Below are 61,454 nucleotides of genomic sequence, written 5' to 3'. Positions count from 1 at the left end.
CCCTCATCCCACTCCCGAGTGCTACCACAGCCACAGGATGAGGAGACGAGTGGGAAAGCAAAGACGCCTGGTTATCCAGGCTCCAGATTGCCAGGGGAACTTCTGCAGAGAGCTGGGGCCAGCCCGGCCCAGAAAATGTGTAATTCTCCAAGCTGAGCTATTACCTGCTGTAAGTGGAGACAGATAGTTTTAAAACCACAGTGAAAATAACCCTCCTGGAAAAAAAAAAATCAATATAAACACCAAGGAAAGAGGAACAGAATCTGAGACCATCAATTCCTGAGATAAAGAGTTGAAAGTCTCAGTGGGAGGACAGCCAGATCTGGACTGAAAAACAAAACTTTGTTTCTTTTGCTGACAAATGAGTTTTTATGCTGAAGGACAAAGGAGCCAGGAGGATGCGGCCTTGGTATGTGGCTGTAAGAGCTGCCCTTGAAGAAAGGAGCAGGCAGAAACCTCACGGAAGCTTTTGCACCTCTCCTGCCTCTTCCACACTTGAAAGGATTTTCTTACAACGGAAAACAAGGGAATTGTGCAATTTCGTGCTGTTTTGGGCATGTCACAAAAACACGCTCCAGGACGAGTTTTGCTGCCTGTGCTGGGACGATGCCAGAGCCAGAGCAGAGCAGGCGACAGCCACCCAGCACAAGCGGATCTGGCACTCAGGAAATATCCCGCACGGGAAAGCAGCAGAGTTAGTGCGGCTCAGACGGTCACCGGGCCCCCCCGTGCCCCGCCAGCCGCTGCCCCGGCGCATCCCGGGGCTCGGACACCGCTTCCCAGGAGGACCACGCTCCGCCGCAGCCCTGCTGCCCACGGCGCCGTCTCGTCCCTGCACCATCTCCTCGCTGCTAACTGGTAGAAATCACAGCCGAAATAAAAGTTAATGTAAAGCTTCCCCATCAATCTCATGATCAAAGCTGCACAGCCCTCCATTGTGGGCTGCAAAAGGAAAATACTCTGTGTATTAACTCCTTTTACCTTCTACGTTGTTTGTCTGAAAATAAAAGCAACCAGAGCAATGCATTTGTTTTTAATGGCTTCATCTTTCTGTCAGATGTGTACTCTTTGCTTCAGGATCTCTGTACTATAAATGTTTTGCAGCAGCTCTTTAGCTTTTAAGGTAATCACATAAAAGATCCTTGACTACATAAAGGCACCTAATCTGAGTAAATGCCTTTAAGCATCTTTACATTTCTTGCTAATGGATTTCTAGGCAGCCCGCAGAGGTCCACGTTTTAGAAAATAATGTAAAATATAGTAAGCGTCTAATTTTTTTAAATGCCTCACATTCTTCATATGCTGAGAAAATCCAGAGCTCCAGGCAGCGCAAGATCATTACACTTACATAAGTAATACTCCGCTCCGTCACCATCAATACGAGCCCCAGCCCTTCATTGGGGGCAAGGTTCCATTCAGCGTTAAATTCCAACTCAACCAGAGACAAATTATCACACGCTATTAATTAGAGCGAGACAGGAGGGATGCAGGCGCTGCAATCTGGTGACAGAATCTGAAGGGCAACCCAAGGCATTTCTTGAGCTCAGCGGCTGTGCGTGGCAAACGCTGCCCTCCACCCTCCTCGGGTCGGGCTCTGGGAGCTTCTGCTGGCAAAGGCAGGAGGTGGGTGCGAAGCACTTTGCAGCAGTGGGTCTCCCCCAGCGCCCCGCACGCTTCCCACCCTCTGCCTGCTCCCCTCCTCCAGCCACAAAACCCCTGTAAGGGAAACAACAACTATTTTAAGAGCTGTCTGATGTAATTATCTCCGTGGAGGAGGAACCCACGGATGCACAAGTGCAGATGGGCCACCTAATTCTGCAGATTTATTACAAGCATTGATTAGACTCCCTGTGCCGTTCCCAGGGGACTCAGACCCACGGCCGCGCAGCTCGGTGTCAGCGGCACGTGGGGACAGGGGCGCGTGGCAGAGCTGGAGCCAGCGCCCAGAGCACAAGGCGTCTCGCACGGAGCAGCGCGGGTTTGCTGGCTGGCAGGAGAGGGGCCGTGGTGCCCCGCACGGCCACCATCAGGCTGTGCGGGGCTCCCGACCCCAAGGACACCCCAGCTCCCCGGGGAAGGCTGGTCCTGCCCTGCAGAGACGCTTTGCTGGCGGTGCCCGGCCCAGGGCAGGACGCGGCACCCTGGGCTGGGTACAGACCAGAGCCCCTCCGCTGCTGCTGCTCTGGCTGAACCACAGAACTGCAGACGGAGAGCTCAGGTGTCTGAGCCGCCGAGAGCCGAGGTCTGTGACAGAAATGATGATATACCTCAAGTATAATGGTGCAAACAACCATTATCATAATTTTGATACCAATTACATGTAATTTGAACAAAGGAGTTGTCCCAGCTTTGATTTGCTCTCCTTGTATTCCTGGCTGGTTTCATTAAAATCACTTACGGAGATTTGCAGCAGTTCTGTTTGAAGTGCTGTCATTAGGATTTTCATTTTCAGTGGCACTGGAAATAATTTCACAGCAGGCTGCTAATGTTTTACAAAGGGATCTGCAGCATGTGGCCACCACTCGTGGTCAGACCCATTTCAGGCAGAGCGGGGCCGGTGGCCGTGCGGGGCGAGTGTCCGGCCCCGAGAGCCGGGGCAGGACGCGCCAGAGTGGCTACGGCGGAGGCCGGTGCCTGCCCCGGTGCCGAGCTCTCACCGCAGCCCCGGCTCTTCCCGGCCTCCCTCGCCTGCTCCAAGCAGCGCTGTGCTGAATTCACGACCGAACCTTTCTAAATCTGAAGGCTAAGCGCGTGCCAGGCTGGTTCGCGCTGCTCCCGAGGGGACCCACAGCTCTGCGCGCGCGTCCCCGCGCACCCCCGAGGGGCACCAAAGTGCCAGCCCGCCTCGGTGTGGATTTCCCTGTTTCAGTGTTTCCCCTGTTTGTTAAGAGCTTTTTTTACGTTTAAGTCTTTGCGCTGAATCACCATTTAAAATCAATTACCAAGATTTCTAACTTTATTGGCCCCTCAATAAAGTGGCAGTAAATGTCCCTCAACAGCAAGGGCACGGAGCCACGGTGGGTTTCCCCGGGTGAAGGCTGCCCTGGCTCCCGTTCATCAGGCGATCGCAGACGCAAGCTGCACGACATGCTGATGAAGAAGGACACGTTGGGACTCGCTCCATAACTCAATCACCACAAGCCACGCGCCAATTATCCCTCAGTGACGGGGTGAGGGTGACAGGGAGGCCGTGCAGAGCCTTTTCATTTGCCCATGATAAAAGAGGGTAATATACTTTGCAAATGATAATTAGCAATTTACTCCAGCTGGGGCTAATTCCTAGATGCATTCTGCACTCCAGAACTCAGCACTTGGGCAGACTCTAAATAAGGCACCAGCACAGCGTCCAGCTCCATTAGAGCTCTCCGGTAATTACAGAGCACCGGGTGCGCAGCGGAGAGCTGGATGGTTTCCCGTGCCCGCGGGGGCTGGATGAGGCCCCCCCAGAGAGGGACCCCCAGCCGCTGGCCACGCCGTCCCCCGGGGCGCCTGCCACAGGGGTCCTGCCGGCTCCATCCCCAAGGTGGAGAGAGGGACCCTCCCACGCTCTGCCCCGCTCCCGGCCCCTGGCTCAGCGCTGGCCACCGGGCAAAGGGGCGTTGGGGGAAAAGGTCTGTAGCTCTGGGGAGCCATAAATTCGGGTTTGTTGTAACAGTGCACTCGCCTCCCAGGGCCAGAGTGCCATGTAGGATTGCAAAAATACTGCTTAAATAAACAGAAAGGGAGGAAATGCTGGAGAGTGTCCAATCTGCATTATAATTAGGGGAAAGAATAACAAATGGCAGAAACAACCTGTTCCCATCTGCAGCTGCAGTTTGTTCCTACTGTATCTGAAAGACCGCGCACCACCCGTGCCAGGAGCTTTCTCTGGAAACGTGAATGTTTCCTTCGGCAAGAGTGGAAAAAGAGCATCTTTTTGCGTGCGTTGCACATTCTGCTGTAATGAAGCATCAGAGAGAATTTTATCAACCCAGACACTTACTGCTGTCTCCAGCCTAGTAGCAAAAGTGGGGGGCTGCACCCCTGAAAGGGTCTCCATGAAGAGCCCCAACGTGGGAGCAGCAGTTAGGCTCCGGAGCTGGGGGTCACCCCAGTGTGGGGCCAGGTCCCTGCCCCATGCAGCGGTTTGGGGTCACCAGAGTCACACCTGGCCAGGCGGAGTCACACCAGTGCCCAGCGGATGCATTTGGAGACATTATTCAATCCCAGACTGCCTAATTCATCCATAAACCTTCCTAATGAGGCTGATAGTGTAAGAATGGAGAGAAAGCAGCATTATTGTCTGTAAACAGCAGCGGCTGACAGCATGTTTAATCACAGGCTGCGTAAAGGTAACGTTGGTGGAGGACAAGATCAGACACTTCTCCAATTAGTCACACACCAACGGCATGAACACGGAGCCCGAGAGCCACTTAACCCACAAAGGAGAGGAGCTGAGCCCGAAGCTGGAGGCTGTGCTGGCGAGGGGGAGGCACTCGGGGCAGGGCTGGAGCAGCGGGGTAAGCCCAGGCAGAGCCGACCCCCCCGCCGGCACCCAGCACCCTGTGCTGCCGTCCAGCTCGGCCCGCTCCGAGCAGGATTTGGCAATCGGCAGTGAATGTGCTAATGGGATAGAGAGGTAAAGAGTTCATCCTACTCACTTTTCTCTGCTTCTTTCCGTTTATTTCTGAGCATCTCTCTCTCTCCTGGTTTTCTCTCGCTCACCTCTCCCTGCCTGAGTGCTCTGGGGGTCTGCAAATTAAAAGCATTAATAAGAGCCAGAAATTATTATGTCAATCCTATTTATCACAAAGCAAATGGTATCTAGCGGGCTGCAGCCTCGGGAGCCGCGGCCACTGGTTTACAAGAAATGCTGTCGGGGCCGTGGGGTTTCTCCTTCCCCAGCCCCTGAGCCTGGGCGGCGGCGGCTGCAGGTGGGCAGGCGGCTCGTGGGGCCGGGGGGAGCGCGGGGGGACCCCAGCAAGGGGCAGAGCAGTGACGGCGCAGGAGGCAGTCGGTGCAGGCGGGCAGACCCTGCACAGACCGGGGAAGCACCACGAGGCAGCACGAGGCCCCGACCCCAGGACAACCGGGGCTGCGGCATTCCCGCTGCCAAGGCCGCTTCCACGGCAGACCAGATTTTAGCACGTGCCCTCTCTTCTTCCTAATCCCAGTATCTTGGGTTAAACCAGTAGCTCCTCTGTGGTGAAATTCAGGTGTTGTGATTGATCTGTGAGAGATCTCATCACCAGCCACAGCAACAGAGACTCTGACCTTTCCTGTCACGGCCCCTTTGAATTTACTTTCTGCCCTGAGGTACAAAAGAAACCACGAGAAACCAATTTTCTTTCCTCCAAGACCCCCTACTTTTCAAGAACTTTTAAAGGGCAGAGAAACCATAACTGGGACATCTTCTACCTTTAAAATGGTCATCACGTTAGATTTTGATTAATCAGCCTCCTACTCTCCTGTCCCTTCCACAGGGGAGAGCACTGGAGCCCTCCCTCCCTGCAGCCCCTCTCTGTAGAGGCAGAGGAAGGCTTCGGTGGCCGCCTGCAGAGAAGGCTCCAGCCTTGGTGCCAGCCTGGTACTGGTCCTGGTCCTACTCCCATCAGCAGGGAGACACGGCATCACGCTGGGCGCGGGATGTGCCGGTGGGTGCTGCCGGCTGCTGATTTCTGCTCCCTCGGTACCGCTCTCCACAGCTGCCTCCAGGTTTTGAGACGGCTCCTGGGGCTGCAAACCCTGAGACTCCCCGGCTCACTCCAGCAGATGCCGAGCCCTCGGTGCAAGCATCATGCTCGCAGACGAGCCCGACACCATAGCGGACGAGGCTGCTCGCCCCGGCCCCTGGAAGCCCTGCAGACTCTGCCCGGCGGCAGGCAGCCTCCTCTGCCTGCCAGATGACATGCATAACTCAGGCGAAATATTCATTTAAGACCGTCTGAGCCATGGTAATAAAGCAGACATTATGACAATACAGATCAATAAGTCCAGAGAGGATCCTTCGCTGAAACACGTTGCAATTGTTCAAACCAAGGCTTAATTGTGACAGGAATTGATTTCTCTTTTCTAATACCCCTGACTTTTAATTAAAAGGTAGTTAAGTAGACGATACATTTCCAGGATCATTCAGAGGCAGGACAACATCAAGGAGCACACACCTACAATGCAGAAATGGTGCCTTGTTAACTCCCTGCAGCTCGGGAAGTGGCTCCGTGTCGATTCAGAGGTGCCTGTGGCTGAGCGGGGCGCAGGGACGCCGGGGCTCCATGCAGGTCCCACAGCCCGCGCTCCCTCTGCCTCCCCAGGGTCCTCCATCCGTCTGCATTTCACACCCTCTCGCACACACAAGTGCCTCTGATGGCCCCGATTATCCCACAGGCTCCAGCGCGGACAGGGGCAGGGGCAGGGCGGGCAGCACTGCTCCCCCAGCACGCAGGGGAGGAGGGAGCGCTGGAGCCCCTGCGAACGGAGGGGATGAGCTCCTCCAGCTTTTTTTTTTAATTTCCAGGAAGCTTCTCATCGGCAGGGGTGGCAGCGGCACGGCACAGCAAGACGCGCGAGGAAGCCAACTGTGAACCAGCCAGACGCTTCTCAATCATCCTCTATTAGAGTAAAACAGGCCAAAGCACCTTAATCTGACTGGAGGGAGGCCATTAACATCAGAGACTCCATTAAAAGAAGAAATGGGCCTTTTATCTACTAATCAAGAATCATAAAGGAGAAAACCTTGGAAGACACCCATAAATCCCCCAACGCGTCCCCAGGGAAAGCCCAGCACTGCAGCTCGCAGCACGGCGCGGACGCGGCTCCCGCGACGCGGCTCCCGCGCTACCCCAGCCCGCCGACCCCACCAGCACGTCCCTGAGGCCATGGTGTCTGCCGGACGATCTCACACGGCAGAGCTGCAGCCACCCGTACTGGAGGCAGCAGCATCGCACCAGGTGCCCGAGCCACCGCTCAGGGTGGCCTGTCCCTGCCGAGCAGTCCCTTGCCGGAGAGCAGAGCTCTGGGGCTGCGCGGGCGCTGGCACGGGTGCTGGCACGGGTGCTGGCACGGGTGCTGGCCGTGCGTCCCCGTGCCCCGAGGCACTGTGGCATTGTCCTGCCTGGACCAGCCCCGCAGAGCCCAGCACCCGGCACAGCCCCTCTCCTGCCTCGGGGACGAGGGCTGGACCCAGAGCAGCGCTTTGCCAGGTTCACACCCCGCAGGCAGAGGGGCCCAAGGGACCATCACCTCCCATCGCTCGAGCTTTAATAACGGAGCATTAACAGGACTAATCAAATCTCCCCTGCCTTACCACCCAGCCTGGCTGCTGCTTGGAAAACACGTGTGATATGGTCAGGAAAGAGGCATTTGGACAGGATAAGAAATTGAGCAGTAATTCAGTGGTAATTCAGGGCTCTCCCTGCCACCTGGGAGCCACAATTGGACTAGCAAGTCCTGGCCGAGCAGCCTCGGCCTCCCGTCCCCGTCCCTCAGCACAGCCGCCCCTCTGCCCCATGGCTCGTGGGGGGGACGGGGCCGCGCACCCCCGCTCCAATCCATCCGACTGCTCCGCGCACCCGGGGAGCCCCTTCCCCACAGAGCTCAGACCCACGGAGGGGCAAGGCCACGTTGCCAGAACTGACATTTTTAACTGCAGTGGTTGCCAGCGTGTCTTGTCACTGGCCCACAGTCACACGCGGCTGTTCACGCTCTTTGAAAAGCTTTTCCTCTTTACCTGTACAAACACACACGAGCACCAGCACAGAGCTGTCTGGTGAGCCGCTGTACCAGTCCTCACCGCAGGGCTTTAGAGAGGACAGTGAGTACTTCTCAATACCGGGACTCTCCCTGGGAGAGGTCGAGGTTCTGGAGACCTCTCTGCATTAAAAGGTGCTGGGACAGCTTTGGAACATGCTCACAACATAGACCCGCTATTTCCTCTGCTGGTGGGTACCTCACTGGTCAGCCCCTGCGGCAACCCCTGCTTCCCTAGGACTGATTAGATTAGAGAGCAGAGGTGCTTCAGAGCTGGCTGATACTGCCAGGAAAGGAGAGCACGGCTGAAGAAGATTCTCAGAAGCACCCACGCCCTGCTGTTCCTCCCTGAAGCTGCTTGTTCATGCCAGTTAGAAATGCAGAAGCATCACCCTTGCAAATACAGTCCATTTATTTCTATTATTTGGCTCATGAAATATAAGCCAAAACACAGACAGTGACAAACGGCCTCCCGGCTTTCTGAACCCCCCAACAGCCCCACCACGCCACGTCCCTGCCAAATACACCCAACACAAAGCACAACCCCCGCCGCTCGGCCCGTTCCCTGGCTGCAGCGGGTCCACGAGCATGGCACCCCTTCTGTGGCCATGGGGACAGGCAAGTCCCATCCCCATGCCGGGGAGCCAGGGCAGGGAGCTGCCACCTGCAAGGAACGGGGCAGGCAGCAGCACCGCCACAGCCTGCCCTCCCCTGAAGCCCCCTTCCCAGGGAGAGGAAATCCAGGAACTGAGCGAGCCCCGAGGGCAGGACAACGCTGCCTGGCAGGGACACCTGTCCCCAAGAGCGGGGTAGCCCAGACAAGTTCCCAAAGAACTCTTCATGCTGTTAAGCTTTTAATTCATCCGGCTTTGTTACCTTGGATATCTCATTCTCTAAAGCAATGCAGCCCCCAGAGTGATAAAAACCTTCATTAATACCAATACCACTGGGCTATTGCCTAAAACAACAGCACACGATCTGGTGCTTTTTAGTTTGATTTTGCTGTCACTTGGGGTAGGATTAGAGAGAAATATATCTACTAATTCTTCCAATATCCTTCAGCAAATGTGAGCTCAAACCAAAGAGGACACGGGATGCCAGTGCTAGTAACTGGAAAGCAGCTCTTCACTTGCAGATGGCTGGAGACCCTTGATGGCACCCCAGGCTTTGACATAATTGTCACAGGCACAGAGCAGCTGCCAGCCAGCACAGTACTGAGTGAAGAGGAAGAGAGCAGTTAATCATACAGCCTCTCTGCCTAAAAGGGGCTTTCATCCTTGCCCAAAACCTTTGCGGGTGCTGCATGAAGCACAAATCACAGAAGGGGCTCACAGACCATCAGTGGCTCTTCCATCAGCGTTCTGCCGTTGCAGGGGTGGAGGCAGGGCCCGTCCTGTGCAGAGGAGGGGGCAGACCCCGGCAGCACCCCATGGGACCCCGGCCCCGCTGCCAGGGCCCACCACCGCCAGCAGCAGGTGGGTCTCTGCTGCCACCATCCCTCCGCCGCGCTCTCCCGGCCACAGCCATGCCCAGGATGGGACTGAGCCGTTCCTGCTCTAACCTCAGGTTGCCGTGCTTCAGCCAACAGTTTGTCTAACACTTGACTGCAACGCGTGCGGGTCAGACACCCCACGCTCCCGATCTCTGGCAGGTCACCGCTCGGACGCGTGCCACACCGCACAGGACAGCCTGCCCGGGTCACTTGCTGAGGAACCGCGGTACATCTCACCCCACTTCCAATTTACTGCTGGTTTTTGGAGCTGTTCCTAACCCAGGCAGCTCAAGTGTTGCGGCATCGCAGTGGCCTTTCCCACACAAGCCAGAATTTTCCAGCCGGACATCTCTGGCTTTGTGTCAAGTTCCAGCTTCCCCAGACAGAGTCCCATCTCCTGCCAGGCACTGAGTTCTCATCCAGTCATTAAGCTCACGTCAGCTGTCGGCCCGTCCTCACGGCGCCAGGGCTGCGGTCAATGCTGACAGCTCTCCGGGGCTGTTCACCCGCCCGCGGAAAGGTTCAGCCTCACCAAACGTCCCCATCAGGGAATGAGATGACTTCCTACCCATGCCCGCCCCGTCAGAAGGCACGAGGGGCATTGCCTTGGCTTTCCCTGGCAGCGGGTGTAATTAGCAGGGGTCGCAGACAGCCCGGGGCAGGGAGCAGGGCTCTGGGCATCCTCCTGCGGCCGTGGGCCATGGGAGCCCTGTGGCACCGGGACCAGAGCCGAGGGAGCAGCCTGGCCCTCACACTCGGCATAGGACTGCAGTTTATGTCTTGTTTTCTCTTGCAACTCTCTGTTCCCAACCTTGTAACTGTTAACTCTCAAAACCTGACCTTAAGCCTCGCTAAATAAATTTTCCTCTGCGTTACTGTAAGGGCTGTGCGATGCCGGGAACGGCGCTCAATCAAGGCGAGCGGGGGAAGCAAAGGGTCTCGGCGGGGCACGGCAGGCGTGCGCGGGGCCGGGGAGCTCTGCCAGCCGCCAGCGCAGCCCCGCACCTCGCAACGCGTTTGCCTCCATCCGAGCAGAGCGACAGCCGAAGCCCCAGGGGGTTTCGCAGGGCTGGGAGGCAGCACCCCTGGGGTCCGCGGCCGGGGCCCAGAGCCGTGCAGAGGCCCCACGGGAAGGAGCCTGGCAGAGCGGGGCCACCGGCGCGGCCGCGGACGGATGGGCTGGGCCAAGCACGGAGCAGCTCCGCTGGCACGGGCCAAGAGCTGGCCGTGACCACCGCGGCACGTCAGCCCCACAGGACGCGTCCCCCACCCCGGCGTCCTGCTCACCCTCCGGCCGCTGCAGGAGAGCGGCCACGGGTAAATCACAGCGGCCCAGGCGCCTCGGAGGGGCAGCGCGAGCGGGGCAGCCAGATGCCACGCAGACTTCAGAGAGCAGCAGAGTAATTAAGTATTGACTGAGAATGTCCGAGGCGAGCCCCAGATGCACATTACATTCTGCTTAACTCAGTAATTACCACATATATTATCCCTTTCCGCACTCTATCTTTATTAAGCTAAAAGGTCTGTAATTAGCTACTTGGTTTAAGTGTAAGATTTTAATTAATTCATATTATGAAATATAATTGCTTCTTAGAGATAACGTTGCACGTTCTATCACACCTGTATCTCTCTGTTATATTTTAACCAAAATACAATAGTTTGTCCCAGCGGGTGAGCAGAGGTTTTATTAACCAAGCACTGGGATGCAAAACATCCTCTACAAAGCCAAAAGAAACCAAAAAAAAAAAAACGGGTAAGCGATTTGGTACAAACCCCCTCTCAGAACCATGCCAACACGGCCTATCAATTCAGCAGCTGTTGCTGGTTTACTATGAGACGCTGTTTAAGACAGGACAATCTGTCTCGCTATATAATGTCAATTCTGTGGCACTTACACAAAAGCAGAATCACTACAGCATTAGAAACAAACAACAGCCATACGAGAGACTTAGAGAAACACCTTGTAAACTGCACGATAAATTATTGACTTTATGGCATTTTGTGCTGAATTAAAATGATAAAGTTTTTATCTGCCGAAAGCCGTTTCCATGGTGTTAAAACAGCAGATGGTCCTTCCTGGAGATAAAGGACTTCAAAGCTTTGCCAGTGCAGAGGAGAACTGGAGATTTAACATATGTATGATAAAATTTAAGAGCAGAGCACCTGGTGGTGCAGCGGCTGCAGGGCTCTGCCGAGCCCCGGCCGCCCGAGCAGGGCCAGGACCCACCGCACCGCCCAGCCCAGGGGGCTTCTGGAGGCTGTACGGACCCAATTAGCTGTTCATCAGGAGGGAAACCCCAACAGTCACAGCCTTCCCTCCGTTCACACTAACAGCCTGTTCTGGCCCCGTTTTATGAGTCATTAACTCCTAATAAGTAGAAAACTGCATGATGGGCTTTGGATATGAATAGTTTACTGTATCAGAGACAATCCATGATCCAAATTACCAGCTATAAATCAATTTTTGAATGTTGACATATCTTTAATAATGATAAATGAAGAATTTATGGATGCTGCTAAAGTTCACATCACGATTTTGACTTATGAGCATGCTGAGCTCAGGTGGAGCCACCAACCCCAGGTCCAGCACCTTGTCCCAGACTTGGACACCAGTGCCCCCCTCACCTGCACTCCAGTGACTGCCAGCCCCCATCTCCCTCCTGTGCCGCGGGGCTGGAGGTCCCCAAGGACACCGACCTGGCGCAGGCCTGCGGCCGAGAGCTGCTGGAGGGAGAAGGGCTGGAGCAGGAAGCTGGGAGCCAAGAGACGCTGAGACATCGGCTGCAGGAGGCCAACAGGGACCAAAAAATGGCTTGGCCACCTTCAAGGCTGAAGATGGCCTCATTTTGTAATAGCACCATGACAATGGCAGAAGCTCCACCATGTCCTTCACACCAACGAGACACACGAGCAACTACAGGCACAACCCTCCGTCCGTCCGTCCGCGGGCTCCGCACGTCTGTTCGTGCTACCTGGTGCCTCAGGACGCATCTCCCTGCCAGGGGCTGTTGCTCTCGTGCACATGTGCCAGGAAGGCCTTCTGGGCTGGAAAGCTGCTTTTCATTTGATTTCAATTTACTGTTGGAATTAAGCTGGTGTAAAACAGTGTGCAAAGAGTAAAACTACAACGTCTGTTCAGAGAGCGTAAAATAGGTACTTGACTCTCTGACCACTTAGGTGGTGGGGTCCAAATCAATTTTCACCCAGCTCACGTCCTGCCACAATTAATAAGCTGAAAATGATGCTTGTTAGAGTGAACAGTAAACAATAAATAACCTCAGTGCCTGTCACTCCTCTCCTTCAGGCTCACGCTCTGCCCTTCTCCCCCGCCTCGCCGGCACCCTGGCTTGCACCCGCAGAGCAGCCGTGCCTGGCGACCGTGGGAGCCGCAGCACCGGGGCTCGGGGGGCTCCCGGCTGGAGAAGCCGATCCTGATCCCTCCTTCTCGAGTGAATACTCTACACCCGTGCCGCGAAAAGGCAAGGCAAGACACACGGCTTAGGAATTAGCTTGTTCCCGCTGTAACGAGGGTGAGAGCGCGACGGCCGTTACCGGCAACCGGGTGCCCCGAGCCCCAGGACCGCGGCAGCTCTGCTGGGGCAGCACCCACGGGCTCCGCGGCAGCGCACGGGCCACACGGAGGGGACCGTCCTGCTCGGCTGCAGTGGGGCTGGGGCTGCTCGGGGTCAAAGCGGGGGCCTGAGCCCCTTCCCCACCCAGCCCCACATTTCACAAGTTCTGAAGCTGCGCAACAAGAAGCGCCGAGCCACTTGTCCGAAGCCAAGGCCGTGACAGCTCCCCATCCAATCAGAGAAACATTAATTGCTAAGCAAGTAATTAGTGGCTACAAAATATGACCAATACAATTACACTGAGGGTTTTTTCTCTTGCTGTCCAGAGCCTTGGCACTGAACAGTCTTATAATTAGATGACAAAACTGACATGCAGCTCCAGTGAAACAGCCCATCCTCGCCTCTTGCAGAGGCTCCCCAAGTGTTCTGCACCAATAACCACTAATCAAGTTATTCCTTTCAGTATTAGAAAGGCGTTCCACAGGCAATGTGCCCATAATAGCACAGGCCTGGCGCTGGCAAACGGCCCCGTACCTGCAGAGCCCCAGCCCGCACAGGGACATGCCCTCCTCAGCACCGTGTCACCCCAGATGTTCACAGCTGCTGCTGCTGGCGTGCCCTGGCTCAGGGGCACTGTAATGATGTCATCCATCTGCATTTTCTAAGACTATTTGGAAAAAAAGCCCATGAGTCTGTAATTTGTCATTATAATGCAGACCTGGAGAACAGCTGAACAAACCACTAATACTGAACAAACAAACAAACACAAACCAATAATGGCTTCTATCGAGCAGAGACCCAAAGCTGATGGATGACCTGTAGCAGCACAGGAGAATTATTTGTGAATTGCTATTGATTTCCAAAATCAAAATGTAAATTTTGCCTCACAACTGAAGTATTGGGGGAAGATTTTGGTTTTAGAAAGTCTTTTCTCTCCCTGTGACTTTTTTGGGGGGAAATAACATTCACTCCAGCCAAGCCTCTTAAACCTGTATTTTAGACCCAAACAGGTGCCCACCGAGGTCTCTGAAGGACCAAGCACCCGTCACTCCACCACAGCACCAGTACATGGCTCTGGGGCATGGCTTTACCCCAACAGCCCGTGTCTGCGACCAACAAGCTCTCCAGCTCCTGCCCCACCACCTCCAAACTCGGCTCCGCGTTTGGGCAGGAGCCGTGTCAGTGTGAGATCCAAACCCGCAGCCCTCGCCCCGAGCTGTTCCATACCATAACAGAACAGCTGCCGTGCCGCAGACAACGCCGCGTGTTCGGCGCTTCCCCCATCACTTACCACTAACAGCATCAGTCTTACTGCTGTGATCAGAGCGTGCGGCAGAGGCCCAGAGCCTGCTAACCCTGGAAAACGTCAGAAACACCCGCTCCGTCCCACGTCAGCAGACGCCGGCGGTGCCCACGCTGCCCTGCTGCCAGCAGCTCGGTACCCACCATTCCCCTACATCCCCAGCCTTTATCATTATCTAACCCATGGCAAACCCATTACAATGCTAAAGATTGGAATTACTGTGATCCCAGGCAGACGCCCAGGAACTGGCCCAGAGAAACAGCAGCGTTTTGCACAAGGCAGTAATAAATTACTGAAGGTCACCTATGATTTATCACTGCTTTGGATTCCAGAGAGTGACACTGCTTCACCCAGGGAAGCAGCCTCGTGGGTGCCAGAGCATCTGCTCTGGTTGAGCCTCTGACAGTGACATTTTTGCTTATTTTATGGGACTGGAAGCATCCCCAACAAGCACGCTGTCTGCTTGTTCAAGCGATGCCTTTGCCATGCAACACTGTGAATTTACAGCCCGTCCACAGCACACAACTGCTCTGACAACTGGTAAAGCACCGTCTGGGGAGAGGACAAACTCCAGGAACCGCGGGCAGGGCCCACAGTGGGTGTGAGACCCCAGCCTGCAGCCCACCCCTGTGCCTGCGCCCCTTTGCCCAGGGCTGTCCCCTCTCTGGGCTCTGACTCTGCCTCTCCCACGGCTGGGAGAGCCCAGCACAGCCGAGGAGGAGCCAAGGGCACAGACAAGCGTTACTCGCAGCAAGACCCTGCCAGCCCACACTGGCAGTTACAACCTCTCACTTCAGAAGCAGGAAAAATAATTACCAGCAACTTTTGGAAGTAAATAAATAGTTGGTGAGCTGAGCTGCTTGAATTATTAATGGTCTGTTCAACTGTGCAGACACCTTGGTTGTTACTAACAAGAATATCTGATGCCAATAAAACTCTTTGCCCATCAAAGAGTCCCAGCAGCCTCCCTCCCTCCAGCCTCTGCCCGAGGCGTGATGGGGAGAGGGACGGGCCCCTGCCACCACCCTCACCTCTGGCTGCGGGTCTGGATATCCCTTTCATCTCATCAGAGGCTGCGACATTGCACTTTGGTATAAAGTCAGGGTCCCATCCGGAAAGCAATTTGTGCCTCCTGGAGCAGGCAGTCGTAACATTTCCCATTAAAATGTAAATTGGGCTAAGTTTTCTGGCATCTCTTTTCCTTCCTTAAGGTAAGGAGAATATGAACTTGTATTATTTTTTCCATCAATGTTATCTTCCTCTCAGTTCTGTGCTAAGTAAAAAAGCTGCCCGATACACACCTTCTGCAAATTAAATTTGAATTGAGTCTGACAGCACAACAGGGATCCAGATTACAAAGAGATGTGCCAGCCTAATTGGAATCATTTCGAAGCGGTTATTCGCAGAAGCGTTAACCCTGGACGGCACAAGTGGAGCCACTCGTGGTCTCTGCACCGAGAGGCATCGCCCGCGCCGCGCAGGCAGGAGCGGGGTGGCTGCCAGGCCAGCTGCGGACCAGCCTGCTCCCGACACCAGCAGCCCCTCGCCAGCGGCATCGCCTCCTGGGAACGTGCTGGATGCTGAGTTTAGCTCTACTGATGATTGCAGCCTGCCAGCCAACACCAGCCCTCCCCAGCCAGGCGCTGCCCAGACACACCGTGGGCGCAGCGCAGCCACCGACCGACCGCAGAGCTCCGGGGTACGGGGAGCCAGAGCCCACCTGCAGCCCAGCACAACAGCAGGGCCACCACAGGCCAACGCAGCAGGGCAGGGGTGGTCCCAGGACCCACCTCCCCTGCAGACCCCCATCAGCTGCTCCTCCCGCCAGCCCCTGGGGCTCCTGGGGCCAGGCAGACGCCGTTGGTCCCTGCCCCACCACAGCCCCTGCCCCACCACTTGCCTCCCCACCAACTGCAGCCACGCGCTGTGCCCCTGCCATCAGCAGAGAGGGGAAGGGACATCTTGTGACAGGCACAGGATTTCGGCCAGACATGCTCAGAATAATTAAACCAATTGTCCTGCTCACAGTGCAGTTTTTAAAAGATGCTCTTTCACAATTAAAACCCCAAATCCCTGTAGACTCACCACTTCTTTTCCCTTCAGACACCTGGAGGCAGGGAAGTGCTCTCTCCACGCCTCAGGAAGCCTGTCAGAGTCTGAAGGGTATTTAAAGGGTACAACTATACACCGCGGGGAAAAACCTGAAAACTCTCTTTCGATGGTCAGCTACGCAGAAACCATCGGGGACCCGGCTGCCCATCCCAGGCTCGCTGCCCAGAACGGCTGCTTGACACGGCTCGTCAAAGTCACGCTGGAGCAGAGTGGCTGCAGAATTAATATGGGAGCACGAGGAATTAATTACTGTCTCGGGCTGCATTTCTAGTGGGGATAATTTCAGGTGCAATGGTTTGAATGACATCGTTTCAAAGAAGAGTCTCCCATTCTCCTGACTAATTTAAGGTTAACTAAATTTGTTTCTCTCACCAGGAGACAGCTCATCAGCTCAGCCCACAGTGATGACAGCTCCGCAAGCTCCCGCGTGTCCCTGAGAAGCAGGAGACGCTTTGGGTTTTGTCCCCAAGAAGCAGCAGGGCCAAGTCGTGCCACACTCCTCCTCCTCCCACAAAAGCTCCAGCACCCGGGGCTGCAGCTCTGCACGGCCGTTCCCACGCTGCCCCACGGCCCACGCGTGGCTGCTGGCCGCCACGTCACCCTACACACCGTCTGTCTCCTCTGAAGGGCTCCAGGGGCTGCCCAGGTCCCCGCAGGGCACTGGGCTCCCCCATCTCGGTCCCCCTCTGCAGGCACAGTGCGGGGCAGCACCGCTGCCGTCCCATCAGCAGCAGTAAGTGAATTAGCAGAATCAGCCACCATTAATTATGCAGAAAATCATTTGCTCGTGAAATAAAAAAAAAAAAAAAAAAGAGGATCTAATTTAATCAAAATATAATTAAATGAATAGTTAATTTAACAATTCCGCAGTGAAAACCCCTTGACCTCTGCAGCGATCCTCCCTGCAAGCGTGGGCTGTTCATCGCTCCAGCACTTGGCTCTGGCACCCCATGGCACCCCCGTCCCCCGGCACATCCCCACCTCGACCCGTGCTGCCCAGAGCCCTCTCCCCGGGGACTCACCCTGCAGCCATCTCCACGGTGTCAAGACCAGAAAGGGTAAATTACAGCCTTTCTGAAAAGGGGAGGGAGAGATGGGTGTACACAGACCACATTACCCTTAAGCCCCTGAAAAATTCCAGTCCCAATGAATATTTTTTTAAGGAACTGGGAAGAGGAGGAATTGCCAAGTGGAATTGCCTCCAGAGAAGGGAGCTGAGAGCAAACTGACAAATGTGTCTGGAGCGGCCTGGGAGAGGGGACGCTGTCTGGGGAAGCGGACTCTCCAGATGGCCTCAAGGTCCCCTCTGTCTCTATCGGCTATGCTTCTACAGACTAATTCCTTAAATCAGCATCCTGTGGAAATGTGCCAGGCATCCTGCCAACTCTGGAGCTGGAAGACGGGCTGGAGGACAGTATAAATGGATATGCATGTGCAGCACGGAAAAGGAAACCGGGTTTTTGCAATAGGCCCCTATAATCTCCGAAGATAAACTCAAAGGAGCATTTTACAGCAGCCTCCTCTTGAGCCAGCAGAGCCCTGGCTTGGGGATGCAAGGTGTGCGTGAGAGGCAGACCATCCCCAGCGAGAACCGGCTGCCTCATGGGTGCCCCTTCCCACACGCTGTTTCACAGCCCTCTCCTGTTACAGGCAGACTCATTCCTGCAGTGAAAACAGGAACTGCAGCTCAGCATCCCCCTCTACGTATAAAAATGGCCTAGATGGACAAGATCATCTCTCCTGGAATAAATCTAGGGTCATTTATAGCTAGAGATGGCCAAAAATGTGTAAAAAACATTAAAGCAATTAAATACATTCTCTGAGGCACCTTCCTGTAACAAGAGTTATTCCTGGGCTGCTCTAATTTACGTCCTGCTTCCTACAGTACTCCAAATGTGCGCAATAAAGGGTGCTCCAGCCGTTCCAGCTGTGAAAAGTTCTCCGCACAACCACCTCTGCCATGTAACAGCCGCACAAAACAAAGGGTATGAAAAGCCACAGGCTTTTAGCCACCAACTGCAGCAGCAGGAATGACACCGGGCACCGGGAAGCGCTCAATACACATCAGTGGGTAAGATCACAACAAGAAGCAAGAGTTACCCAGCAACTGCCCGACATCAGACAGACCCGATTACCCGGCCGAGGCTTCCAACCACAAACCCCGGACAGCATTTTTCCCCAAAGGCTTCAACAGGGGTGGAAGGGGTCAGACACTCGGCAGCTTCACTTCCAACACCACCACGAACTAAGCCTGCCTGGTCTGTTGTTGCTCATTTGAACCATCGCTATAGGAGTTTGAACTGGCTTTGCTAATGAGGTTCTAAAGATGCATTTTTATTTGTAGGACAAGTGCTAATTAAAATGCAAACTGTGTAATTCCTGCTCTGAGTGCTCATGCCAACGTGATTTCAACAAGGGTTGCAAGCGCAGGAGTTACCCTGATCTGTACTGCTCCTGTGAATCGGATTACAGAAGCGTTTATAGTTCCACCTGCAAGATCTAAAAAGGCATCTCCCTCCACTCCAGCAGAGCTATCTGTCTCATCAGCACGTCCTCACTGGCCACGAGTGTATTCTCCCAGCACACCCCAGCAGCCAGCCCGCAGCGTCCCCAATGGTCGCCACTGCTGTCGGTCCTGGTGCCGCGTCCCGCTGCACACACGGCTCCTGGCACTGAGTCTTCACACAAAGTCGCCCAGCGCAGGAGCAGGGTCCGTTTTGGGAAGTACCAAGAACACCTCAATAAGCAACAAAGCAGGTCTGTTCCGTGCCGGTGCGTTCCAGAGGTGCCGACAGTGCCCAAATGCTGGCACAGAGGCTGGTCCCTGTAGCGGGTGCTGAGTACATCACCCCGGCAGCTGCAGCGGCCGCAGACACCCAGCAGCCAGCGGAAAGACAAGACTGACAGTGCCTGCGCTTCCTGCAGGGGAACAAGGGCACCAGCCGCTTCACCCACACCTGGCGCGTGGCTCGTCCTCCTGACGCTGGCGGCACAAATACAGCCGTCACTTGCAGGGACACTGACACCAGCGGCGTGGAACGAGCCAGGAGCAGAGGCACCAGCTGAGACGCCGATGTGCTTCCCCAGTTTTCCGCCTACCAAAGGCCACGCCAGGTTGTGGCAGAGAGACGAGGCTTCCAGCACCCCGGAGCAGACCGCAAAGCCAGCCCCCTTCAGACAAGGCTGCTCTGCCTCCGGGCTTTGCCTCACCTGGCCCCCCCCCCCAGCTATGGGGAAGCAGCCCTTCCTGGCCACGAGGGCATCGCCTCTCTCTGCGCACCTCAAAGTCCCCAAGGGAAGGGCAGCGTCCTGCAGCAGAGACCCAGCAGCCGGGGAAGCAGCTGCACTGCTCACCCAGCGTCCCCGTCCACGCAGGGCAGAGCCGCGTGCCTGTGCCAGCACCGGGGTCGGGAGCACCGCTGCACCCCAGTTATTGATGGCGCAAGATTAGCTTGTCTGAACAGGGAAATACATCACCGGAAAAATAGGAAACATTTGGAAAGTGGATGGCGGACGTGAGAGTGATGGATGAGTGCTGGAGGAGCCCGGCAAAGATCAATGAATAGCTGATGAGCTGAGGAACGCGAGGCGGGGAAGCTCCCCACGCAAACACAGAGCGAGCAGAGTCAGTAGGGAGATCGCTCACTGCAGTGAGACGTTACAGGGAGCCCCCAAACAGCCACCCCGTGGGTGGGGGGAAGCCAGGCATCGTCGCGGCTGGCTCTGGCTCTGCTCAGTGTCGGCGCGAACGGGGCTGTGGACAGCAGACCGCCCGCACCCACCGCCTGCCAGGGCCCAGGGAGTGTCCCCCTGTCCCCCGCTACCAAGTCACACCCTCTGCCCAGAGCACTGGCCATCAGCACCGCGGGGACAGCCGTCGAGGGGAGAGGGTCCTGAGCAGGCAGGCAAAAGGGAAGTGATCCCTCCTCTGTTTCCCTCGGTCCCTCTGTCCTGCAGGAGATCTGATTTGGAAAGGCACGCTAAGAGGAAAGGCTCAGAGAAGGGGAAGCCCCCAGAGGCCCCTCACACACACGCTTTGCAGGTGACAGTAACTCACACAGCCTGGTGCTTCTGGGCTTTCACAGCAGCAGCTCCACAGACAGGCAATTTTTGTGCAGACATCATTTTGGGGTCGGCGCTGTGTGTATTACAGTCCATTAGCAGCCGCTGAGGCAGCTGCTCATGAGCAATAAAGATCCATAACCACTCTGTGGCACTCAGACACCAGGAAAAAAAAAAAATCAACCCAGCGTGGGTTTCCAAGGACCAGGCACAGGAGGAGCGGCACCGCGGCAGCTCGGCACGCACGACACCACCTGCACCACGCCGAGCCCACATCAGCACGGCCCCCGTGCAGCACCCGCTTATCAGCGCTTTGAAGTAACTGCACACACCGTCAGCCCCACGGCCCCTGCTCACTGCTTCTAAATAATTTTTATTTAGATAGCTCTGCCCTGCCTTCTACTCCTTCATCTGCCAGTTCATAAATTAAACATCACAGACAGTTCCTAGAGGTATTGAACTCACGGTGGGGGGGAGAGTGACAGCAAATTCACCGGTCTGCAGGTTTCTGTCCAGTACCCTTGTCCTTGGCACCAGACACAGAAAGAGAAAGCCCTTCCTACCTCCCGGGAGCATCCATCCCTGCAGCCTGACCTCTCCAAGTCGCCTCAAGGTAGCTATTCGAAAGAAAATGACAGCAGCTACTTGTGGGATGATGGGCTGAACAGAGCAATTTCAAGCTGTCCGTCACAAAGCGGTGGCATTTAGCCCCACCGCCTCCTTCCCTGCAGCTGGCTCGGGGTGGCTCTGGGGCGCTCAGGCGCACGGGTCTGCCAGCCGGGAGGCCACAAACAGCGGCGTCCTTTGCATCAGCAAATGAAAGAAATGACTCCAAAACAGACCATGACCTCAGCACCGCTGGCTTCCTGAGCTAGCTGGCTCAGCACAACCCCCACCACCCCCACGACTGGCAGCCCTGAAACTGGATTAAGCAGCTCATCTCCAGCAGATGACAACAGGGGAGAGGCAAAGGGGGAACGAAGCTCCCCGAGTCCCTGGAGAGGCCCCAGCAGATGTGAGCTGGTGAATAAACACACAGAAGCGTCACCCCAAGCATGAATCAGGTCTCCAAAATCATCACAGTGGTCTTGAAAAGATTTGAAAAATAAATGGGGGAAGCAGGAGAGGCTTTTGCTTGCCTTATACTCTCTGAGCAGGGCTGGGGTACAAGCAACAGGGAGAAGTTTGCCAGATCCCTCTGGCAAACGCAGGTGGCCCTAGTTACAGGGATTTTGGAGGCCAAAACATCCACAAGGCAGCGCAGGGGATCACACCAGGGCTGGCCAGGCACCTTCCCCACTGGAGTCCCAGCACACCAGCCAGCACCGGGACGCCCTCCCAGCACCCCTCTCCACCGGTGTCCACCAGGACCCCCGCTGCCAGCCGGGCACCCCGCCCGCGGCAGCTCTGGCACGCACCTAACCCAGCCGAACGCCACGGCCAGCTCTGACGGGCGAACCTCTCGCTGACACTCACCCGCGGACCACGGCCCCGCACCGGCGGCTGAGGAACCGCTGCCAGGAGGCTCCGGCGCTGCGGGGCGGCACGAGCTCCAGCCACGCCGAGTAACGGAGCCCCCAGAGCTGCCGGGGCACCTCGGGAGCCGGTTTCTCATTTGAGGGCAATCTGTTCCCTCGGCAGGTTCATCTCGTTACCGGGTTTCCATTCAGCCGGAGTTTTATCGCCTGTAACATCTGTGCGGAACAGACTCACCCAATTAAGCGTGATTAGCGGCTCGGGGTCAGGCCGCGGCGGGGGCTGGAGCCCGCTCCCGGTCCCTGCAGGCTCCGGTCCTTCCCCCGCCGCCCGCCCAGCCGCGGCCGCCACGGGCCGGTCCCGCGGGGTTCAGCCCCCGGCGCCGCCAGCAGGGGGCGCCGCCGCCGCCGCCACCGGGGCGGGCTGTGGCCGGTGCTGTCGCCGCTGCCGGCCCCGCGCTCCGCCGTTACCGCTGCACGCGATCCGCGCCGCCGCCGGGGCCTCCGCCGAGCCCCCGCGAAGCCGCCCCCCCCCCCCGCCGCCCCGCTCGCCTTCTGCTGCGGCTGGTACGGCCGCGCGCGCTCCGAGGGCTGGTGCCGGCACCGGGGCCCCGGCCATGAGGCTCTTCACCGGTTGTTCAGTGTTCCCTGTTTTGAAAATTCTGATCTGAAGCTGCTTTATCCCCGTCAGAACCAAGGAGAAAAAGTATTTGCAATAAAAATGCAGCTGAAAACACCATTAATTTGTGCTTTGAAAGAGGTTCAGCTCCCAGGAGCTTTCCCTTATTTTTGTTATTTTAGCCATCCTTGGACCCTTCTAAATTAGCCATAAAATTAACGTATACTTGTCTGTATCAATAAAAGGAGAACTGGCAGCTCTAGATGTGAAACAAGGTTCTACATATGACGACACACACGTTCTCACCAAGCACCTAAGTCCGTCAGAAGCGATGGACGACAATGCCTAAAAATAAGCATTTTTAACAAAACCATGCAAGTTGCTTACAAGTTTTTAAATTAATAGCAGCTCCATAAACTTTACTTTTCAATGAAGAATAAATACCAGAGGAAACTTTCACCCATTCCCTGTTTACTTCAGCTTAGCACTGTTTTCAGAACAAAACCAAGAGAGGGAAGTCCACGCTTAAAAAATGAAGATCAGCACACCAAGAGCTTGTTTTCCTTCTTTGTATGAGGAGGCAGCCAGGTCTTTCTGAGCAGCTCTTGTCTAGACAGGGACCATTTGAATACTCTTATTTGTAAAAGCACTTACAGTTTCATCTCAGTAGGAGGTTGTGATTACATTTAGAACAGAGAAACAGCCAGAGGACACCACAGCTACAACATCATGAAAGCTTGAGAAACCTCTTTTCCCTCTTTGCTTTTCTTTCAGTGCAGACACAATAAACAAACACATGGAATAAGTGCTAAGGGGAGGGTGGATCAGACACCATCTTCACCATCCCAGCCTGAGAACATCTAACGTTCAAATTACTGTATTTCAAAGGCCTGACCACGTTACTAAAACAGCGACCCAGGAACGGTACAGCAGCACAGAGGTCAGCGCGTATTTGGGTCAGTTTCTCAGACTACAGCAGACGTGATACTAATTAACAGATACCCATCAACTGTTGCTCTGTTTTTTTATCTTTTTTTTTTACCTTTTGTTTATTAACCTTGCCATAACCCATCGACCTTATTAAACAAGGCCACGAACGCCCACTTCCTGAATGCGCAGGCACACGGTGCCCAGCCTCACCAGCTCTGCGGAGCCGCCCCAGTCTGCAGTCTCACGACGGTTCGGGTACCAAGCCGTACTTCTGCCTCAGGATTTCAACTGTCGAGGTCAGCGCGCTGTGGGGTGAAACAGAACCGTAAGGAAAAAGGGTGTTAAGGATTAAACTGCATTTTCTAGGAAAGAGCAATCAGCTAGACGCAGTACTGCACGTCGAATCAAGGAGAACATGAACTCGAGAAACTAGAGTATTTCACACAGAAGCTTCGAGAAAGGGGTCTCCTGGGCTCGGAATTTGGAGTGCTCTGTCAGGATTTCTCAGCATGCTGGTAATTATGCTAAGCAACATTAATGTGAAGGTTCAATTGCTATGGGAAAAGAACCAAAACACGACCCACCCTAACCTGAAAGCTTCATTTCATTTAAAGCAAAGAAAAAGCTACAGTATATTCCGCAAAGAGTGCTCACCAGCCAGGACGAATGACGGTGAATCTCCCCGAGACAGACAAGTCAACCACCGTTGACCCCAAACGACACTCTGGGCTCTGGACATCTCCTATGGGGCCGCCGTCGATGATTAAGGACAACTGAGGCCACAGGTCTTGGAATTCCTGAAAAAAGGAGATGTGGCTAACAGTCCTGCAGACGGTCTGTGATCGTGTTTTAGCAAACGCTACTGGACGTCCTGGTGTCAAGGGAGGTGGTCTCTCCCCTTCCTCTGTCAGGTCAGCTCACTTTTTTTCTGTCACAGTCACATCCCAGTTGGATTTCTGAGAACAGATTTCTCTCAGACATGCAGGATAGCCACAAGGATTCTCTGGCTGAAGACTTCTCAGCTGCACCACTGTTTATTGAGGAGCACACAAAAAAAGCTAGAAGTCTATCAAGACTTTTAGAGGCAAGGACAGGGTGTCTGTCTGGTTCTATGCCCAACTGTACCATCACCAGGGTCACAAGCTCTGCAAAGACATCTCCTTGAGCGACAGTTACCAGCCTGCATGGGGCTGTACAGACAGCAGCCGCCTCATTCCACAGCCATCCCTCCTACAGCAGTTTCCATCTTTCAGATCTGGCACCCTCTTCAAAAGCTGTGTATAAGCCTTTAAACATTACTTCTCAGCTCTGCCCTCCTTGCTTTTTAAGGTGAGGATCACAGCAAGACAGATACCCCACAGCACATATGTGCAGGCTGTTTTAACTAGAGATTATCATAAAAAAAATACAATAGCAACAGAGAAATCCTTGCTTTATTGCTAAAGCTGGCGTCCAACTGTGAGAGCTTGGGGCTCCGACAGACTACCACAACAACGTCACTCAGTGGCAAAACCAGCCTTACCGTAACGGTCAGCGTGCTCGCCTGGCAGCTGATGTTAGCGCTCGTTAAAGCCAGTGGTCCAGAGCAAGCTCGTGCCAACTCCCTAATAAAAGGGTGGTTTGGAATACGAACACCGACCAGCTACAAGGAAGAAGACAGCATGGTGTTACACGCAGTAACTGGAAAATGTTCTTAATCTTGCGTTGCCTAAAGCCCTCAACTTAAAGGCGATGCTCTAAGAGCATCAATCCACCAACACCTGCTGAACCGGCAATAATACCAGACGTGCCTTTGTCAGTCAGCCCCGAACGCTGGGTGCCGCCGTGTTCAAACACGTCACAAGGAGCCCGACAGCACGCGGACCAGCTTTGGGAAAGCGCCGGTCACCGGTAAGCACGCTGAACACCCGCCTAGGAACAGAAGCTACCGCAGCAGAAGCACAAAACCAGCACGCTGTCCCTCAAACCCAGAGATGCATCCTGCGGCAAAGACCCACCGATGTGAAAGGATTCAAGTCTTTATTCAGTTCTTCCGAACGTTTTAAGACCAGGGTCACGGGTCCTGGAAGCAGGTCCCGCAACAACTCGTCCGGCACGTTCACGTGGCAGTACCTGCACGGCGGGAGGAGGCGCGTTAAAGGCGGGTGAGCAGCCGCCCCCCCCCAGCCGAGGGCACCGGGCGGCCCCGCTCGCGCAGGGCGGTCGGTCCCGTGCGAGGGCTCCGGAGCCGCGCCGGGGTCCCCGAGCAGCGCCCACCTGTACAGGCGCTCCACGTCCCCGAGGCAGATGGCCAGCGGCTTCCCGCCGTTCCGCCCCTTCAGGCCGTAGATGCTCCGCACGGCGCCGGAGTCCTGCGCCAGGCACGCCACGCCGTACACCGTGTCCGTCGGCACCGCCACCAGCCCGCCCGCCTGCAGCGCGCCCGCCGCGGCCGCCACCGCCTCCCGCCAGCCTGCGCGACACCGGCGGGTCAGCGCAGGGCCCGGGACCCCCCCGCCGCCGGCCCACCCCACCCCGGCCCCGGGCCTCCCGCCCTACCGGCCCACTCTCCCTCCACGCCACCGCCCCGGCCGGCCCCGGGGGCCCCGCCCGCACCTCGCGGGTCCGGCTGTGTCGGCAGCAGCAGGCGGGCGCCGCGGGGACGGCCCAGGCCCAGCCCCGGGCCCGCCATCCCCTCCCCGGCCCGAGCCAGCGCCGCCCGCGCCGCCCGCCGCGCGCTCCGCATGCACCCGCCGCTTCCGGCGCGGGGGGGGCGGGGCGGTGACGCACATCCGGGGGCGGGGCGGCCCGGCCTGTCCCACGGCGACGCGGGGCGGGGCCGGGATGGCGGCGCGCGGCGGGCGGCCCACGGTGGGTGCCGGGGAGGGCGGGGGAGCTGCCGTGACCGCGGCCCGTGACCGCCGCCCGTCTCCGCCGCAGGTGCAGGGCGCGCTGCGGAGGCTGCTGGAGGCCCGGCAGCGGCACCTGCGGGCCCGCATGGCCGCCTGCGAGGAGCTGACGGCGGAGCTGGCCGCCCTCCGCGCCGCGCTGGGCGCCGACCGCCCACCGCCCCCCGCCCCGGGACCGGCACCGGCACCGGCCCCCGCCCGCCCCTCCCTGCTCCCCGGGGCGCCGGGCCCGGCCGGGGCAGCTCCGCGCCCGGCAGCGGGGGGGACGCGGAGCGCTGAGGAGTCGCGGTTGGACCCGCCCGGGACCGGCGGCGGCGGGAGCCGGTCTGGGCGGGGCCGGCGGCCGGAGCCAGCGGGGAGCGAGGGCGTGTGCGCGGTTACAGGCCCTGGAGCAGCCTCACCGGGTCGTGCCGGGGGAAGAACCACGGAGCGATGAGCCAGCGACGGCAGCCGCTTCCCTCGGTTGTGGCTTTCTCGTGTTGCACCGATCCCGTGTCTGACGGAATTTGCACTTTAAAATAAAGCAAGAGTGGCTTAGCCCGTGTCTCATCCGCGCTGCTGCTTCCTGAAGGAGGCACCAGGCTGTCCGAGGGTGACTTTCCTTCACTGTTAACAGGATCAGGACTAGTTAACGACTGACTTGACTTTAGAAGGGCTGGAGCAGCGTGAAAGCTGTGCCTTGTCCTGCAGGCAGCAAATCTGCTTGTTTGTGAAGGTCAGGCGGTGGGGAAGAGGGGAGTCTGCTAAGGCAAATGCTGCTGTCAGGGTTTGGAAATACCTTCAACCTCCTGATCTGTCCTCAGGGGGCAGGGGAAGGATCCTCACACTCGTCTCCCAGATAATTCATAAATACTCTGAGGAAAGACTATTATAACACAATATTTAAATAAGCATTTAATTAGGATTCCATTAGTATTAATATTGCTTTCAATTCCAAAAAAAGTTAATTTCCACTTCTTTGCAGATATTTCAAAGTACAATATTAACTTCATACAAAATGAGCAATTAAGCAAACACCGTTATTTCACATTTTACATTCTTCAAAAAATACAAATTCATATTTAACTCTTTTTTGGGTTTTGGAGATGCTCTTCCTTTGGAAGTACTGTACCTGTAACTAACATCTTCACATTGCTCAATGTAAGCACATTTGTTCCCACATTTCATAGTTAAATAAATTCCTTTAATACCATACACACATTCTTGAAAAACCCGGGGTTCTTTTATTTTGTAATCTCCAAGACCATCGCCCAGCTCCCCACACGTGCCAAACAAAACACAAGCAGTAAGCAGACAACCTGCAGCTCTCCTGGACTTCCTGGGCTGACAGCGACGCAGCTGTGGGTGCTGCAGGCGGCTCCGGTAACTACCCAGGCTGGAGGGTGTGCATCCCTGCCCGCCGCGCTGACGCTGGTCTGTGTGAAGCAGAACTGCACCTACACCTCTCTCTCCCTTCAAGGGTCAGACTGATCGCTCCGGTTCAGCAAGCAAGTGGAAGGACACAAAGCCACACAGCAAGAAATACCAGCTACTGTAACTATGGTACTGCAAAAACATACCCTTGGTTTTGCTGAAAAAGGTCATATGAAAAAAATTTCTTGTAAGAAAAAGTAGAAACTGCATTTATTTGAGAAAGTGTACACTGCATAATGAACCAAATTTTGGCCAGCTTGCACACCACCAAAAGCATGGTGTGGGATTTTTAAACTAGTTCCAAGAACACACACACTTAGACTATGTACACTACTACTTAAATATCCAGTTTAATTTGCATTTCTCAGTGCAGACACAGAATCCAACTTCTAGAACATATGATATATATCATGACAAGACGCAAAAAAGTTAAAAGTTCAGCCCTGTCCATGAGTATCAACTACAGGTAACATTTATAAAAACTTGACATTGTTTCCAAAATATGTTACGGAAAAAATAGTGTACCAATTAAAAACTATGCAATCAGAAATTTGTAGGGCTTATTAAAGACATGCCTTTTTTTTTTTTTTTTTGCCTTACAGTCCAAATTGACTCTAACAGTTCTGCCCAGCTAGCTCAGATCACTAATGCCAAGGACTTCTCACCCACAGATCTCAAAGCATTTTACAAAGACAGGTTTCATTGTCCTCATTGCACAGGGAGGAAACCGAGGCACGGAGAGGTGAGGTGACTTGCCCAAGCTCTCACAGCCAGCCAGCAGCACAACAAAGAACATGACACCAAGGCCCCATCTGCTCTACCTCACAGACCTGGCTGCCCCTCGTTTCAGTTGCCAGCCATGCCACCCCCCCGCCATCAGGAACAGCTTTTCATCTCCTATCAGCTCCAAGGCCAGTCACGCCTTAACTACTCTGCCCCAGCAGTGCCACAACCAACAGGCCAGTCCTCCGAGCCGTATCTGTAACCGGGGCAGGAAGAGCACTGTAAACAGTTTAACAATTGCTGCAGTTGCAAAAACAATATCTTGGATGACTGCAGAAGGCCATCCTCCACGAAGTAAGGCAGATAACATGACATCAACAACGATCGCGAAGACAAGATTTAAAGGTGCAACATGCCTGTTCCAGAAGAGCTTGTCACTTCTGTTCACGCTCGTGTGGCAGAACAGAGCGGCGGATGAGGGAGAAAGGGTTACACCAAAGAATACAGCTGTGTCCAACAGAAGTGACAAGCAGCCCACCAGAAAGCGTGAGAGAAAAGGCCTGCTAAAGCATAGTGCTCTCAGTGGAATATTTGCATAGATTGGACGTTTGCTAATGATGCATAATTTCTCTTGGGTACAGAGAGGGAAGGGCAGTACGTCACTGGGCTAGTGACTATCTCTATTCCGTTAGACAGACACAGACAGACTGACCACACGGGACAACGATCTTTAGCTACAAGTATTGCACCAAGTTAAGTGCTCATCTTTGCACACCCCTGTTAACTTTTACTCAGAGCAAAAATAAACTTTGTGAAAGTATATACAAAAGAAATTGCAGCAATTGGGTTAAAGATAAAATAACCTAAAGTGCATTTTAGATACCAGTATGAGGTTCTGCGAACTAGTCTTTCTGGACACAGTCAGCATTACAGAAGTGCCCAATTCGTACTTTGTTCTATATAATTCAGTACCAGCATTTAAACAGTGCTGATTTTCCATCCCTCTACCATCTACAAGCATGAAAAGCAACTTCTACAGCCTTCAACTGCACGCCAAGTCTGCTTGCTTGGGTCACTGCTTGGCGACTAGAGCTACTGATGTTGATAATTAGACCCATTCTACATGTTTAAGCTTCTGCACGCATCTAGAAGCTGTAAGTAACCAAGTAAATCCCCACAAGCCACAAAACGGCAAAACCTTTAACACAGAACAACCCAGAGCAGTGCATTTTGCTCTCTGACTGATAACTGAAGGGGTTTGTGAAACGCAGACTTTGCAGAGGGAGGACACATGGTTCTCGGAGGCTCCAGCGTATTAACAGAACATGCCCCTTTCTGGGAATCCAACACCTTACAGATCTACAACGGTAGAAACTCCCCCCTTTATTAAAAATGTTACTGTGAATATGCTAAATGCTGGGGCAACAAGGGGAGAAGGACAGAAAATTCTCTGGCACCAAGGCATCTCAGGGCTTTGCTACGACTGCCCTCGCCTGCCAGCTGCTCACGGATCTCCTCCCATCCATGCGTGTTAGTGACTACCCCAAAGGTACAACGTTTGATCACACAGCGCTGGGGATGACACCAAGTGTCCCCTGTGAAATGTATCAGATACACACAGCATGGAACGCTCTGGAAAGCAGACCAACAATTAAACAACAAAAGCACACACCTGTACAACGCAGTCGGGTGGGATGCACAGTCTGTGGTGCAGCGGCCTGTGGGTTCACAGAATCACGCTGCTCTTGCCTCATTACAAGCTCTAATTAGTCTCACCTAAATCACAGCCTGCCTGATGCACGTACAAGAGGGTAACAGCAAACCCAATGCACCTCAAAGCACAAACTCGGAACACATCGCTTTTCCTAGAACACACCAACAGAAAACAGTAGCTGTGAAGAGAAAACAGCAGAGAGGTCAACCTCTGACACCCGCCCAGAAAGGATGCGGGCAGCACCTCGCTGCTGCCCATCACCACACTTCCAAATTAGCTTCTGATTTCAAAGCCTTTGCTAGATTTTTCTACTCATTTTTGTCACAAAGGAGTTTCTGGAGATGCTATCTGGTCCAACCAGAAGCGTGTTTTAGGTGGACTAAGTCACGAGTAGCAAAAGTAGCATGGAAAAACGCTTCCCTGAAGGACGGAAAGGCTCAGAGGAGGTTGCTAAATCCCCCAGCTGTCACATTTCAGACCATATCTGGTACCCTTTTCCCCATCAGAGAAAACTCCACAACTCCAGAGGAATCTACCTGCTCCTGCATTAGCAGAGTCTCTCCCGTGCACACACACATACACCCACTCACCCCCAAACACCACTGCCACGCTATGCCACAGGAGAGGCGCCAGGCCCCTTGCAGTGGCCTGTGCCCCCGAGGCACCTCACGCTCCTCCGAAGCTGAGCTCTATGCAAGAGAGCTGGCAGGAGACTCACCCTGGTGAGGACAGTCCCAGCCACACAGGCTTCAGACTATTTCGTGTTCAAAGCAGTTCTTACTGCTGTGTTCAAACCGCATCACAAAATGAAGCTGTTAGAGAAAAACAAAGGGGGCCACCATCTCACTGCCCTCCAAGGATGACCATTACAAGAACAAAACATAAAACGCTTTGTTAATCTGCATTTCATGGATGCAAACCTTATTGCTGCAGGACCCACGTCCCTGCTGCGACAGCACTGCAACACGCGCCAACACGCACAGAGAGGAAACGCAATTAGCGTATTTCCAGTTCAGCTGGTGCCCCCAAGCTCGTCACTGCAATTACCAAAACGAGCACTCTGCCCGAGAAGAGTGACACGACGCTTCCCAGGCACACAGCATTCTTTGCACAGCCTCTCCTCCCTCACGTTCACCCCCACGGGACAGTTCTACCCTTCCGCACTGAACAACTGGAAGCAAGTTGTCAGAGAGGTGAAAGGCCAGTTCCCTCCAGCCCATTTCCATCTGTGCCGCGGCAGCGGATTCGCAAGGGAATAGCACATGAGATTGCTTAAGCCACTGTCTCAGCTCAAACTGTGACAGCAGTGTTGGTAAGGCTACACAGAGCATGTTATAAGAGGGTTAAAAAACCTGCTAATCACCCTGGGGAGGTCTGGCTGCACTCATAGGATTCTCCCCGCAGCAGGTACAGAAAGCAGCTTTGATCAAATACAAAGAGTGAAAGATCTCTATCCATAGGAGTTTGCATTCCTAAATTTAGTGCGCAGAGACGCTCCACATTAATTGGCTTACAGTCATTATCTTTGTATCTCACTAATGACAACACTGTAAACTGAATAAAGACTATTTAATATTCTTTCCTTTAACACAAAAAGACTGACAGCCAAAGCCAGAAAGATGGATAAAACACTATAAAATTACATCTTTTAAAATAATGCAGCATAAATAAACCATTTAGAATGAGACTGCATTTATTGCAACATTACAGGCTTTTTGGTGGAAGGGGGGTTTGTGTTTTATTTACCCTGAGTAGGTTAGAATATAGACTTTCAGTTTGATACGAAAAACTACTATGTTGTGTAACATCTTTTAGTCAAGAAATAGCCCCGTGCACAAAAAGCTGGCATTGCAGTAGGTTGGAGGCAGATTCAGGCAGAAATTATATAGCTTAACAGAAAAAAAAGGTAGCATTTATGGACAGCTGAAGGATAGACTCACTGGATTCAAACTGAATTTATGTTGAATCATTCTGAAATTTTCCTAGAGTTGTTCTTGACAAAAGATGAGAGTAAGCAACAAAGGCACCATGCTCCTGATTAAACAGCTGCAGGGGGTTAAGAGGATGACTTATTTCTGAACAGAGCCAAATAAATCGAAAGAGCAGCAGGCACCAATCTGACTGCCTCTGGGACTCACTGCATCCTTCAAAGACAGGCAAAGAAAACAGACTCTTGAGCCTGAGTAAGCAAGTGCTCCAATTGTGTTTCCACGTTCTGAAACAGCGTGCCTGCCACCACACTTTCAAATACTAACGAAATTAAATGAACAGATCTACCAGGAGCACAAGGTACTTGTGCTCCACTGAAACAAACTCCCCAAAAGTTTCTGTAGGCTTTAGTAACAGCATTAGTACAAAGCAAACCCAGGCATCAGCTCCCAACTCAGTGATGTGACAATCGCATTCCAATAAAACTGCCGATAAATAATCTTCTACAATAATGCCATTTTCTACTACAGCAAATTCCTTTCCTGGGCTCCCCTTATAGTGCACGGTTAGTATCAGACATAAGAGACAGAAGAAAATTATAGACCCAAGGAGTTGTAACAAAGACCCACTCGCTGCCAGTACCTTAATCCCAAACGTGATGTGCAATTGGAGACAAACTAACCCCCCTTTTTCTTTTTAAAATCTTTTTGCACACGAGTAACCTTAACTTCTGTGTTCACATATGACAAGCAAAAGTGACAGACAGTGCAGCCAAAACAGTTCATATATAACTTAGCTTTTTCTTTTTTTTTTTTTCCCCCCCGTTTCATTTTTTAGATAGATTCTCAAAGATGGATGTACCTGGGACGTGACTAAGATGACATCTGTGAAGCAGAAATAAGCCACAAAACTTCCAAAAAGGAAGGAAAAAGAATCGATCCTTCAGTTTCTGCTTCTAAGGAGAAGGGTTTTACCCTCCAGGTGCAAAGGAAAATCTGGAACATCTTCACTTAGAGAAGCTGCTATTCAAACCAATTTCTTCCTCACCCTGCAGTAGTGCTTCGATTGGAATTATATTAGATGGGGTTTCAGGGCTTTGGAGGGACAGGAAGTCCGACACATCCATGGCACTTAATGTTTCAGTCTGTGAGTCTGAAGGGTTAACTATCTGACTGCTCTGCCCACATGAAGGAGAAGGGGAAGAGGAAGGAAAGGTCTGAGGCTGCAGCTGGGGAGCTGGCTGCTCCAAAGCTTTTGAATCAGGTGAGGAACATTCCTTCTTAAGGGTGGCTTTGTCCTTGGCAGAGTCTCGGCAGGCACACTGACACTGGCAGGCCTCCTCCTGCTTTATAATAATGACAGGAACACTGAGACCAATCTGCTGAACAGGGTTTCCTGAAGGAGAAACAAAGACAAAACACAATGGAACTACATAATTTCACAGCAGGGAAGGACAAATCATCGTTGTTAAATTAGACTGTATGCACCTTGCAGCAGAGATTGCGTGTTACTTTGTTCAAGCACAATGAAGACCTCTAGCAGATGACAGATAAGAAAAAAGTGGCAGGTACTCTCTGTTGATGAGCAACCTGTCCAGGTTGAACCCAGGCGTTAGAAGTCTGATACAAATTTTTTACACAGCACAGTATGTCTCTTCTCTGACAGCCATTTTAACTTTTACGGCATAAAATCCAATAAAGAGTGGCATTCAAATGCCCCAGTCCCTATGCACAAATCTTTGAAGATGATACAACATTACACCATCAATCCTACTCCTTGACACCAACACAGGTATTTTCCTGTCCATTTTCTCTAGTCTGCTTTCCTCTCCCATCTTGCTTTTCATGCTTCCTCCTCACTCTTCCGATGCTGCTCTACTTGCCTGGCTTCCTTTCTTCTTTAAAATATAAGTTATTCTTTTTAAAAATACAACTTACCTGATTTCTCTTGATTCTGACTGATTCATCTTTGCAATATAACAACACTGTGTAGGAAGCATGTTATAGAACAGAACTTCTACAGTTATCATCTTGATGAATCTTACTGATAGTGCTTACCAAAAACAATTGCTAAAGAACTGATTAAGTTTACTAGTTTACTACCTGTTTCATGTCTTCACTTAAAAGAACAAAAACCAAGTTATGTCCTTGCATTTCTGTCTTCTATATAAGTTCCATTAAAATACCATTTTTATGAATGCTGGATTTGTGAACCTGATTATCTTACAAGTTGTTAGAGAAACACTACAGGACAGATCTCAGCACAAACCTATGAGTCTACAGCAGACTGCACTTAAAACCTCAGGAAGGCTACAAAAAATTTGAAAGGATTTTCTTCAACATTTCTGCAAGCAATAAAATCACCACAAATCCTGGTCAAGCTAACAGCACTGCAAACAGAGAGAAAGAGAGAAAAGCAAGTTCAGTGTCAAGCATGCTTACCTGTGTTGCCAGCTACTGGTAACGCAGTGGTAAAAAAAACCTTTTCTACCACTTTTGGAACTTGTGGCTTAAAAGAAAAAAAAAAAAGAAAAAAGCGTAAGTTGATTCCAATCAAATTTCTATTGTTCAAATTCTAAACAGCTGCAATCAAAAGAAACACCTATACACACATTCCAAAGAGAACACACAGGAAAACTAATAAAAAATCATAACATTTAGCTTGGTTCTGGGCCATGTTCTGGCTATCCCAAAACTCAAGAGTATTATTTCAGTGGTTCTAAAGACAGGGAATAACCACCCTCCGCACTACATGCTTGTTAACACAGCCTGTGGTTTTTGACAAATGAATGACTGAATTCTTCAAGAACTGCTGTGCTTGCTCGTGCTGCTTGTACCTGCAGCCATTCATTCTTGACCATTTGCAACTGAGAGCCTAAAGGTGGCAACAGTGTTCTTCACGATAAAACACTTGAAGTCTCAGCTATCCAGATTTACTTGAGAACCAGAAACATTCTGTTTGCCCAGAAAATTTTTTCATTATCTTTATCAGGCTAAATTAGGAAGAGACAGATTACAAAATGTCTAAACACAAAATTTACAGTCTTTTGTGTTTCTACTTGTCAAAATTAATAGATTAAAACCCGCATATATTCTCAGGTCATGTGATATCCACTGTCCTCGATAAACCAAGCTGGTATGTGCTGTGAGAAGTCTGTCACTGGGGAAGATAAGAAAGCAAAATTTTTCTGCACCTTGGGTTTCCCTGTCTATTTTCTATTTATTTCTCTATCTACTTTAGGGGCTGCATTGGTTACATGTCTACGCATATTAACATGATAAGCATTATACAATACCGCATCCTGGTTTGTATCTTACAATTACAGGTTTGAGCCCCCTCCTTCTCAAAAGCAAGGACTCTAGGAAGCAGAGAGATGATTCAAGCTGTTTCAAAGCCGTGCTGGATATACTAACCATTTGTTCTTGGCTTTGTGGAGACCCAGTGGCACCATTTAAGATCCATTGTAGGTTTTGCTCTCCCATGACAATGCTGGACTGCAGAATAGCGGTGCTCTGAGAAGGAGTAATTGTTATAGTTGGATTACTGGTCAGAACAGAGTTCGCGCCAACAGGCACAGTCTGAACTACAGCTGGCAGGGGCTCAGTGGCACTTGATGCTGTTGGGGCAGATGCCCCAGCAACCACTGAAAGTCCTTGTACAATGGGCTGTGGTGGTGTCTGAGTGTGCTGCAGGAAGTCTTGGTGACTGGCTGCAAACTGTGTGCTGTGAGGAACAGGCACTTCTGGGGATTGTAAAACAGTTGCAGGATTTCCAAATGCAGCTTGCTGTGAGCTGGTTCCTATGGAGGAGGGAGCAGCAGGTACTGCTGAGGCTTGTAGTGCTGAATGTGAAGGCTCAGAGATGCCAAGCTGCAGTACGAGTGGAAGAGACAACGACGCTGCGTCTCCTGCAGAAGGCGGAACTGCAGTGACTGAGTCTGCATCGCCGTTAAAACCTTCAATCAAGGCAGCTGCCAAAGAAACAAAGAAAAAATATTAATACATCAGTTCTCATAAGATCCAAATAAACAACTTTTTCAATTAACTTAACAGCTAGCTGATAGACTTTTTTTCTTAAGTAAAGCATTACCACTTTCACATCTTCAGACTAGCGCTCAAGAACATATAACACCAGACAGTGAAATCTAAAATTAGGTCCAAATTCAGGAAGCTGGTAACACTGAATACTACACACAAGCTGATCAACCTCATTAGCTCTCTCTAAGAAGCCTTTCAATCAGCGGGTTTGTGCAGCTACGTCAAAAGAGGAAGCTTGAAAACAATGCTTATGTGGGAAGTCCAAGAGCACCAATGTCAGCATTGTACAACAGCATGCTGTAGATACTCAGTCAGTTCCCGTCGCTGTCTGAGTGTTACACCATCTGTGAACACAATGCATTTCAACATAAAAGAACTCCAACACTGAAGTTAAAGTTCTGTTTGCTACTCAGTTACGTGGGGCAGTAATCTTCAGACTGGAATGCTGAATGGAATGCACGCAGAGGGGGAAAACTGTCAAAAAGCTCTCTCAAAATACCGCAGATAGCACTTGTACCTGTCTGCTGAGAGTCGTCCTGATTTGCAGTGTGATCTGGGCTCTGAAACATAGACTCAAAGATGCTTGCTGGTGAGATTGTGCTAAGGTCTTGTCCGTGTGTCTAACAAATAGAAAATAAAGAGGAAGACATCATAAAATGTTATATCTCAGGTCTCCATAAACTTTGCACAAATCCCAGTCAAGCAGCACATGAATGTCAGAAATACCTCTCCAATTAACCAGCCACCTTCAGGAAAGGCAACATATTTCACTTACTTAGTGTAAAATGACACTTAATTTTTATTACCCACAATCAAATTTATCAGCACAATGAGCAAATCCTTACAAAATAAGTCCTTCAAAAGTAACATATATTCTGCATCCACACTTTGTTTAACCCTTATTTCTTGTAATACTCTGTTAGAAACAGAAACATATATTAATTTGTTCTTGGCTGTTTGTGAAACCCTTTCTGGAGCAGAAACAAAATAGCTCCGCTTAGATTATATCCTGGACTATGCATACTGCTTCCACATCAAAGCACAAAAGAACGACACAGTCTCATCAGTATATAATTTTCCTCTACGTAAAATTTAAGCTCAGGCGACAGTTATCAATAAGCAAGAACATTATTATGGTAAAATCAGATGCAGAGCCTTTAAAAACAGGTTGGATTAAGCACTGCATATTTTGGAGGAAAATCCCTCTCCTTCACTCAGTTATTCTGCTTTTAGACAGAAATATTTATGTTTTGTTCCAGCATTCCAAAAAGGACAGCAATATGTCCTATTTACAGGCTGCGCAAGAAACATACATGTTTTGTCAAGAGAGAGCCTCCTGCAAGCTGCCACAAGATGCTCAAGCAGTATTCAGTACATCTAAACCAATTCTGTTCAGAGTCACTTATTCTGTGAGTAGATCTCCTCCACCAGCGAAATGAAAGCCTAAAGCAGAGCATGCTGGAGGCCTGAACAAGCGAAACAGAAGCAACCAGCCATACATATCTAATCTGCTGTGCTCTAGTTGACAGGACAAGCACATTGGCAGAGAAAAGCAAAACTCAAACTACGGGTGAGGCAATTCTGGGACTCACTGGATTAGAGTTCTCCCGCAATTCTGAATCTGTTGATATGAGGCTTAAGTCACTCAGACAAAGTGAGTGGCTTGTATCCTGTAAAGAAGAAAAAGAAATTGAGTTATATGTTTTTAAAATAGTGTCAGAAATGTTTTAAATTACTTTTTAGAGTCCACGCAATTCTGTCTATGCAGAATTTTTTTTACCTATATGTGACCCCACTCTCAGTTCTAAAGTCAAAGGAGCAATATTACTAAGCAAAGGATATTTAGTGGGTATCAAGGATTCTTAACATCTTTCACATTAGTTAAAAAAAAATTAAATAACCTAGAATTTTAAATTAGCACAGGAACAAATCAGCCTATAGAAAATAAAAAAAATTAAACCTTAACAGTATTTATTTTACTTGACATGCTTATTACATAGTATTGACTAAAACGTAAGAATCTACAGCGAAAACATGATAATATATATAACTGCCTATAAACTTGTGCCAGTACATGGCATACTCGTCAAAGCAGCAATAGCCCAAGTGTTAATTTTAATGTGATTAAGATGAATAGACAAATTTAGATGAGGTTTTCTAAATAAAACTTGGTAACCAAATACCATGCTAGAAGTTTCAGAAATACTGATCCCACTGTCATTATCAGCACACTGTAAACATATGAGAATAAACCCCACACTGCCACCCTGAATGCCATCAATTTCAGAATTGAAATTGAATTCTTGTTGTGAAAGAGAGGCACCCGTGGGTTTCTTCATGGGAGACAGGACATGAAGTAGTTACAATTCCCTCTGAAAATCCCAGCCTTAAATGTTACACCTTTAGAACAAGCTACAGACCAAATAATTTCTTCCCCAAAGTATGGTTTTATCTCCATCTAACACGGAAGCATCAGGAAGAAGTGCTACTAACCTCAGAAACATTGTTATTGGGAAGTGCATTATAGGAATGTCCTTTCTCATGACCTTTCATGTGACTCTTGAGACTGTACTGTGTACTAAAAGTCTTCTCACAGCCATTACTGGGACAGAAGAAGGGTTTCTCCCCTATAGGCAGCACAAAATACATGTAACAAACTTAAAAACATTGTATGAGACACATACTTTCAAAGCACATAGGAGAGTAATAATATTTTATACAAACAAGATTGCTAAATGCCACTTCACGCATTCAGCATTCTTGGGAATCTTGCAGATAAAAGCTTCCATTTTACCAGGTGAACTGACACAGGAACACAACATTTAATTTTTATGCATCATTACCAATACATTCGAAACATGCTCATGAAATTCAAGACCCATCAAGCAGAAATGGAAGCACATAAATGGAATAATGGGAATTGCCCTGACCCAGGTGCAGGAGTTTGCACTTGGCCTTGTTAAACTGCACGAGGTTCACATGGGCACTCCTTCAGCCTGTCAAGGTCCCTCTGGATGGCATCCCTTCCCTCAAGTTGGTGTCACCCGCATATTATATGTAAGTCTAAATACATATTAGGATTCTAAGAGTTAGTATAAACTGAATAAGCTCAAATAAAGAAGAAACAAACCCTTGGGACTTACCAGTATGTGTCCTAACGTGTGTTTTAAGGTGGTGGCTTGCAGCAAAAGCCTTTCCACAGCCGTCGTGCTCACACCTGAATGAGGCATCACAGAAGAGTTAGCATCAGGTTTCTTTGATGCATTAGTTACAACCTTAGACCACACTTTGCGACAGTCCCAGGACTCCTAATGCTAATCTGTGTTAGTAATCAGGTATCTCCCAACAGCTGAAACGCATGCTAGACAGACCATAGCAGAGCTCTGAATAGGACTTCAGATTTCAAGCATGAAGTCAGCATTTGGGGTGGGGGGCCTCCTTCATGGAATAAACATTGCATCACAGCAGAGAAGCAGCAATGTTTTAAAAACATGCTCATCGTGGCACACATTTATGTTTAAAAAAATAGCTTGACTATTCTTGTCTTTGAAGACTGTCATTTCACCCACTTTTACAGGCACCTGAGGGAGCTCTAGAACAAACACTCAAATGCTAGCTGCCTTCACTTTTTTCTCATGAGAACAGCTGTTCATTCAGGACAGCAATAGCTGCTTTCTGCACAGGTGGCCTACTACAGAAATACAACAGAAGTAAAAACTGCCATCCAGCAACTTACCGAAATGGCTTTTCTCCTGTGTGTGTTCGAATGTGCTTCCTCAGGTCACTGTGCGTTGTGAAGTACTTACTGCAGCCTTCTGATTCACAGTTAAATGTTTTCCCTGTGTGAAGCCTCTGATGTGCTTTCAACCTAAAAAGCATGCCAAAAAAATCCCTCTTACGACTTGTAGTACGATACGGCCCCCACCTGAGGCAAGCAAGCCGTTCATTCAAATGTGCAGGACAGGATCAAACGCTTAACAGACTCTGAACTGAAGGTAACCAGCTTATGAAAGTAACAGATATCACTTCCAAAATCCTCAGCAAATCTGAGAATTCCTTGTGTTTGTGCACCATCTTCCATACTATTGTAATATAAATAAGCTAAGTATGTCAGAGGTTCTGTCATCCTACTCTTGGTATAGCATTTCCACATTTTGGGGGGTTTGTATTCAGATCTGTACCTGGAAGAAGCATAACAATTGTATTCAGACACAAACAAGAAGTAGATGCAACTTGCAAAACAGCAACAGCCACACCTACAAGAGAAATAGGCAAAGACTTTCTACCTGTACAGTGTATTGAATGCCTTTTCACAGCCCTGCACATCACATTCAAACGGCTTTTCTTTAGTGTGCACTCGAACGTGGATTTTGAGGCTGTAGGAGGTAAGGAAGGCCTTGCCACAGCCTTCCTGATTGCAGACAAACGTGTACTCCCCACGATGCGTCTTTTGGTGAGTGCGCAGGTTTCCAGCAGTGCTATAGGTGCGCGGGCAGCCCTCAAAGGTGCACTGGTATCTCTTAACCTAAGAGACAAAATGCTGCATACTTAATAATTTTTATGCATTTCTGGAAACCAAACAGGGTAGGACTGCAGTTAAGCATCAAAGACAATGAAATAGATTTTGACCCAAAGGCAAAAAGAAAAAAAAAAAAGAAATTTTAAATTTCCATTTGATTATCAGATAACTTAATATTTCTGCTGCACTATGTGAGAAAGGAATGGCACACGTTGGAAAGCAGGCTGACCCTAGAAAAGAACAGTAATCTAGTAGAAGAGAGAAAAAAAGGAAAAACATAATTTGAGATGTTTCTAGCTAAAGATCTGATAAACTAGTTGGAAAGGACCCTAAGAGGCTATCAAACTTACCTGCTATTCCCATATGTAGCACCTACATTTCACTCAGGTGCTTCTAGCACAGCTACTTATTCGTGGAAGAGGAAGACAAGGGAAAGTGTTTCACAACCTGACCCTCCTTTGATAAAAATCTTAGTATTGGGAGAATATTAAACCAGGTTAGACACACAAGAGATCTTTACATAGAGCATAGAAGTGTCATAATTATAAAGCTAGAAAGACACAAGACAACTATAAAACGACTAGCAGTAGTTTTCAATTTGGCTAATATTGAATTCATTCCTGCCTCTTAGATATAGATGATGTTAACAGCATATTGCTAAATGGAGATGAGTGTTCCAAGCTATTTGTTATCAACACTTATATCTTACTACTCAATTAATCCAGGGAGAAACTTTACTCTAAAATGCAGGCTTGAACAGACAATTACACATCCAGGAACAAGTCCTCCATGGTTTTCTAATTTCACACGATAGATGAGAAGCAACATTATCCCACAGAACTGTAACTACTATGAAAAATATTTAGCTATTGCAAAATACAGTAGGGGAGGAAAGGATATCAGGAAGAAATTACAGGAGATGGAGAAAGAATAAGAAAAAAAAAAAAAAGGCATTTTGTCCCAGTAAGATTGAGAGAAAATTAACCATACTAAGAGGTTTATTAAAAACTACAGTTCAAGAGCCTTACTACCAAAACCAAAAACTTTTCCTTTTTTTCAAAATATCCTGCCTTGTTGAAGGGCCACTTCTTCCAATACTCACTACATTCCCATCTAACAAGGGAGACTGTGGATTTGTTTGTGGAAAATAAACTCAGAAAAAGGATTTCATTAGGAAATTCCAGGTCTTACAAGCCTTTTTTAAAAAGGAGGAGTGAAGAAATAAAATCAGTTTAATTGCATGTGCAGTCATCAACATCTGTTTAGCTAGTAGTACACACTGTTCTCGGGCACTTCAGATTGCAAGCTGATTATTCTACAAAAAGAAAGGACTGATATGACTGACATACAAAAATTAAATATTTTAGCAGCTAAGAAGGTAGGATACAGCAGCAGCTCATATGAATAATAACTGAGCAAAAGAAGTTCCTTAGACTTAAATGTGTTTATTGAACAAACCTCTGCCCAGAAGTTTCATAACTAATTGCAGAGCTGACCTCCTACAGCCCCATTTCCTCACTGCCGAGTGAGCGATAATGAAGGTTCCCCACTAATCTAAATTATTCAGAGCGTTCAAACCCAGCTTCCTTTCTCAGCAAGGCTCATTTCTGCAATTCTCTCCTACACTGAATATCAGTTACACATCCGTACACATCAGTAGTAGTTGATACTACTACCACTGATACTAGCACAGACGCTTGAACAGATCATCCCTTATTTAACTCAGGAGGGCCAAAAAAGGAGCACAAAGTTATCACTGCACTGGTATTTCAGTCAACTTTGCATTGCTTTTGCGCCTAAAAAGCAAGAATCCCAAATCAGTCTGTAAAGCCCTCACTGTTTTGCATGCAGGTAGAATTCATTAGGAAAACAGAATTAAAAATAGTCATCATTTAAAATATGTAAGCTGACTTAAGCTTTCAAAATGCTGTAGATGGTAGACTAAAGTTTCCCTTATTTTCTTCTCAGTCCCTCTGAGTAACACAATAAAACTGCAAATAATTTTAAGTTTGTCATCTTAAGTTTCATACTTTAGCTACGGCCAACAGTCTGGAATTTAACCTATAACTTGGATGTGCTTTTCTCAATAACGCGGTTAACCACAGAACAGCAAAGTTCATGTTCTTTTTAGTTATCTCCAAACCCAGGAAATAATTGTCCAACCAAAAGAAAAATAAAAGACCACTAAAATCACATACACTGCTAATATAAATGCATTTTCAGTACCATATTCTCCTGCTATCGTGCGTTATTGTCAAAAAGTACTCCCTGGCTGCTTCACGAGAAAGCAGCAGGATATTAGAGTGAAAACTGATGACACTCACAGCTTTGCTGCTGATCCACTAAGCAGCTGTGGGAAACAGTTACGCCTACCAGCACAAAGCATTACGATCACTGAAGTAACAGCTGATTTAACAAAGTGTAATTCACTCCACTACACAGTAACCTTTAAGAACACGGGAAACTTCTGTCTGCCGCCCGGCAAACAGCTTTAAAAAAAACACATTTTCAAAGCATTTAAGGTCACCAGGTGAAAAGCACTCACAATAAGCATAAAATTCAGAATCACTTTTAGCTACTTACTTCTTTAAGCTTGGTTTCTGGGCATTCAGACTGCAAAGTGAGCGTTGCTCCTTCAATATTTCTTGGCATAGGAGTTGAACCAGGATTTATCGTTAGATGAATCTGATCTGGAGAAATAATGTGTTGCACATAACCCTGGGACATTCCTTCATGATCTGCTATTAAATGAAATCCTTCTTCATGACCCTCTGGTAGAAAAGGCAAGTGATCACCACACTGTCCTTCATCCTCATCATCTTCCAATACGCTGTGGTCCTGCTCTATCAGAACGGTTGTCCTGTCATAGACCGTCCCAGATGATGAAGAAACCAGCCCGTTTTTATCAGCAAACCTCATCATATTGTCATCTTGGGTTAAATCGTCTTCCTCTGCTTCATAGTAGGTAACGTTGCCTTCAGGACTGTTCTCCCCCATGGCTCACCGCCCCTCAGTGCGACATCGTGAACTTAGACCGTAACGACTCATCTGCAACACAAGGAGGGCGGCGGGGGTCAGGCGGCTCTGCCCCGGCCGGGCCGCGCCGGGCCCCCGGCTCCGCTCGCAGGCGCAGCGCCGCCGGGCAGGTGCGGCGCCGCCCCGGGGCCCGCCCAGCCTCAGGGCGGCAGTGGAGGCGGAGATGGAGGCGGAGGTGCCGGGCCGGGCGCCGCGGCCACCGCCCGCGGGCCGGGGAAGGCGTCCCCTCCCTCAGCGCGGCGCTACCCCCGCCCGGCCCGGCCCCGTGCCGCCCCGCTACCAGGGCCTGCGCGGCACCGCGCCGCCCCCCAGCCCGGGCAGCCCCGCCGCCGCCCCGCCGCGCTCACCGAGCCCCCGGCGGCGGCGGCACCTCCTTCCCCGCCCCAGCAGCACCATGATTACCAGCACACTCACTTCCGCTTCCGGCTGCGCACGGCCCGACGGGAGAGCCGCTCCCGCCGCGGGGCCTCACGGGAAGGGGCGCTGAGGCGGGCGCGGGGCCGCGCCTGCGCACTCGGCGGCGATCCGGAGCGGCGGTTCGCGCCGCCACCCGCCCCGGGCTCTGCCCGCCCCCGGCCGGGGCCCCCTCCGCCGCCCTGCCAGCCCCGAGCAGCCCCGGACGGGGCCCCCTCCGCCGCCCTGCCCGCCCCGAGCAGCGTTACCAGCGCCAGAAGGGAAAGGAAAGGGGGGCGGCAGTGCCAGAGCAACCGGCCCCGGGTAGAGAACGGTCCGCGGAGGCCGCGGCCCAGCCTGGCAGCCCGTGCAGCAGAGAAGATGCCGCAGACGCACCACAACCAGCGTTAAAATAGATTTATAGCATCGAAATACAGCTACACGATAGGGAAAAATAGCCCTTTCTTCCATTATTAGCACCAGTTGAAAGTAGAGCACACAAAGCCGAGATCTAAGATCCATTTTCCTTGATGCTCCACTTTTACCTCAGCATTTTCAAAAATAGTCTCGGGCTCTGCGCAGGCTTCACAGTCTGAAACCAGGGCAGGGGGCTGCTCCAGGCTTTGTACAACAGCACTTAAATCACCGTCAAGAAATTAAGAGCCTAAACCAGCCAAAATCAAAATAGGCAGATAGGCTGGAAAAATGCACCAACATCTTTTTATTTAAATAACAAGGATCTAAATTCTGAGTTTAATACAACTTAAATAAAATACAGTGTAAATATCAGTTTTTATATTTTTGCTTGTCTACATACAGCTTATTTAGAAATTTGATAAACTTTACAGCTTAAACAGTGACACCTGATGCAAACTGACTGATCTGCACCTTCGAAAGCAACAGATTGTATAAAATACTGTGATATTTTAAAAAAAGCCAGTACCCTGTACAAAAAAAAAATATTTTTACAGTAATTTGATATCTAAAAATCAGATTAGCTGCACCTGAAATTCATGGTAAATTGTCTTCTCTCAAGAGGAACTGATGGATAAATTGCTGAGCTTTCCTCTTTTCAGTTATATCAGACGTAGGATGTCCAGGAGGAGGTCGAAGTAACAAGCCACCAAATATACTCGCTGCATTAAAAAAAAAAACAAAAACAAGCCCGTCACCAGCAGGATATCAAGGGTAATTCCACCAACCCCAGTCCATCAAAGTGAGAGAGTGCCTGGCTTCAGAATGGGGCAAGACAAAGCTGATGATCCACGTATCTCTTGAGTCACTTCACAGCTTTTTTCAGGCTGCTGCAGTGACTGTTTTTCTATGGACTGTTTGCTTGTTATTAAATGCTTCAACACAGCAGAGCCCACGACTGCACTCGTTTTGGAGAAATGTGTTTTGTTATACAAACTGCAAAGCCCCTCTGAACAGAATGGTTATTTTTCTCGCCTTACCAAGAATATTCACATCCAAATGGTTTTTCCCTGACTTTTTCAGTAGTTCTCGTAGAAATGCCATTAGATATTCAAATACATTTTTATGGCACCGTGGCAGGTTAGAGATGATCTGAGGAGGGGGAAAAAAAAGCCCAGCATTTATATTGAAGATATGGCAATGGCTTAGCAGCTTTATCTACTACCAATATCACCCTGTGTGCAAATACTACCAGCTCTTAACCAAGAAGCACCAGTTTTAGATCCTTTCTATTATCAGATGATTAAGTTTCTGAGAGCAAAAACCTGTTACTGGTCTGGCATAGAACAGTTTGCCTCCCCTGCCTCCGGAATTACAGGAAGTCTCACAGCGAAGCCGGCGATACCTGGCTGCTCAGCGGGTAGTTGCTGGCACTCTCCAAACAGCTGCTGTACAACCTGTAGCAGATGACGGGCTCCGGCAGGCTTTCCAGGAAGAGCAGCAGGGCTTCTGCTACTGAGTGGTTGCTGCCAACTGATCCAAAGACAGTTAAGGGAGAGGCAAGCACAGCATTATCTATTTTGGTCATATTTCTGCTGAAATATTAATCTTTGCTTAGGTCTCCAAGAACGCCTCCTATTGTTCACAGCTTTGAGTCAAATCACTTGACTCCCCATGGCAAGCCGTTTCCACTGGCAGTCAGACACGTGCGTAGTTCATCAACAATCCTCCATCAACATCACAGAGACTTAGCGGAGGCATTCGCACTGATTACAAGGAGGAGTGAGGAACTGCAGATCTCAGCTACCCCAAGATGAGAGACGGCAATTTAAAAACCATGATGGAGCACAGAAGGCTGTAAAATCTTTTTCAGCTTTGATCACTAAGGCATAGTGAGCGTTACTGGACATCAGTGTAAAAGGATACGGAGGGTATCGTGCATTCCTTTGTCCAAACAATCTCGGATTTGCTCAAATTCTGATCTGAGGCCTGGCTGCTGAAACAGGTCCTCCTGCAAACAATACCATTAGTCAGTCTCAAGGAAAATAAAAGTTATTTGGATAAACAGAGCAATGTCATCATAATCTGGCTGGAAAATTCTCTCCAAATTGGTAGTTATCAGCACAAATCCCACTGCGAGCAGCTCTAGTAAGGCTGTGGCACTGCAGTAGAGAGCAGTGCAGAAGGACAGCTGCTGATGCACGCCACACAGACAAGGTCACCATCACAAAACAGTAACTCAGGGCACCAGAATCACTTATCACAGATGTCCTTTATCTCTCTTTACCATTGGCCAAACACCCACAGTTAGCAATGATTGCTATCACCAGTATCTTCTTCAAAACTAAACCTAACGCAAACAAATTATTTTGTGTTTCCAGTACAAACACTGCCAACCTGCTGGGAAGCATTGCGGTATAGGTGATCCACCATCATCCACAGCTCTTTTGGAATGTCCATAGGCTTTTCAGCTTGAACAGCATCATCACTCATTTCTAGTGGCATCAGGGTCTGAGAGAGGAAGGTGTGGAGGAAAAAAAAAAAAAAAAAAAAAAGGGTAAGCTAGCCAAGTTCTTATTCCACTCTGCAAAAATGCTTCACAGAGCTTATACCTGAGAATTAAGACTTGTTAAGAAACTCTGCAGCTTCACTCACCAGTCTTCATACAAGACCAGTAAAACAGGCAGATTTATATCAAAATTCCAGACAAAAGAAACAAGCTGCTCTTAGAAACACGCTTCACGTACACTCAGCTCTATGGAAATGTTACATCAAGCCTCACATCTCCGTTCAATGCAGAGAAAGCCAAAGGCTCCAGGGAAAAGGTCTACGTTTACAAGTTGCACACCTTTTTTAAATGTGCAGGCAGAGCAAATGGGATCTTACTTTCAGTGCTCTCTGTATGAAATGGGTTTGTTCATCCACATGAAGAATTAATGCAAGGTGTGAAGGCGGTGCCCTGGAGAGCACAAGCTGTATCAGCATTCTCAGACTATGGACCAGGGAAGTGGAAGAAGGCTCTTCAGCAATAAACAGGACTTAGTTTTAACGGTTCTTGTGGGTTCAGAAGGGAATCTTGTCTTTAACTCACAAGTTTCCGAATGGATTCTGCTGACATGTCCTGGATCGGTTCCCTCATGTAACACAACGTATGAATGGGAGACCCAAAGCAACTTGGCAAGTAGTTTCCCGTTACAGATAGAAAATAATCCTTCCCCCTGTTAAGATGCAAGACTAAGATATCTTCAAGTTTTTCCTTTCCACAGTTTAAGTGTGTAGCTGTTGATTTATTAACAAACACCTCCAACTCAATTGTGATCTCAGCATCTGCCAGAAAATGATAAAAAAAACCCATACTCAGTTAAAAAAGGTACTAAAGCAATAAGCCTACAAATAGGCATAGCATTCTCAAAATAGCAGAGAGAACTAAGCCAGAAGGTGACAATATGAGCTCATTAACATGAGATGAACAATGAGGAGCTCACCTGATAGCAGAAAGCCCTTACTGGGATTAGCAATCAGCCACTCCTTGCAGTAGGTTTCCTCATCTGGTTTGCTGATAAATTCGAACTGGCAGGGCACCGGTCCATTGCGGATTGTGAACTTTGCTACCTGCAGCTGCATGTATTTAACGTCCTCGAAATGGAACTAGAAACAAATGTGGGTCAACATCATCAGCCAGTTCCACCTTGCCAAGCACCAGCAGCAATTCCAGTCCTGTAGTTTAATCATTAAGCAGCAAGATACCCAGATTAACCCTCTTGCTCCCTCATCCCATCTCTTCCAGGATTACAAAGGATTACATTTGCTTACTCTGTATGCTAAAGTCGTTTGCATCAGTGGGCCCTTTAAAAGAAATACTCCCCTCAAATAACCACAACGAAACTTGAGCACAAGATAGCTGTAGCCTCAAATGTCTCATTTGCTTATCTTTTTTAGTCCCCAACACACAAAGCAAATGCCGGATTTGTGACCTTCTCCAAATCCTTCAGATTTTACATTTTCTTTGAAACAACAAATCAGAGCAAGGGCCACAAACTACCCTTTTACTCTCTCCCCACCTCAGGGAGTGACACGTCAAAATATTCTACTTCTTTGGAACCAGACCCCGGGCTCTAGAATCCATCTTCTACCGCTGGAATACACTTCTGGGGTCTAGGGTTGCTCCGTTTCTCCAGCGAGTCACAGCACATGAACATGCCCTACCTCTCTCTGGGAGAGGGTCACTGAGGGAATGTTGGCATTCTCCAGCTTATCCAGGGAGCGCACTATTTCCTCAAAGGCTTTTCGATAGAGCTCCTCATTCACAACCTTCACCTGAAAAGGACAGACACTGCACCAGCTGGCATTTACTCTGCCTCTGCAGGACAGCTGTAACACAGCTGGAAACATGTGAAGTGATTTGATTTTAGCAGCACACTAGCATGTACAACACATCAACACATGAAATGAACAGAGCCGGATCTCCTGAGGATCCAACAGTAAAGGACCTTGCCATAACTAGCAAGAGTCACCCAGTCAGTACTAGATCAGCTTTTTCCTGCTCCCCCCCAAAAAAAAGTTTGGCAACACACTACTGCGTTGTCACTGATGTGGCATTCCTGCACTGCAAGTTTCTGTGAAAATTATGAGGAAAATAAGAAAAAATGCAAAAAAACACTTCTGAAAAAACACCTACAGACATTCATGCATGATTCTGCTTAACTGAAGTATCACTTAACACAACCCTAGCTTACTATGAACAACAATCCTATCTCAGTATCTTATCTAGCCCACCTTTTAAGCCATTGTTCTCTGTGTCTGCCATAAAAGCAGGACAGGGAAATTAGCAGGAGAACCTCCCTCCTCCTTCCCTCTCCCCACATAGAGGACGACATCAGCAGAGTTATTTCCTTCAGCACTGATGTACTTACCCCAACATCAAACACAGAGCTAACTGGCTTATGATCACTGATCTTCAAAGCCATGTGGCTGCGATAGCTCAGCTGAGCAATGTTCTGCCCTTTCCAGAGTATTCGATCGCACCATGCGGGAACACGACACTTCTCACTAAAACAGAGGTTAAAAATTACAGTTTCCAGGCACAGCTCAGGAGGAGTAACAATGCAAGGCACAACGCTGCTATGTTCCACATGATCAGGAGGATGCTGTGTCTGCTTCTCCATCAGAGAGAACACGTAAGAGTGAAAATCTCAGAACTGTTCCTACTTATAGCCATTAGAACTGCAACTCTTTTTAGCTTTGTTTTTACTTCCTTCAACGATAACATTAGCCATTGGTAGCATCACAGAGGAGGCAATCACCATACCTCGTGTCCCAGTCATCACAGCCAGCATCATATTTGTATGTTGGCTGGAAAGAAATCTTTCCCTCTGTAAAGCCTTCAAAGACTGCATTTGCATTCATTTGCTTCTTTAGCTAGGAAAGAAAAAAAAAGACAAAAAAAATTAATTTTCAATAAGCTCAAGCACAATTCCCATAGGAGCTGAAAGGGAGATAGATGTTCAGCATGGAGAAGGCTAAGGAGCATGTGTGCAGTTTCTAACCAGCACCCTCAGCACCACCTGCAGGTAGGCGAGACATCAGTACCTGGTCATATTGGCAAAGCTCTAGAAATGCTTTCTCATCTACGAGCTGCTTCACTTTTGCCACATCCAGTTCCTCCAGCCGATAGTTGAGGTCACCCAACCATAAGATCACACTGAAAGAGAATGCACACCAGGAGTCTGCACAGAGGCCTACAGATGTCCAAAGCGCAAGCTGGCTGTGGGCTGGAAGCGCAGCTCCGCAGCAGTGCCTTAAACCATCTAATGCAAGCATGAGCTCCTCTAACCTCCACACGATCAGGAGGATGCTGTGTCTGCTTCTCCATCAGAGAGAACAAGTAAGAGTGAAAACTTGAAAGAGAAGCTGCATTTTCTACCTTTGCTGGTTTTAATTCCTGTTCTGCATGTTTGTCACTCCCTCTTAATAACTGGTGCTTTTAATATTCCACACTGACTAAATCCCACAACCCATTGGGGAAATCGATGCATATTATTGCCCCATTCCCACTTCATGCTTGGAAATAAAACAAGGCCTGGAAGAGCACAAGGCAGCAAGTGACTTGTCAGAGCTGTCTAGGTGTCCGCTCTCAAAACCAGGGTCACGGTAAAGCATTTCTGTCCCTTCCAGGCTGACAATTAGATCACTGGGCACCCCTTCTCACGCCCCTGCTGAGAGAACCTCACACCCCAGTACGTTCATAATGTTCCTCCTTGCCACATGCAGTGATCCACACAGTGATACGGGAAGCATACTCGTGTTTGCCAATTGTGAGAGGGGGCAAATTTGGATCCAACTGGCAGAATTGCATCCGAGAGCAGATGTCTTTGAAGTCCTGGTTCCTCCGCTCATATTCCTCCGTGTGAGCTGCAAGGTGAGAATTCACAATGCACACACTAGTGTTATGGAATTTAAACCTTATGGCAACACCACCTTTGTTACCCTGAAAGATAAAGGCAAAGACACCGGTCAGAAGCTTCTACACAATACATAATCCACAAATCAGTTACTAGCACTGGACAAGCCAGAAGACATTGAGGCAGACCATTTAATTCCAGAGGAAGGAAAAGGCAGAAAACACTAATTAGTGATAACTACTTCATGAATTCAAGCCAGTAACTCATGTGAGGGTTGCACACAGCAACAGAACACAGCAAGCAAGCACGTGGAACTCAGCTTGTAATTCAGGAATTGGCTAATACAAAAGGAAATTAAAATCAGTAAGAGAGATGGTCAATTACTTTAGCAAGTCCCAAAACTTATTTAGCAACAAACTGGATCTTTCAACACAAACCATAAAAAAATTGCAAATGGAGGAGGAAGCACATGTCTTAGCTGGTCAAAAATACCTTTGACAAGTTATAGCTGCAATGTTCACAGAAACTACACTCAAAGGGTACAGACTTCATTCCAATGGTGAGGAATGGCAAGAGGCCAGGAAGTCCTCCTCAGGAAAACTAATCTGGATAGACATGTTTTTTCCACTCATGTTTCCTTGTGTTATTTGCTTTGGGCAAAATCACAGCCAGCATCAAAAACACATGAGAGCAAGGCCCCACACAGCCCAGCTGCATCCCTAAGCTGGAGGAACAACCACTACATCTAAGGACAGGGGCTCTCCAGGGCTCTTCTAAACCTCACCCCCTCTCATGCACAGTTGCCATTCTTACCATCCTCCCCATGATTCCAGTTCCCACAGTCTCAATTTCCACCTCGGAGACGTTCAAAGCAAGGTCTGCTTTCACATACAACAGAAGCATGATGCCCACGAGCCGCACAAGTTTAACCTGCAAAACAGATCCTGTGCCATTAAATACTAGAATGGGAGAGGTTTGATGAGAGAAGGCACATTGCCCTCGAGTCCAGAACACCAGTCACCAAAATACAGATGAAGAAAAAGAGTTCCAGGCTCATCCGACAGACCAACTGGACTCACAGTACACAGGCACTCCAGCAGCACAGCATGGGAAGGAGCCAGGGACCAACACCCCAGTAAAGGAAGTTGAAACTCAAAGCAAAATCTAAAGCACAAGCACAGCCCATGGAAGGACCTTCCCTTCAACAACAGTGACAGGAGACAAAGCAGACCTAAGGAGCAGGAGCCAAAACAGAAGCAGTATTCCTACCAAGATACCTTCACAACTCATTCCACCATGCATTGCGGAGACAGACATGGAAGAAGCTAAGATACTTCCTATTCTCTTCCCCCAAGATAGCAGGAGCTTCCTTTACGTGTGGATGCCTGGCTCTGGTCTCCCGTCCTGCCCCCTGCCTCAGACCCTGCACAGCAACACTACCTACGTCACCTCCAGAGCACTTCTGACAGAGCAAAAGCCTGCAGACAATGAGCCTCTGGAAGACACAGCAACTGAGAACAAGAAAAAGCAAAGGGAAAAAGAGGCCCAAGTGGAAAATTATTCCACACTCCAACCTCCCCAAAAGCCACATTTACCTTTGCATATTTGGCATCTGGGTGAAGACTATCAGTTACAGCTTTAAACCATTCTTCTTCCTTCGGTGTGTCATTGAAAAAGAAGGCTTCTTTACTCAGATCAAGCTCCTGGAAACTGTGTTAGAGGAAGGAACCCATGGATGCATGCACTCGTTTATAACTCTCCAGCCTTTCCTCTGGGAAATAACTAAATCAATTTATACTCCCTAAATTTATAACTGAAAACTCAAATTCAGTTATGCTGATGTCAGAGGTACGTTAAATGTAAAGCTAAATTACTATCAGTATTAAATTGAATGGCACTAAATTTTGTAACACTGCAGTGCCAGAGAGTCCAAACGCTACCAGAGTAACAGCCCTTTCAGGCTATGCAAACACACACTCTAAAGCTATGCAATGGAGTGAGGCAATGCAAACATTCCTCAGCTGTGGCGTCTTGGCTGAACACCTCCATGCTACAGATTCACAAGCAAGCGACCCACAGGCGAGGTTTGGAAGGACGGGCCAGAAAGAGACACTCACCCCACGCAGTAAATATCTGGAGGCTCAGCATCACATCTCAGCCAAGGCTGGAGGCTTTCTCTGGGTGACTGACCATTCACATTATATGTCCCAACAAAAAATCTGCAAAGAAATTAACTAAAATTCCAGAGCTGCAAGTTGTAGAGCTGATGGAAATACCACTACTATTAACCCATCTACTTAATACGGCATATAACTATTTAGGAGTAACATGTTTCCAGGGGGAATTAGGAAAATGTGACAAAGTTTAAATCCCTAATATAATTTAATTACAGTAGCATCTTTACAGACATGTTTTACAGAAGCATACACATTTTTACACATAGTATTAAAAAAAAAAAAAAGACTAGAGCTGTGCCGTAACAGCTTGAAATTGTAAGTTCATAGAATGAGATGCATAAAAGGATTTCAACCTTCTTGGTTGAAAGTTTTGGTCCTAATTACATATTTCACCCAAGCTCTTCTGAGCTAATTGGAACAACTACATGCATAAGTAGTGAACAGAAGCAGTGAGAGAGGTGCACAGAACTGATACATTTCCAGACACGATCTGAAATAAGCACAGGAAAACGTCATTTCAAAAAGGCCATTTCCTCAACAAGAACCACGAGGCAAGCCTTGACAGAGACATGAATTAAATTCTTCTCTGCTAATGCCTAAATGAGGAAAGCAACCTGTTCTGGAAAGCATGGCTCATACTTTTCTACCAAATTTCCTATTTGTAGGGATACTAGATGAAATAACGAACATGATTTATTTTGACAGCTTATGCTAACTAACTTACTCCCCACAAAAATAAGTTCTTCTCAGGAATGATCATTACCTGAAGCTCTGAATGTGTGTGTAGGAATCCTCCATTTGTACAAGCTGAGATTTAACAATAGTATCTCTTAGTCCAAACTTTGGTTCTGATAAGATGGAAGCCTTGTTTGAAACCATTACGCTGGAGGACCGTACCATCTCAGTTGTCACTTCAGGTTTGAGTTTGTTTTGCCTGCAAACGAAAGCAAAACCGCATGATGAAACCCAGGACATACACACACCCTAAACAGCTTATTTCTACCACCAAGGACTTGACTCGCATTTATCTGTTTCACTAAAGACAGATAATCAGTGTTTGGGATCAGCAAACAAGACTGAAATAAGCATTTCTTAGAACGGTTCAGATCTCTAGATAAAACCAGTTTAACTAACTGAAATAACAAATGGTTTTCACTAAGCTGGTGCAGCCCGTTGATTCAGAGCAGGCCTTGCTCACACCTGAAGGCTCATACAAAACCTCTACACCTTCCCTGCTTAATGGAGCAAGGAGACGCAAATCTCATCTCCTGCTGCCTCTGCTCAGCCCTTCTGACCTCAGCAGAACAAAAACTGTGTTTGTTTAACAAGCCATCTGGTGGAAAACTCCCAGCTCTGCCTAGAAATGAGGCAGCACAGAGTGGATGGAGGTAGAGGTGGTTTTATTTAGTATCTGGTGACTCTGCAAACTCCTTTTGCAACAATAACAATGCCACAGCTTTGGAGTTCCCACAAGCAAGTGGATGGTATAAATTTAAGGTCAACAACCTGCACACCAGTGCCAAGGACAGCACACAGACAGACATAGGCAGCAGGGTCCACAAAGTCCTGGGAACTGAAAAATGAAACTGGAACATTTTAAGAGTGTATCTATGAGACAGGGTGGCCCTAAGCCAAAGCTCTCTGCATTCAAAACAAACAACCCTAGTGGGTCCTGTCCCACTGAACAGCAAAAATATGCCCAAATAGGGGACTAGCAGGACCGCCTCTGAGAGACTGTGCTGAAAGTTTTGACAGCATGCTTATGCTGAACTTTTTTCTCTCCTAACTAGAACCTGCAGATTCTCATCTCAAAAAATTGCCAACTTCTGCTCTAGATCCCACCACTTCTGGGGACTGCAACCGACAGGGTTGCCGGCAGATGGAACTAGATAACGCAGCCGCAAGATTGCTTGAGCACTGGCGTGGGCACAGACCTCACGCTGGCACCAGAGAGACCAACTTCCCCACTTGGTTTCCAGCTGAAAACCAGGAAGCCCAGACAGATCGCTCTCTGCACCTTCTTTTTCTTCCTCTAGACATCAAAGCATCAACAATTTGCTCACTGCAGTTCATTCCATCCGTACACCATCACCAAGAAGTACCCAGAACTTTGGTGCTAAACATATTTACTGTCACAATACAGAGATCCTCTGCAGAGGGGAGGCATAGCTAAACTGGCAAAGAAACGTTGCCACCACTTTTACTGCTCACTAGAGCTTCCACAAAGAGCTGACGTGCACAACGCTCCCTTCAACTGCTTCACCAAACCTGCACAAGAAGCAAGAGAGATACCGTACCTGGGAGCACTTTTATCGGTGCTGTCGTGGCTCTGGTTCTCACTAACCACAAGCTTTTTTCCATTCTGTTTGACGCCTTCAGCGCCAACCTCTTCTGGAAAAAAACAAAGTTTCACATTAAACACAAAGTGTTCTTTAATTTATCAACACACTTATGCAAACACTGGCAAAAATCCGTGAGCAGAATATAGTTTAGATTTGCGTGGAGAAACAAAGCGCCCCGCAGGCTCTCTTTCCGTTATCTGATAGATTCAGCTTATTTTGACAGAACCGTTCTGTGATGGTGCAGCTTCCCCTCGAGAGGAAGCATCAACGCTGGCATGCCGTGCAGCCATGGAGAGCAGGAGAATTGCTGCACGCTGCCTGCCCGCTGCTGGAGCGGGTTGCTGTTGGCTCTCCTTACGGCTAAGCCAAAGCAGGACTTAGCAGTACAAAATCCAGGGCTTTATCCCGGGAATCCAAAAAAATGTACGTTAATAACAGGTTTTTTTCTTTCTGAAGCAAGACAGGAAGTACAAAGAAAGGAAGAAAAAGGGGAAAAAAAACCCCACACCACACTACCATTTGAAGGCTTCCTACTTATCTGCAAACACACAGCAAAGCACAAGTGTTTCCCCCCTCGAGGCACTGCAGTATAGAGCCACCATATGAACTCACTGCAGCTCAGCAGAAACAAGTGCGTCAATGCAAACTGCATGTTCCTAAAAAAATAATGGGGCAGCTGCCATGCAAATGTAACTAAATACAGGTGTGACACTAAATACATCACACTATGTTACCAAAATTTGACCAGTCTTTCAGCATTTTGTTTCCGCTATGACATTCTGCTCCTACAAGTAGCAAAATAACAGTTAAAAAGAGGATTCTGCGTGGGGGTGTCCATGTTTAAGACGCACAAACAGCAATCTCAAGATTATGCTACTTTGCATACAAATCTAATGATGATACAGAAATTGTTCTGAAGATTAGAAGGTTCTAGTCATTCAGTTGAGCTTCTCCTTCACTGAGCACAATCTAGAAAAATTAAAATGTTATTGCTGTCATGGTACATTCTCCAGGATGAGGGCGCAAACCAGAAACAGAACTTGAAGTACTTTACCTAAGCACTCAGAATATAAACAAGCTGACAAGAAGTGGCCATATTCTCAGCTTGGAAAACCTCTTCTGCCAAGAGCCCTCTGAGAATAAACACTGTGTAAGAGGATTTATCACAGGTTGGTTGCAGAAGAGCACGTGACTCAAACCTCATTACAGATCACACAGACAAAGTCCCGTGGAATTGAAGAGGAACGTACGCAGTTCAGAGATGCGCTGCGAAGCGTGGTCTCGGGGAGCTGGGACAGAGCCATGAATTTTCTCCATAGGCATTACGTCCTTCATCAGTGCTGCTGGACCCTCTGCAAGTTCTCCCAATAAAGATCATACAACGTATCTTAACAATGACAAGAACCAACCTGAACTTTCACTTTAACGGACAACTGTTGCTTCTGTAACAGGAAGGGAGCAGAAGCTCAGGCTTTATTACCCACACAGGACAATGGCGCTGGCCAGCACGCAGAAGGCCTTAGTGCCAGAACAGCAAGACTTGTGTGCCTGCTCAGTGCTGATGACACGGCTGCTACGTGATCCAAAGATCACAGTCATACAACACACTTTGGCATTCTAACCTCGTTAGTGGAAACCAGTTCTAGTAGGATTCTCCTAAGAAAAAGCCTAGCCCTGGAAAAGGGCTGTTTCCTTTAGATACATTTATATCTGGATACAGATTGCTCTAGCCAGAGGGATCTATATGTTAGAGATCTGAAGTGGAATATTTTAGCAAGATAATGACCTTGTTCAATAATTGAACTGGGCACAGAAATACAGAGCTACGTGCAGCGATTACAGAACAGCAGAATGTGTACGACCTGAATCAGACAGGATTTGCAGCTGAAAGAGATTTAAGCAGTAATAAAGACGTTCTTGTTAAAAATGCACAGTAACATTATAGTACTGTTCTATAGCAGGAAAATGGTGACTCCACCACCTCCCTGGGCAGCCCATTCCAATGTCTAATAACCCTTTCTGAAAAGAAATTCTTCCTAATGTCCAACCTGAACCTCCCCTGGCAAAGCTTGAGGCTGTGTCCTCTTGTCCTATCGCTAGTTGCCCGGGAGAAGAGGCCGACTCCCACTTCACTACAACCTCCCTTCAGGTAGTTGTAGACTGCACTAAGGTCACCTCTGAGCCTCCTCTTCTCCAGGCTAAACACCCCCAGCTCCCTCAGCCGTTCCTTGTAGGTCAGACCCTCCAGAACATGTTCATGTTCCAGAATTCATGTTCCAAAAGACCCCAAAAGTGACAGCAGAGGGCATTTTCTTCTGCCAATACAAGGAGGAGGGAGGAAAAAAAAACCCAAACAAAACCCTAGGCTCCTCTGACTCAAGAAAAACACAATGAAGCCTTGAAAAAGCAACTTTGTCAAAGCTCAAAGGCAGGATTTGATAGGAGAACTACTTCCCAAGGAGCTTACCATTCAAAGAGTGTTACTGTGTTCCAGATACAACAAAAACACACCAACAAAGGAGCCAGGGTTGTGTTTCATTCAGCATGTTTTTCGTCCTAAACACATAGACGTGCCCTAGTCTCTCCCAGTCAGTTCTAAGACACAAGTTAAAACTCTGCATCTGAGGGGAAGTTCCCAGAACCCGACCTGGGCTCAGCCCATGCTGCGCTGCTGCCTCAGTTACAAAGTTCATCCCTTCCCTTTTTTTTTTTAATACACTGCTGATAAACACAGAAATAAAAAGAAGGAACGCCAGCAATAGCAAACTGCACCTCACGAATTAAGAGGAGCCCAGCCGAAATGAAGGCGGGCAAACGAGAAGTGGTGTAACTCAGACCCTGAGCCCCACACTGACCTCCAGGAATTGCTCTGGCCCTCTGCATCCTCTCAGAGGTGCGCTCTGCGCGGAGGGAAGGGCAGCGGGCACCGGCGCCGTGGGGACCGGGGTGCGCAGCAAGCACCGACCCGGCGAGAGGAGGTGGCTGCCACCCCGCCGGCACAGCCGAGCCCCGCGGCAGCCGAGCGCCGGCGAGCAGGGCGGGAGCGGCACCGGACTGCCACAGCCGCAGACACCCCGGCGACCCCGGCAAGCAGCGCCCGGGATCCCGGAGGCTGCCGGGCCGGGGCCGGGGCGATGCCGCGGTACCTGCGCGGTTTGCTCTGCTCCGGCTGCCCCACAGCTCTGCCCGCCATGGGAAGGCCGGCGGCAACAGGGCGCTGTGCCCGGGGGCAGCCCCCGGCCCCGCCGCCCCGGAGTCGCGGCCGTCGCCCCTTGCAGGGCGGCCGAGCGCCCGGGGCCGGCGCTGGGCGTCGGGCGGCCCCCGGGCCCCTCCGCCCGCGCTGCCGCTGCCCCCGCCCGCTCAGCTCCCGTCCCCGCGCTCACCTCGGTGGGGCCGCCCGCCCGCGGACATCGCCGCAGCTCCGCGCCCCCGGGAGCCGCCCCGCCCCCGGGAGCCGCCCCGCCCCCGGGAGCCGCCCCGCCCCCGGGAGCCGCCCCGCCCCCGGGAGCCGCCCCGCCCCCGGGAGCCGCCCCGCCCCCGGGAGCCGCCCCGCCCCCGGGAGCCGCCCCGCCCCCGGGAGCCGCCCCGCCCCCGGGAGCCGCCCCGCCCCCGGGAGCCGCCCCGCCCCCGGGAGCCGCCCCGCCCCCGGGAGCCGCCGCCGCGCTCCCGCTCGAACACGTGCACAAACAACGCGCGGGCCGAGGCCGCGAACCGCATCCAGCGCCCGACGGAGCTCGTACCTGGGCTGCACCGGCGGACCTCCTGAAGGAACGTGCGCGTGTGGGAGCCAAAGGGCAACCGCAGCGTGAGTCGATCGTCCGCTGAACTTATCCGGACAGTCACGTCAGAGCCTGGAGACGTTGGGGGAAGAGGAGCTCTCGTGGTCAGTGCTGACAAGCCTTCAGAAACCCAGCATTTTCCCCACCCTGCAGCAGCTGGTGCGTGCACACATGCAGACTTCAGCAACAAGTCTCCCCACACCGTCTTATCATGGTCCTTTTCCACATTTTACGTGAGAATGCCATTTAAAAATATAAAAATCAGCGCTTATAATAATTTTTATTTTGCTCATTCAGTGACAATAATTAATATTCCAGTAGCAGTTTAAAAGTGGAAAAAATTGCTCCTTTGTTTGAACTGGGGTGACGATACGTGTTAGCGTGAACTGAATCACAGCAAAGAGCACACCAAGTCCCCCAACAGCAGCAAGACAAGATCCCCCCGACCAACAGCCCGCGCACGAGAGCCCCCACTGCTGCCTCACTGAGCGTAGCTGTGCAGGGCCCAGGAACGCCTGGAGCACAGGCGTTAAAGCAACAACAGAACTCACCGATGACATGAAGGTCACTGTCAAGTACAACTGTAAAAGCAAAACACAGTTCAGTTACAAGGCTAAGCAACAGGTTTGCAGACTGCGCTGACACTTTGAGGTTAGCAAGCTCGGTAAGTTCCTCGACCCCCAAACACTCCTTGTGCGAACAGAGACAGGCAGGACAAACCTGCCGCAGCAGGAGGCCGTGGCTGGTGCCTGGTGGGACCCAGGGCGCTCTGGATTGCAGGGCCATTAATCTAGCAGGGCCCTTCCAGCCGTGCTGTGTGATGCACAAGTGTCACCGGGGGTTACAAATTGAAGAAAAAACGTGAAGGCTGAACAGATCCCAAATTTCAGCAAGTAGAACAACAAAATAAGGACTCGAAACCCCTTCATCCCCTTCCTTGGAGGCGGCTGCTAAGCCACCAAAGTGTGTTAGTACCTTCTTCCACTGCGAACCCTTCTGTGACCGGGATCACCTTCTCCAGCCAGACATCCTCAGCGGTTATGGCCATCCGCCGGTGAGTGTACACGTGGATCCTGCGAGCACAGAGCAGACACGGAGGCAACGCCTCCTCGATTCTGGCATCTAACCCAAACCTTCTGTGGTTCTGTGATCTCTGCAGGTACAGCGGACCCCATCCCCTCCAGCGCCTGCTAGCGCAGCCTCCTGCGAATCCCAAAGCAACCGCTCGGCCGTGTGCCCCCCCACCTGCCCACCCCCCATCTAAACGGGAACGTATCCGTGCCCGGGCAATGCGCCAGACCGGCACCGCCGGGGCCCGGGCTCTCCCCATCCACCGCCCGTCACCGCAGCGCGGTAAGCGCCGGGGCACGACGCCCCCAACCCACCGCCACACCGGGCCCGCCCCGGCAGAAGCCTTCGGCGTTCCCGAGGCCCGTACGAGGCCGCAGAGCTCTCGGCGCCTCCGCGCACGTTCCTCCCCCCGGGCCCGCCCCGCCGCCCCCCGGGCACGGCCCCGGCACCCACGCGTGCTCCCCGCCGCTCTCCACGAGGCCCAGGAGCCGGCTCTCCGCGCTCTGCCCCGCGGCCAGGACGCCCTGCACCGCCTGCGGCTGCGGTCAAGGAAGGGCGGCGAGAGACGGGCCCGCGGGGCCGCCGGAGCGGGGCGCGGGGGGCCCGGGACCCCGCCCGCCCCCGCGCAGGCCGCGGCCGAAGCAAAGGATACGGCGCGACAGGTCGCCCCCCGCGCCAGGCTCTCCTGGATGGCGACCGACTGGTCCATCCTCCGCGCCGGGCGCGCAGCGGGGGCCGCTCGCCAGCGGGGGCCGCGCTCCCCGGCACCGGGGCCCGGCGGCTCCCCCGGCCCGGCCGCTCGGCGTCGTGCCCGGCCCCCCCGGCCGTTACCGCCCCCCCGCCCCGGCTTCCCCCCCGCCCCGGCTCCCCCACCGCCTCTCGGCCCCCGGCCCGCCCCGAGGCGCCCCGTTAGCCCTTCGCTCCGCCCCGCGCTGCCGCCGGACGCTGCGTGACGCGGCGGGGCCGGGCCGGGGAGGCCGCGGGCACCGGAGCCCCGGAAATACCGGCGCGCCCCGGCCCCGCTTTCGGTGAGGCTGTTCTCACCCAGTCCCACACCCGCTGCTCGGCCCGCGGCTCCTCGCGGGGGCTGCCGGAGCGCGGCCGTTCTGCCGGGGACAGCGGCGGCTCCCGGGGCAGCAGCGCTGCGCCTCAGCCAGCACCCCCGGGCTCCCCCCAGCCGCGTTCAAACACCCCTCCCTGACCAGGGGCCGACGCACGGAGTGTTATGGTCTTGTTCAATCTTTTCTTTAAAGGGACAACAGTGACAAATCATCTAAAACATGAGACACTTCCAGATCAATCCCAGTTTCCTGCCTAAGAATTGGAGA

General features: G+C 50.5%; 3 protein-coding genes across 4 annotated transcripts; all 3 read right to left on the bottom strand.

The window, feature by feature from the left end:
* Positions 1-22,750: 22,750 nt before the first annotated feature.
* Positions 22,751-26,015, bottom strand: YRDC (yrdC N6-threonylcarbamoyltransferase domain containing). Its single transcript, XM_068418078.1, has 6 exons — positions 25,886-26,015; positions 25,547-25,742; positions 25,288-25,402; positions 24,813-24,932; positions 23,945-24,087; positions 22,751-23,595 (listed from the first exon to the last, which is right to left on the bottom strand). Exons 1-6 carry the CDS (start codon positions 26,013-26,015, stop codon positions 23,532-23,534), a joined length of 768 nt encoding a protein of 255 aa, XP_068274179.1. The 3' UTR covers positions 22,751-23,531.
* A 1,073-nt stretch (positions 26,016-27,088) lies between these two features.
* Positions 27,089-43,956, bottom strand: MTF1 (metal regulatory transcription factor 1). Its single transcript, XM_068417975.1, has 11 exons — positions 43,897-43,956; positions 43,097-43,561; positions 40,281-40,519; positions 39,731-39,862; positions 39,138-39,211; positions 38,488-38,621; positions 37,587-37,664; positions 36,512-36,614; positions 35,371-35,927; positions 34,399-34,465; positions 27,089-33,352 (listed from the first exon to the last, which is right to left on the bottom strand). Exons 2-11 carry the CDS (start codon positions 43,508-43,510, stop codon positions 32,964-32,966), a joined length of 2,187 nt encoding a protein of 728 aa, XP_068274076.1. The 5' UTR covers positions 43,511-43,561; positions 43,897-43,956; the 3' UTR covers positions 27,089-32,963.
* A 699-nt stretch (positions 43,957-44,655) lies between these two features.
* Positions 44,656-60,889, bottom strand: INPP5B (inositol polyphosphate-5-phosphatase B). Of its 2 annotated transcripts, none has more exons than XM_068417724.1 (22): positions 60,779-60,889; positions 60,580-60,659; positions 60,031-60,128; positions 59,607-59,636; positions 59,017-59,127; positions 55,232-55,325; positions 53,698-53,868; positions 52,875-52,976; positions 52,353-52,467; positions 51,571-51,687; positions 50,656-50,843; positions 49,946-50,057; positions 49,665-49,774; positions 49,270-49,405; positions 48,563-48,673; positions 47,842-48,004; positions 47,448-47,683; positions 46,754-46,867; positions 46,283-46,367; positions 45,762-45,889; positions 45,397-45,508; positions 44,656-45,078 (listed from the first exon to the last, which is right to left on the bottom strand). In XM_068417724.1, exons 1-22 carry the CDS (start codon positions 60,833-60,835, stop codon positions 44,954-44,956), a joined length of 2,595 nt encoding a protein of 864 aa, XP_068273825.1. In that variant the 5' UTR covers positions 60,836-60,889; the 3' UTR covers positions 44,656-44,953. The 2 variants fall into 2 exon arrangements, with proteins under 2 accessions (XP_068273825.1, XP_068273826.1); XM_068417725.1 differs by having other exon boundaries at positions 55,232-55,322.
* Positions 60,890-61,454: the final 565 nt, after the last annotated feature.

This window comes from Nyctibius grandis, chromosome 24 (assembly GCF_013368605.1).
Source record: "Nyctibius grandis isolate bNycGra1 chromosome 24, bNycGra1.pri, whole genome shotgun sequence".
Lineage (NCBI taxonomy): Eukaryota > Metazoa > Chordata > Aves > Nyctibiiformes > Nyctibiidae > Nyctibius > Nyctibius grandis.
Note: the sequence above shows the minus strand (reverse complement) of the source record. Positions and strands in the feature narration are given on the sequence as shown.

Coding starts and splice junctions, on each gene's coding strand:
- YRDC (XM_068418078.1), bottom strand. CDS start 26,015: ATGCGGAGCGCGCGGCGGGCGGCGCGGGCGGCGCTGGCTCGGGCCGGG. Junction 25,743..25,885: donor GACACAGCCGGACCCGCGAG/GTGCGGGCGGGG, acceptor GGTGTCGCGCAG/GCTGGCGGGAGGCGGTGGCG. Junction 24,088..24,812: donor CGAGCACGCTGACCGTTACG/GTAAGGCTGGTT, acceptor TCCTTTTTTCAG/GAATTCCAAGACCTGTGGCC.
- MTF1 (XM_068417975.1), bottom strand. CDS start 43,510: ATGGGGGAGAACAGTCCTGAAGGCAACGTTACCTACTATGAAGCAGAG. Junction 39,863..40,280: donor GCATTCAATACACTGTACAG/GTAGAAAGTCTT, acceptor CATGCTTTTTAG/GTTGAAAGCACATCAGAGGC. Junction 39,212..39,730: donor ACAGGAGAAAAGCCATTTCG/GTAAGTTGCTGG, acceptor TGCCTCATTCAG/GTGTGAGCACGACGGCTGTG.
- INPP5B (XM_068417724.1), bottom strand. CDS start 60,835: ATGGACCAGTCGGTCGCCATCCAGGAGAGCCTGGCGCGGGGGGCGACC. Junction 46,868..47,447: donor CAGAATCCATTCGGAAACTT/GTGAGTTAAAGA, acceptor TTCCTCTCTCAG/ACCCTGATGCCACTAGAAAT. Junction 45,890..46,282: donor AGGAATGCACGATACCCTCC/GTATCCTTTTAC, acceptor TCTTTGGATCAG/TTGGCAGCAACCACTCAGTA.